The sequence below is a fragment of the Pituophis catenifer genome, unplaced genomic scaffold (assembly GCF_029215685.1).
Source record: "Pituophis catenifer annectens isolate HBS135680 unplaced genomic scaffold, rPitCat1.0.hap2 SCAF_1, whole genome shotgun sequence".
NCBI classification, from domain to species: domain Eukaryota; kingdom Metazoa; phylum Chordata; class Lepidosauria; order Squamata; family Colubridae; genus Pituophis; species Pituophis catenifer.
In genome coordinates this window covers 258,247,759-258,308,397 of record NW_027256881.1, presented here as the reverse complement: position 1 = coordinate 258,308,397, position 60,639 = coordinate 258,247,759, and the positions used below count along the sequence as shown (strand labels likewise).

Here is a 60,639-nt window from a genome sequence, read left to right as displayed (position 1 = left end):
TGTATTGTGCGCAATATAAATTGGTGCTATGTAGAAACCTAGCCATTTACCTTGCCTGAATCCACACAACATGCTAAATCCACCTGTAACTTAGTTTGGGAATTGTTTTGAACAGTGTAGGTTTGTTTTGGGGCAGTAAATTCAATTCCTGTGGTTTATAAACTCTGATATATGGTTCAGTTTAATGTGAATCCAATCATTCAACAGACCATAGTTTACTGTTGGCCCTCATAGTTTAGTGGTGATACCAGTCTTATCATTTTATTGTTGTTAAAAAGAGTTTTGTCCCATTTTACAACCTTTCTTGCCATAGTTGTTAACTGAATCAGTGCAGTTGTTAAATTAGTAACATGATTGTTAAGACGAATCTCGCTTCTCTATTGACATTGTTTGCCAGAAGGTCACAAAAGGTGATCACATTGCAAGTGTTTCATGCGGGGATCACATGACACGACATGGGATACTGCAACTGTCATAAATACATGGCAAGTGTCCAAATTTTGATCTGACGGATGCTGCAACAGTCTTAAGTGTGAAAAGCAGTTGTCGTTTTTTTCAGTGCTGTTGTAACTTTGAATAAACAAATGGTTGTAAATTGAGGACTACTTGTAACAAGGATGAACTATAGGGAGAAAATGAGTAGATAAAAATTGACAGAATTTTGGGAAGTTAGGGAGAATTGGAACTTTCAGCATATATATACCCAACCAAAAACAATGGTAATGAAAAAATATAAAGAAATGTGTTGTTAATTAGCGAGTATAGTATATAAGATCTTTACAGACTTCTGCAGTAGCTTTCAATATATAAAACAGATCTTAATTCCGGTTTATGGAATAGGATAAGATGAAAGATAGACAGCGGTGCTATATGAACTTTGCAAGTCAAAATTCCTAATGTCAAAAGAAAGATATGATTGGATTTGCTGGAATGTTGTGGTCTATGGCATAGTTCTTCCTAGTTTCTTACAGTTTTATAGTGTATAAGAGTTTATCAGGAACAGCATAAATAATAGCTCATCCTACTAAGCAAAACCTGACATTTGGCTAGCTAAAAAGCTACTTTGGATAACGCAGTAGCTTGATTCTGTGTTTTTTTAAAAGGATATTTTTCCTTTTAATTTGAACATTTTACCCAAGGTTATAATATAAAGTATATTTTGAACTCCCTGATTTCCCTCCCCCCCTTGCCCCCCAGAATTACTGTGTTTCATAAGAATTATTGATGAAGAAACTACTGTGGTTCTTACCCTGTATATATTTTCACCAATTAATTAATTGGTCCAATTAATAATTATGAAAAAAAGTTTTAAGGATAAATGTTATAATTATTGACATGTAATCCTATATATATTTCTTTGGAAATAATTCTGTTAAGTTGAAATCATAATGGCAAGGTTCTCACAGCAAAAGAAACCAAAATTAAATAAATTACATTTGGTTTAGTATTTTCCATTCCACAAAAAATATGCTTGGGTTGCTTCCTTAAATTCTCAGTACATAAAAAAAATGTTCATCCCTGTGATCCCTGATGAATTTAGAAAGTATTATTGCATGACTTAAACCGTGAGAGGATTTGGCTAACTTAGCAGTTCGTGTGGTTTATATAAATTAGTGTTTTTGACAAGAAACATTAAAGCTCTCTCTAGTTTGTTCATCCTGTGGGAAGACTGCTGGTGAAAAACAGTACAGTGAAAAACAGAGGACATCCCCAAGTTACAGATTAGATTAAAAAGTGGGTTTTGAGAGAGACGTGCATGAGCAGCATGGCATTCATACTGAATTTTATCTTGCTACAGATCCCTGTGGCTCAGTTAGTGGCATTCCAGACAGTCTCTTGATCGTAACAAATAGTTTGTAGAAAAATAGCAGTAATTTTTTTTTTATCATCAAGCATTGTTCAGATTCTTTTCTGGTTTCAACCCTCTTTATATTTTGCTTTGGGTTCTGTCAAAACTAAGAAATGAAACATTTGAAACATCGACGGTAACTCCGAATGAGACATTTCATGCTTTTTCTGAAATTTTACTTTACTAATTGCTTGATGTCTTAATGTTTTTCATTCTCGACACAAATTTTCTTGTTATAGCACTCTTCGTATTCAGTTTCTATTACATATTGTTTTCCTTTACTATTTTTTATCAGTCGTTGATAAATGTAGTGTCTTTGATAGGTTGAAACATCAGTGAGTATTGTTAAATTCTACATTCTTTGATTTTTAATTCACAGTGTTTTGGTTTATGTGTTATGGAGATTCAGATATATATTTTTTTAAGTTCCTTGAAATCTGCCCTATATCTTGCCTCAAAATAAGAATACCACCAGTACGTTAAAGCCATCAGCTTTCAGTAGTTCTAATTTACTAAGAAGATTAATACAGTCAGATGGTAATAGATATATTTTGTTCAGTTCTTTAAGCATTTAAATGTTTTGTTGTGAGAGAAGATATTAGATTGATATATTAGTTGTCCATCTTACTGTAAATTTTTTATTCATCATTTTTCCCAATTTATGTATTTCTAAAATAGTTATGATTTCTATATCACCTTGTGCTGGTAGAGGTACACAGAGTAACTAGATAAATTTATTGTGTGCATTTGAGCTGATGATTTGGTCCTTCAGGAATGTATTGCAAAAGTTAATAAAAATTAACTCATATTAAAAATTAACTGAAACACATAAATTTTTGTATGGTCAGTTCAGTCTTCAGATAGATGCCTCTAGAGGCTATTTTTCCCCTCTGGCTTCATTTCTGCAAAATAATAAATCACAATAGCCAGCAAATTACTGATTCAATTATGTAAACCTTTACTTAGAATACGTATGTCTGATGCTGATTTTTTCCTTTTGTTTTATTATTGATTGAAATGAAGATAGAAAGCATATGACTTAATTAAGAAAAATATGTTCCAAAATTATATTGATTTTATTTAGATGCAATTGGGGTTAACTTCTTTATTCTTTATTGTCCAGACTATTATTACGTAACTTTTGCCAAATACCCATCTCATTGCAGTATTAAAAGGACATACAAATTTTTATTTGGGGGGGGGGGCATTTTTCTAATCTATTTAGTCATTTAATTCATAGCAAAAGACATTGCTGGTGTTTTTTTTAGTATTAGAAATTCTCAACATACTTTTATAATTAATTGTCTCATTAATTTAATAGCTCAGAAAAAGAGTGGAAAAATATTAGTGTTCTGGAGAATTAAATTATTAAATTATTAAATTATATATATATATATATATATATATATATATATATATATATATATATAAATCCAGTTTAGTAGTTAAGGTACTGGGCTAGAAATCAGGAGATTATAAATTATAGTCCTGCTCTAGGCATGAAAGCCAACTAGGTAACTAGGCCAGTCATTCATTCTTTCCACACAACACACCTTACTGAGTTGTTGTGGGAAGAATAAGAGGAGGAAGGAGTATTAGATATGTTTTCCACCTTGAGATATTTATAAAAATAATAAAGGTGGGATAAAATATCTAATATAGTTGTATATGCCTATATATACATAAATACACACATAGATATTAGAGGTAATTCATAACAAGTCAAATATAAATAGATCAAGAATATGAACAGTGTGTTGATACACAGAACTTGTTCCCTGTTTAGCATATATAAAACAAACTACTATTCCAAGATCATAAGAAATACTCTCAAACTAGGTTGCCTCCATTCTGTTTATCTGATTTTAAATTTTGTTTTCTCATTGAAGAATGTTTCATTTGCCTCCATTTTGTTCTATAAATTTCAGTCCTTTAGTTCATTACAAACTATTGAATTCTGTTTTTGTCTTCTAGTTTATTAGCTGTTCTGCCTAGTTGTGTGTCATCTGATAAGCATGCATTAAAATATTAATAACAAAGTTGAAGAATAGTGACTGTTGTATCACCCGCAGTTGGTACCTTATTTGAGTTTGATCAGGAATGTTTGAGGAGTAGATTTTTAGTAGAGTCAACTGTTGGACTGCATATCATCCAATCAAAATTCAATGGTGATCAGAATATCATGGGATAATTGATCAACTGTTTGCTGAAATCAACATATTTCGTGATTATAACATTCCCACAAACTGCTAAGTAAATTGCTGTTTAAAATGTGTTAAAATGATCATAATCTGATAATACCTGTTCTTGAACAATTACGGCATTATTGTTAGTTGAATAATTTTTATATCTTTCACTATACCAGTGTCAGAGTAACAGGTTTGTACTTCCCTTGTTCCTCTTTTTTCCTTATTTGAAGATTGAGATATTTGCTCCCAGGGATTCTCAGAAATAAAATATAAACATTTGGTTACTTTTCACTTCTGGAATGCAGTTCATTTGACCCAGAAGTTCTAAATTCATTCAAAGTAAATAAACATTTCTATCAGTCTTGGACTTGTATCCTACTGCTTTATTCTGATTCCACAACTGAGAGGTGAAATATTTAGTCATCTTCTCAGAAAAATCTGACCTAAAATAAGGGTAATTCTAGGTTTTCTTACCCAACCAGTCAATATATTTATTTTTTCCTCTTCCTTTTATTTTGAGCATATCCAAAATCTTGTTCATTTTTCTTAGCATCCATTATCAAACGCAACTCATTCTAAGCATTAACCTTTCTGAGACCATATTTTAAACTACTGTGTCTCTGTGTGTGTGTGTGTGTGTGTGTGTATCTTTGTTGATTTAACCCGCTTTCCACCGCCTATATCTGTCCTCCTTTCCTTTTTACTTATTTACCTTTTTCTATTGAGTACAAAAAGCTGTGTGCTGAAATAATACAGGTGAAATTCGAAAAATTAGAATATTGTGCAAAAGTTCATTTATTTCAGTAATGCAACTTAAAAGGTGAAACTGATATATGAGATAGACTCATTACATGCAAAGCAAGATAGTTCAAGCCTTGATTTGTCATACTTTTGATGATTATGGCTTACAGCTCATGAAAACCTCAAATTCACAATCTCAGAAAATTAGAATATTGTGAAAAGGTTCCATATTCTAGGCTCAAAGTGTCCCACCCTAATCAGCTAATTAAGCCATAACACCTGCAAAGAGTTCCTGAGCCTTTAAATGGTCTTTAAATGGTAAGTGGTTCAGTAGGAATCACAATCATGGGAAAGACTGCTGACCTGACAGTTGTGCAGAAAACCATCATTGACACCCTCCATAAGGAGGGAAAGCCTCAAAAGGTAATTGCAAAAGAAGTTGGATGTTCCCAACGTGCTGTATCAAAGCACATTAATAGAAAGTTATGTGGAAGGGAAAAGTGTGGAATAAAAAGGTGCACAAGCAGCAGGGATGACCGCAGCCTGGAGAGGATTGTCAGGAAAAGGCCATTCAAAAGTGTTGGGGACTTTCACAAGGAGTGGAGTGAGGCTGGAGTCAGTGCATCAAGAGCCACCACACACAGACAGATCCTGGACATGGGCTTCAAATGTCGTATTCCTCTTGTCAAGCCGCTCCTGAACAACAAACAACGTCAGAAGCGTCTTACCTGGGCTAAAGAAAAAAAGAACTGGTCTGATGCTCAGTAGTCCAAAGTCCTATTTTCTGATGAGAGCAACTTTTGCATCTCATTTGGAAACCAAGGACCCAGAGTCTGGAGGAAGAATGGAGAGGCACACACTGCAAGATGCTTGAAGTCCAGTGTGAAGTTTCCACAGTCTGTGTTGATTTGGGGAGCCATGTCATCTGCTGGTGTTGGTCCACTGTGCTTCATGAAGTCCAGGGTCAACGCAGCCATCTACCAGGAGATTTTGGAGCACTTCATGCTTCCTTCCGCAGGCGAGCTTTATAGGGATGCTGACTTCATTTTCCAGCAGGCCTTGGCACCTGCCCACACTGCCAAAAGTACCAAAACCTGGTTCAATGACCATTGGATTACTGTGCTTGATTGGCCAGCAAACTCGCCTGACCTCAACCCCATAGAGAATCTATGGGGCATTGCCAAGAGAAAGATGAGAGACATGAGACTGAACAATGCAGAAGAGCTGAAGGCCGCTATTTTTTTTTTATTAAAGAGTTTTACAAAAAAGAGAAAAAAAAATATTTTTTTACAAGTATTCCCCATGCCCCCCTCCCTTCCTTACCCCCCCCAACCCGAACTTCCCAGAACAAAATACAGGGTATAACAATTAACAATCATATGCTAAACTAAGCTAATTAACTAAGGATTCCTATCCCCCCCCTTCACACTTTAACTCCCCTTTTACTTAACTAAATATAAACTTAATTTTTCTATTCATTCATAAGCTATTTGATACTTTTTAGTCCAGTATTTGTTTTGAATATAATCAGTCCATCTTCTCCATTCCGATATATATCTTTCTTGTGAGTGATCTTTCAAATATGCTGAAATCTTTGCCATTTCTGTCAGATTCGCTACTTTTAATGTCCATTCTTCAATAGTAGGCAAATCTTCCTTCTTCCAATATTGCGCCACCAAAAGTCTAGCTGCAGTTATTAAGTTTAAAATCAATTTAGTCTCTATAACCGTACAATCTGTAATTATACCCAGCAAAAACAATTGTGGAGTAAACTTTATCTTCTTTTTAAGAATATTTTGGATAATCCACCATATTTTAATCCAAAATGCTTTAACTTTTTTACAAGTCCACCATATATGATAGTAAGTGGCGTCATCACACCCTGTTGTTCCGCCAGGCCGGGCTATCAACTTAATAATTTTAAATTGGGGTATTTTAAATTTTTGGGGTTTTAAATCGGCCAAATCTATTTAATTATTTTAATTATAATTAATTTTTAATTATTGTTGTGTCTTGTGTTTTAAATTGGCTGTACACCGCCCTGAGTCCTTCGGGGGAAGGGCGGTATAGAAATAAAATTATTATTATTATTATTATTATTATTATTATTATTATTATTATCATCATCATCATCATCATCATCATCACAATCACATCTTCAACACTTAGATTGTAAATTCGGATACGTACAAGCCAACTTTTTAGGATCTAAATGCCATCTATAAAACATTTTATAAAAAATGACCCTGAAATGCCATTACTATATCTTCTCTTATTTCCTTATTCCGAATTTGTATGACTTCTTTAATTTCAGCCATCTTTTCAGACACTCCCTTAATTTTCTCCTCTAAAAAAGAAGTTTATTGCTTCAAAGCTTCCTGCAGAGATTCCTGTAGAACTTCCAAAGTCAATATTTGTGGGTTTGAAGTAGACAAAGATTGTAGTTTTGATGCTTGTGCTGGTGATCCTCCAGCACTTTTAAAGCCAGATTTTATTTGCTTAGAAGCCATTTTTAGCTTTCAATTTATACTTCCTACAGCAACCAAATCAATAAATCAAAATGTTTTTAAATCTTTTTTAAGTATTATAGTTTATTTAAAGTCCAAACTGTAGTCTTTCCACTTTAAATCTTTCTTTGTTGTAGAACCCAGTAATCTTAAACAGCCTTAGAAGCGCTAACGATGTTAACTATCACTTTCACTATAACTTTCACTTTCACGCCCTGTTACAGTTCAGGCGCCATTTTTGCTTTCGTTTTAAAAGTCTTAGAAGGAAGAAGTATAGACACAGAGTTAAAGTTCAGTACTTGCAGTTGCTAGGACTCCTGTTTTTGTTCTGCCTGCTTTAAGCTTATTTTGAATCTGAATGTTGATTGCAGGGGTGGTCGCGGCGTCTTGTTCTGCTTGAAGCAGAAAAGCCTCGGATTCAGAGCTCAGTCGAACTACCAGGGAGCTCTCACCCTCCAAGCCCCAGAATTGCTCCTAGGGCTTTTGGGGAGCTCTACCTTTGTCCTTCCTCTCTTCTCCCAAGGGGAAAGTTTCCAAGCCGCCAGACAGCTGATTTGCGCTGTCTTGGCGGTTTTAACGAAATTGTGGGGCTGATCAAAAGGAGCGTCTGTCAGTGCCTGCGGTGCCACCGGAAGTCCAATCGAGCTGAAGGCCGCTATTGAAGCATCCTGGTCTTCCATAACACCTCAGCAGTGCCACAGGCTGATAGCATCCATGCCACACCGCATTGAGGCAGTAATTGATGCAAAACGGGCCCAAACCAAGTACTGAGTACATATGCATGCTTATACTTTTCAGAGGTCCGATATTGTTCTATGTACAATCCTTGTTATATTGATTTCATGTAATATTCTAATTTTCTGAGATTGTGAATTTGGGGTTTTCATGAGCTGTAAGCCATAATCATCAAAATTATGACAAATCAAGGCTTGAACTATCTCGCTTTGCATGTAATGAGTCTATCTCATATATTAGTTTCACCTTTTAAGTTGCATTACTGAAATAAATGAACTTTTGCACGATATTCTAATTTTTCGAGTTTCACCTGTATATGTAAGCTAACATTAAATGAAAACGTAAATTATATGGACACACTGATCTGTAAATTTAGATTTCCATGCCTCAAGAAGTAACTTTTTGTTTAGTTTATATAGTTGCACAAACAAAATATGAAATAGGGAGTAATGATTGTGTGCCAGCTAATATAGCCTAACTTAAAATATAAATTCCTGGTTTAATCATATATCCTGTATATGCAAGACTATTGTCAGAGAAAATGTTGATCTAATATAATTTTGATTTAAAACAACTGCAGTAGAGATGCATGCTAGTATGTCAACTAATTGGCAGTATTTAACAAAATTTGGGGCATTAGTATTTTGCCATAATTGAAGAGAATACATCTGTGCCATGGGACTTAATTATATTGTCAAATGCAAAGGTTAATACCTATGTTATGACAGCCCATTTTCTTTCATATGACAATTATGCTTCTGGAGCATTAGTAGGCAAAAAAACATATTTAATATGGAAATTATAGTTATATAACAATGATGATTTAGATTTGAATGATATTTACTTTTAAGTTTTTCTTAATTAGGATTGTTCCTAAACAATACTGTGCGGAATATTGTTTTTTATATTTGCCATTAAATTTTACTTTTTTAATTGTTTGGAGAACTAAGGATCACTTTTGGGATTTGAAACAAGTGTTCTGTCTATTTGGGAAACCATACAGCCATCTAATGACTATGACTTTTGAAATAATTATTTCAAAACTATATACATGGTAAAATAAAAAAAGGGACCACCTTGCTGCAGCGTCATGTATATAAGCTTCTTAAGGGGAATTTCTTTTATATTCGTGAAGATATATCTCATTTTTGTGATTGATTTGTGATTGATAGAAGGTCATGTCCCTAAGAAGAGAAATTGCCTTCCTAATGTACACTGAAATAATTTACACACACACACACACACACAGAAAGAGAGAGAGACGCACATAGATAAATGGCTTATCATATGCAGAATTAACCGTTTTACTCCCTGTGATAAATGCTGCTTTATCCAGGTTTCCATCCAAAGTTTGATATATCTTGACAAACCTTGGAGAATATATGGAATACTTCACAGTTACATTGAACATTGGAGGTACTTGACATAGTCTTCTCCTTTAAACTCATGAAAGGGGTTTTTTGGTTTGAATCTGCTTCTGAGATTCTTGGAAAACCTACAAGGATCAAAAACATCTCCTTGTCTTTCTTCTGCTTAGAGATCTAAAGACTGGGGCTTGCTCTGTATTTTGCTTCTAGAATCTTGAGTGTCTTTCAAATTTGAAGTATTACCAAGAAATATCCTTCCTCTTGCTTGAAGGCCAACGGGTCCTTTTACTCAACATTTTTCAGACCTAGCAATGCTTTCTAAAGCTAACTTATCAGAAGTATATTTCTGGTTTCAAAAGGAAATTTCCTTATGAATGTCTTATAGAACCTGTATGCATAACGTTTTAGAAATTGAAGTTTGTTTTGTGTGTGTATGTGTAATACTATTAAAACTGGGATATTCATAAATTTAGCAATGCAGGGAGCAGAATAGTAAATAATATCTTACAAATTACTCTGAAATATAGAAAAGGCAGTCATTCTCTATTTTAAACATGTTAACTAAATTACATTACTTGTGTATTTGTGCAAACAAATCCTGAATTACAATACTCTTGAGGATCAGTCGCTGCTCAACCATTAAAGTCTAAACTTGTAATATTACTACTATCTCTTATTATGTTTTGGTTAATTGTCATATTTTCATCTACATGTGTGTTGTCTTCCTTTTTAATTGCCTTTTGAAGTTTAAACTATGGAGGAGGACATTCATCACACTCTGAAGCGGATCTTCTTAGACAAACATATACAGCTTCTCAGCAACTTCCTGTGTACACTACCACACCCCATCCTTCTGGTAATAATAATTTATGAAATAGATGCCTTTCTTTTAAAAGTTGAGCTGACAAATGATAGAATACAGTTCAGGAGAATTGTTGAGATATATGTTGATATACCTGTTATACCTGCTAAAAAGTTTGGGAGGGAGAAATTTCTCTGAGCACACTGTTTCCTGGAGCTCTAAGCATGGAGATTTACAGAAGAGTAGAATTGGTGAAAATTGCCCATTCCTTCCTTCCCTTCATCCTTCAGTTAATAGTATGTATAGCATAGTACAGCATAAATGAAGGTTTCTGCAGATACTTTGTAATATTATTGTATATTTCCTCTCTTTATTACTTTCAGCAACTTGTTAATTAAATAAACTGTCAGAACCTTGTAATAGAGCTTTTTGGCTATTACCAAAACTCAACTACAATGTTGTGATTGAATGTTTTCATTAGATATTTAAGTGCTGAAGTATATCTAGTATAAAGCTCATATCTGGTGTACTTTTTCTTATAGGTCTTCCTGGAATTTTTGATAATACTACGCACAGTAGCAATAGCAACACTAAAGAAACATCAGTTATGAATTTTCTCTCTGCAATCGAATCTCGCAATACTCAGACTGTTTCTTCGGGAACAACACTTTTACCACAATTTAGGGCGCCTACATGGCAACCAGGTGACATTTTCTTAATATTTTGTAATCATATCAATATATCTCTGTGTAAAAATTATATAACATTGGCTTAGATCTAGAGCCATTAGTCTCTGAATAGGAAGCTTCTATGCAGGGAAGACTTACTTCACTCGATTGAAGTTCATTGTTTATTTCTATCTGTAGCCTTATTATCTACATAGAAGTATGATCTATGTAGGCTTGGAGGATTATTCTAGACAGAAGACAGCTAAGAAAATTTGTGATTGTGATAGTGAAAAAGACGAAGAAATTGCAAAACTGTCAATTCATTCTTCGGGAATATATTTAGCATAATTCTACTTGTTGATGGCATAACAAAATGTGAAGCAAAAAAGATAATTTTCAATGGAAAGTTTCCTCATAAAATAACTTTTAATAACCGAACTGTCAAGATAGAAACCAGTGCAACTAAACTGGTGTGAATCATAATGTCAACAATGATCAGATGCCTTCCTAGCTCCAGGTTGGGAAAAGAATGATCAAGTCCATTGATCATGAGGGTGGGAAGAAAAGGCTTAAGTATTAAACATTGGGATAAACAAACATATAGGACTGGATTTCTGTGTTCTGTAGTAGGCAGTTTTTATTTATTATTTTTTTTATTTTATTTTTTAATTTTGATTTATATGCTGCCCTTCTCCGGAGACTCAGGGCGGCTTACAATGCGCTAAGCAATAGCCTTCATTCTTTTGTATATTTATACAAAGTCAGCTTATTGCCCCCACATCTGGGTCCTCAATTTACCTACCTTAGAAAGGATGGAAAGCTGAGTCAACCTTGAGCCTTGGCGAGATTCGAACCTGCAGTAATTGCAGGCATCTGGTCTTAATAACCAGCTTAATAACAGGGTGCCTTAGACCACTGTACTACCAAGGCTCTTTATTTATTTGTCAAGTTTATGTGGTCTTCTCTCACAAACTGATTCTGGGCAGTGTGTAATAAAACTAGCTAGGCATTCTATAAAACCAGTTAAAACAATGAACGTAAATAAAAGCGAAATCATAAGAAGGAAGCTATTATATATTATACAGACAATTCTCAGGCTTCCTATTACCAGGCGATACTGATAAAACCAAGTGTTAAGGGTTTTCCAGGAGGTCATGAGAGTTTGGGAGGGATGAGTTTGTTCCAGAGGGTAAGTGCCATGGCCGAAAAGGCTTGTCTCCTGGGATCCATCAGCTGGAACTTCCTCATAGATGGGGCCTGCAATATGCAACTTCTGCCGGATCTAATGGGACATGTAGATGTAATTGGGGAAAGGCAGTTCCTCAGGTAACCTGCCACTGTAGGACTTTAAAAGTCAAATCCAACACCTTGATGTTGACCTGGAAGCAGACTGGAAACCAGTGCAGCTCATGGAGCAGAGGTATAATGTGAGTCCTTTCAGGAGTACACACAATTGCCTGTGTCACATCATTTTGCTTCAACTCAGCTTCTGGATACTCTTCAAGGGCAGCCCCATATAGGGCAAGTTACAGTAATCAATTCGGGAGGTGACCGGGTCATGAGTATATATGATTTTCTTATGTTTGCAGTGAAGCAACTTACCTAACATTGCCAAGTTCCTGAAACTATTGTTGTTATCCTGTTTCTGAAGGTGGGATTAGGATTTTTGAAGTCAATTGAGTTTCTGGACTGTAGAAATTTTTAAACACGATTGGTCTAATACATCCCTCTGCATTCCTATGTTAAATATAAAAAGAGGACAAAATGCTTCATCCTCTCTCCACCAGTCTTCTTAGCATGAGATAAAGTAATTGAAAAGACTGTTTTGGTACTACTCAGGGGTGAAATCTAAAATTTGTTAGTACCGGTTCTGTGGGCGTCGCTTGGTGTGGGGGTAATGTGACTGGGTGGATATGGCCACCTTTTTTTTTTTTTTTACTTTTAAAAGCATTTTTTCTACAACCTTAAGAGGTTGCAGAAAAAAATGCTTTTAAAAGCCTCTGACGATCCCACCTGAGCCACGCGATCATCAGAGGCTTTTTTTTACTTTTAAAAGCATTTTTTCGTCGGAAGAGGTTGTAGAAAAAATGCTTTTAAAAGTAAAAAAAACAGCCTCTGATGATCTCGCAGCTCAGTTGGGCATGGGGGGGGGCATAGGGATTTTTGCTACCGGTTCTCCAAACCAACCGCCGCCATCACTACCGGATCAGGTGATCCGGTCCAAACCGGGAGCATTTCACTCCTGCTAAATGTCATGTAAGTTCAAAATCTAGAGAGAACTTAGCACCAAGTCTTTGAGTGCATTTCAAATACTGAGATGAAATATTTTTTTGTGATTAAATTCAAGACTAAATGAAATGATTAGTACAACTTCTATATTTCCTTTTTAATGACTGATTACATCTCATTTTGTGTGCTTTTTTTAAAGCAGGCATGCATTCATCATCTGAGCTTTTTGTTACTGGAACTCTGCCAACATCTGGAACCTTTCCATCAACCTCAGTTTATCAACATCCCAATGCTTTTAGCAGTAGAAACTTTGTTACTACTCCTTCTTTAACACTTCAGGATACAACTTTTAGTGCAACCTCAAATGGGCTTCTAACTGCTCATGACCCTTTATTGCAGATCAAGACACCCCAAGGCACAGTCCCCCCTGCACTGACTTTTGACCGACTGGGCAGTTATGTATTAAGTACCAGCATACCACCACAGTCTTCAACATACCGTTCTGCTCAAGAGTCTGCACCGCATCTCCTACAGCCACAGTTCAGTCTATTGCCTTCGTCACTTGGTGGAGGAGCTCAGCAAACTCCACAGGTGTATAACTCAACGCTGTTTACTGGTTCCACTGCCTCCATTGAAAGAGCACTGCAGCGTGAATGTAGTGTGATTAAACACCATCAGCGGCCTTCAAACACACAGTCTGTTCAGGCACAACTGACTGGTTCACAGCATTCCCTACAGAACTATTTACCAAGTACAAATGAATCTGATTTTCAGGATGCACCTCGCCAATCAACTTGTAGCCCAGCTGGCGATGCTACTCAGGTGAGCAGTAGTGGTCCACAGCAGAAAACCTCTCAGGTTTCAGTGGAACTTGCTCAGTCGTATGCATCAGCAGTTCCGTCACCAGGTTTCCCATCTGTTTCCACTACAAAGGCAAAACAGTGTTCTACAAAGCAACCAACAAGGTCAACAAAGACACCTAAACCACAAAGTGTAGCCCCTTCTGTACAGACACAAAGCTATTCCAAAATTGCACAGAACCAGAACACTGTAATAGCTGGTCAAGCACAAATCTATTCTACAGCACAGCTCCCAAGTCTCCTGTCAGTAAGTCAGTCGCAAAATTATATTTCAACACAGTCACAGAATGTGCCACCTGTTAGTCACGCACAAGTATTCTCAGCCATCAAGGTTGAGAAATTACCATCATTATACAAAACACTTTCTTTTGCTGGGCAATCAGAAGTTACTACGTCCGAAAGCCAGTCGCTACCATACACTTCTGATCAACAGGTATTAACCTCAGTTTCAAATACTTTCTCTGGGCAAACAAGGGATCTTTCTTCAAGCAGCCAGTCTGAAAATTATTCTTCTAGTCATTCTCAGGGTATATCAACAGTTAGCCAACCACAGATTAACTATTCATCTCAGTCACAGGTCTTGTCAGTTGTTGGTCCTTCAGAAACATTTTCTTCTCATATTCAAAACTTATCAACTACAAGTCCTCCCCAGAACTATATTTCATTGCATTCTCAGGTACAAGAGTCATCCTCTCCACAATCTCAAAAATTTTTGCCAGTTGTACAGTCAACTCCTTTTGAAGTAACAGCTAATTCACCAGCATTGCAGAACAACAGATCTTCCTCGGATACAAAGTCATACATTAAAAGGAAATCTGATCCTAATTTGTATCAAACATCTAAACAAGATGATCAGTTTCCAATGCATAATTTTCAGGCACTGCAACAGCAAGCATCTCTTGATTCCTCTCCTCAGAGACTTACTGATGGTGAGATTAATGCTCAGGATACAACTTACAAAGTTTCCAAAGCAGATAATCGCTACTCTCAAAGTGTAATCAGAAGTAACTCTCGTCTTGAAGATCAAATTGTTGGGCTTACTTTTCAAGGGTCAAAAAAAGAGGAAACCATGGTTAACTCTGTAACACAAATCAGCCATATTACCAATACAGCGAATCATGATATTAAAAAAGCAGGTAGTTTACTGTCAACAGCACAAGTAAATGCAGACAGTAAAGAACTTAGCCAGCAAGAGTCTCTTATGCACAAGGTACATGAAGTTAAAGTCTCAGAGCAACAGATTCATGCCGTTAGTTCACCATCTCAGCTTCATACTCAGCCCATACGACACGGCCATCAGCTATGCCTGCCTACTTCACAGGTACTTCTAGAATCCCCCTGTGATTTACAAATGCTTCAGCAGTCAATATTGCAATCTGGTTTAGGATACACAAAAAATGTTCCACAAGTGCAGCACATTATGAATTCTCAGCAGTATCTACAAGTGGATGGTCATATGATTCAAGGTAATGGAAGGCATTCTCAAGAGCAGCTTCATTCACAACATTCTGAAGTTTTGAAAGTTAACCTTTCTGAACCGTCAAAGCCATTACAACATCATTTGACACCCAAAGATCATTTTGGACAGCCAAATCATGAATCTAAGAATCAATTTGTTCCCCTTAGTTCTGTATGTTTTCCAGAATCTGTACTTCTCAATGATGAAAGGAATATATTGTCTAATGTAGATGATATCTTGGCAGCCACAGCTGCAGCTTGTGGTGTAACACCATCTGAATTTGCAAAATCAACAGCCAATGACGAAGAAATTCAGTCAGTTGAAAATGGAGATAGTCCTAAATCTCAGTTTCATACAATAGATGTCAGACACATGACTCCTAGCTTCAACTCATCCCCTGCACTTTCTGGAAAGCCACTTGGTGTGGATAATATTTCTTTAAATGGAGGTCACATTACCCTAAATTTAACAGCAGTATCTGCAGAACAGGCAAAAGATAGGAACCAACAACACATTGAAATTTCTGCCCAAGGTATTCCTACTAGAATTACAGCAGTTGAAATGGAAAGAAGGCAGGAACAGGTTTCTAGTCAAGTTAAACAACAGTCCAGCACTAGGAATGAATCTGAAACTAAAAACAATGTTCATATGGATGGAACATTAAACATTAAAGATATAGACCTAATTTCAAGTAGTAGGACTCTAAATGAAGAGATTGCAGTGTCTAAAACAGATTATAGCATGGCAAGTGAGAATGCTGAAGTTCCACTGCAACAAATATCTATGCAGCATCCAAGAAATGAAAATGGTAATAATACTGAAGACAAGAGTCAACTTTTATCGGAAGAGGACCCTCAAAAGCAAAAGGACAGAGGACAGAATCAAATTAAAAATGTCAATGAAGTTGATACAAATCAGAAGCAATTGAAACGAAGTGGGCAGTGCAAACGTCAGAATTCAAGAGGCATTGATGCCAACTCTCCTGTTCCTGAAAACTGTCACGAAACTTACCAACATCAAGAAAAAATGAGGCAAAAAATTAAAGAGGTGGAAGAAAAGCAGCCAGAAGTAAGAACAGGATTTATTGGTTCTTTTTTAGATTTCTTAAAATCTGGACCCAGACAGCAGTTTTCAGCACCTCCTATCCGTGTTCCTAATCGCGTAAGAAGACCTGTCACCCCACTTATTAGAACACCTTGTCAGTTGCCAATCTCAAAAGTGCATACGGCAACAGCTACTTCATCTTTTGATGGCTTTGTTGAAAATTCAGTTAAGAACAATTATGAAGATCCTAAGATAAAGCCAGAAGTCCTGCCTTTTTTTTCTTTTGATAAAGATAATGTGAGGAATAACAAAGATTACCAAAAGAGTATATATTCTCCATTATCATCATCTGATACAAAGACAAAGTCAGGTAAAGTTTACTATGCTTGTGATGAGATATATGATTTTAATATAAATGTAGCTTTAAATAAAAATATACTTAAACCAGTCCAATAATCAATAGATCTCTCTTTTTCTTTGAGTTACATACATGTTTTGAAAGTAATTTAGTTTTTAAGATTGTCAGGTGTGCTTTTAAATGTTGCTTAATGAAAATAGTTAAATAGTTATGTTGTTTGCATTTAAAAAAACGCTTTTATAAACTGCCAAAATTGTTTGTTTAAACTGAAATTTCAATAACTTAACCAAATGAGGATTTTTTTAAAAAAAAAAAAACACCTCTACAAATAATTTTAGATTTGCCTGTAACATATATATTATATGCTTTTAGAAATTTATATAGGGTTTGTTTGTTTTTTTCATTTAAATATCTTCAGATATGTAGATACATTGCTTTTATTTGAAAGGCGAGGTAAATTTTTTAAAAAATTTTTGTCCCCGCTACTGATTTTTTTTAACTGAAAGCGGATCTATGAAATATATAGAAGATTCTTAGAATCTGAGAAATATGCTGAATTTATTTATTAAATTTTTACGCCACCTATCTCCCCTACAAGGTGACTCTGAGGCCTAATGTTAATCAGAGCAGCTAATATTTTGCACTGTGTTATAAATATGAAAATGAATTCGAATTCTTGAAGTGCTTGTTTTGTGCTTTAGAAATTGACAAAACATATTCTCAAACCATCACTAATATTGTCGTAAAGAAGGAAGCTTCCCAAATGACTGTAACATTGGCAGATGCTCAGGTGAAAACCTGTGTAGCACAATTTGAAACGGAGAGTGTTCTTACAGAGCAGTTAGCAAAACCACAAGCATTGGTTGCAATAGAAGGATATACTGAAGATGACGATGGAGACAGTGACGGCGAAGGCATATACAGAGAGCGTGATGAATTTGTAGTGAAGATTGAAGACATAGAACCACTAAAGGTAAAATCCATCTATTTTAATCTGAATAATCTGTCTTTTTTAAAAAAATTTATTTATTGTTAAAGGACCATAAAAATTTTCCATCAGAATTTGAAAGAAATAAATGAAAGTTATGCTAATTATTTTCATGATTTGTGGAATAATGAACTGGGGTGTCCTGTTCTTGCAAATCAGTGGCAGATAGGTTTAAAATTAAAGTTTTTTTTTTTTTTTTTTTTTTTTGGCTCTTAAACAAAAATTAGAGCACTTCAAGGAATATTTAAATTTGGTTCCAGTTGTCTTACTATACAATTCAGGAGTTGGAACATTAAGTTAGATAGTTTGAGCTTGTGCTACAAAGATGAACTTAGTCTGAAATTGACAGAATTCTCGATTATAGTTTTAATATAGTTAAAGGTAAAGGTTCCTCTCGCATATATGTGCTAGTCATTCCCGACTCTAGGGGCGGTGCTCATCTCCATTTCAAAGCCGAAGAGCCCACACTATCTGAAGATGTCTCTGTGGTCATGTGGCCGGTATGACTAAACACCAGAGGCACACGGAACACTGTTACCTTCCCACCAAAGATGGTCCCTATTTTTCTACTTGCACTTTTACGTGCTTTTGAACTGCTAGGTTGGCAGAAGCTGGGACAAGTAACAGGAGCTCACCCCATTACGTGGCACTAGGGATTCGAACCGCTGAACTGCTGACCTTTTGATCGGCAAGCTCAGCATCTTAGCCACTCAGACACCACGTCCCACTTTTTTCTTTAGCTCTACATTTTTTCTACAGTGTAGTCAATATTATTATTGCACTTATTCTAATGCAATAATTCACACATCATGCTCAGCCATAGTTTCTTTAGTTATATACTGACTAAAGTATACCACGTCCCCTAATATAGCTACTGCTGGGCAAAGATATGTAATCTCTTTCTGGATATCCCAAATTCTTGAAATTGAGATGTCAACAGTCATGGTACTGCATTCATAGGATACCTAAAAGAATTGTTATGCATCAGAAAAATAAATCTACACCTCTATCTGTGGCAGTAGATTGTCAGTGTCTGTTTTTAGTCAGTATTTGACTTAGTTCATTGGGTTGAATTGCTTTGTATTGCTACTGCATTCCCAATACATAGAAAAAACCTTGGAAGGCCAAAAACAACTTCAGAATGCACAACAGTAGGTAGCAGAAAAATATAACTAAGTTTGTGTAGCAAAGGGAAAAAGAGAGTTAAATATAAATTAATATGCAAAGGAATAAGGAGGATTGGGCGTGTGTAGGTTTTGTTGAAAAATAAGAAAATTTTAGAATCAGAAGGGCACAATCAGAGGTTTGGATTGTATGTTTTTTTATGACATAATAAAGTTAAAGTTAATGTAGATTTTAAGAATTATTAATACCCTATTGAGAATATGGAACAAACATAAACCCAGACTGTCCCCGAAAATGCCTTTAAGACTCTCAGCAGAAGAACATTTTACAGGAAACAAACAGTAGGTAAAGAAAAATGTTGAACTTATTGAGAGTTGTTACAACAGCAACATGAAGGATATAGGATGAAATCAAAACAGCAATTAAGTGCAGAGGGATTTATTTTCAATAGTTTCCATATGCAAAATTAAGAGAAAGATTTAAGCAGTCAACAGAGCATTTGGAATTGAGCAGCAGAAGACAGAATTTCAAGTTGAACTGTGTATAAATAATGAACATGTAGCTAAAATGTATACACTTTTATTGAAATTTGAAATGGAAAAAGACTGATAAAATGCACGAAGAATTTTGGACATACTGTATTGATGGGTTAGTGGGTTACAAGGATTTTTTTTTTTTTTAATTTGATTTATATGCCGCCCTTCTCCGGAGACTCAGGGTGGCTTACAATGTGCTAAGCAATAGCCTTCATCCTTTTGTATATTTATACAAAGTCAGCTTATTGCCCCCACAAACTGGGTCCTCAATTTACCTACCTTAGAAAGGATGGAAGGCTGAGTCAACCTTGAGCCTGGCGAGATTCGAACCTGCAGTAATTGCAGGCAGCTGGTCTTAATAACAGGGTGCTTTAGACCACTGTACTAGCAAGGCTCCATTTGAAATGTATACTATGGATTGAAATGTATACTATGTTATAATTTAAAACAGATTTTTTAAATAAAATGATGAACCATTGATATATGCCTCCAGAAAAAAATATCTAGAACAGCGGTCATCAACCGGTGGTGCGTAGACCACTGATGGTCCGCAAGAAAATTTTGGTGGTCCGCAGAAAAATTATTTGCATTTTTAATATTGCACTAAATCGGGGGTCCTCAAACTACGGCCCCTGGGGCAGATATGTGCAATGAACGTTTGTGTTGCTGCAGAGAATCTCCCCTTTCAGGGTCTTTTTGTGCGGGGCAGAAGGGAGCAGAAATTCTGGCTTGGGGTCTGCTTCAGCCTCCTGGTGCGGGGCTTTAGGCAAAGGCTGGAGGGAATTGCCACTGGTGGCAAAGAGCCAGAGGACCTTGTTCCAGTGGGACTGCATCATTGCCTGGAACTGGCTGACCATCTCAGCCCACTGAGCCTCCAGGCGCCAGTACCTGGCCTTGCACTCCTGCAGGTCTTCCCTCTGCTTGGAAAGCCTATGCTCGTAGTCCTCAGTGAGGTTCTTCTCTTAGGCCTCCTCTTGGTCAGATCCAATTTGAACTGAGCTGTTTTGCCAACTTTCTTGTGGTAGCTGCTTAGCTCCAACAACTGCTTCCTGTTGGGGCCCTAAGGAGCCCAGGCGGGGAGGCGAGGAGTTGGCCCTACCCTCCCAATCACATGACCACCTAGCCATGCCCACCCAGCTGGCCATTAGGCAGATCATATTACTGGTCCACGGGATTTAAAATTATGAATTTAGTGGTCACTGAGGTCTGAAAGGTTGGTGACCCCTGGTCTAGAATGTGTACAAGTACTTCAAATACTAACGGAATTAAGTGCTTTTCATTTTGGTCCCTGTAGGCTACTTTAAAAAAAGGAGTGGAGCCTCCAGCCATCTGGAAAGTTCAAAAGGCTTTGCTGCAAAAATTTGTACCTGAAGTACGAGATGGACAAAGAGAATTTGCAGCTACTAATAGTGTAAGTATAATCATTCAGCTTTAACCATATTAACTGGTGAGATGTTTACACTGTATATGATACCAGTGTAGTGGTTAAAGTGTGGCCTGGAAACCAAGAGACAGTGAATTCTAATCCTGCTTTATTAGTAGGCTGGGCTACATTGGAGCAGTCTCTCTCTCTCTCTCCCTCTCTCCCTCTCCCTCTCTTCCCTCCCACCCCCAGCCCAACCCACTTCACAGGATTGTTCTTGTGCAGAAAATAGGAGGAGGAAGGTGTATTAGGTATGTGCACCACCTTAAATTACTTATAAAGTAATAAAGACAGGATTTTTAAAAAGAGTCAAATAAATAAATAAAAGATGGAACCATGAAACTATGACTTGTAGTCACGATTTAGGCATAAAGCCAGTTGAGTGACCTTTGGCCAGTCACTCTCTGTAAGTCCTAGGAAGGAACAATGGCAAACCACTTCTGGGGGAAGGGGGGGGGACCTTGCCAGGAAAACTGCAGGAACTTGTCCTATAGAGTCTGCAATCAGATATGATTGAACAGAAGAAAAAAAACCAGGTCTATTATGGTATAATTTTTAATACCGTTTTTTTATGGTCTGTCCAGATCTATATACTTGAGATGACTAGCTATATAAGTGGATTGAATTAATGAATTAAACTGTTTTCATTATAATTGGGTAGGATTTATTGAAAATAGAAACATTGTTTTGAAGTAACAACAAAACTCCTGCAGAAGTTAGCACTAAGAAGTACTTTTTAATATGATAAAAACAAGAACTCTTAACTACACTGGGCTATAATGATTGGGCTTGTGAAGAACTTCAGATGGTGTTTTATGCCATCTTTTATACCCCATACTTTAAAAATCAAATGACTAAATTGCTTCATTTTCCCTCCAGTTGTTTCATTAGCCAGAAGAGGCTTGTGTGCAGGAGTTACACAAGTGCAAAAGTCTTTTCTGGTGCTTCCAACAGAAGCATTTTCTGGCTAAAGAAACTCTCAGCAAAGTGTTTAAGAAGTCACAAAGTATCTCTTATAGACATTAGCTCACCAATAGCATGCAAGCTACTTGTAACAGAGCTAATCATTAATAAAATCTAAATTAATTTGGGGTTATATTCCAGATCCATCCACTTTTTGTGTTTTCTTAATTTCTTAACAAGGTTATAAACTACTTACAAGGCAAGCATAATACAAGTCTCTTTTTCCTTTTAGTATCTTGGATATTTTGGAGATGCAAAATTGAAGTATAAACGAGTATATGTAAAGTTCATAGAAAACGCAAACAAAAAAGAGTATGTCAGAGTATGTTCCAAGAAGCCAAAAAATTCACTTGTACAATCTGCAAGGTATTTTATTTTAATCCATTTTCTCAGATCCTTGATGTGTCTTTTAATTGTATTTAATGGGGTAGGGATTATTACTAGCTTTAAATTTGTTAAAGGCACATGTTCCATAGATATTTTGAAAATTTACTATCTGAAATAATTGTTGGGATTTTATGCTCTAGAATAATTTCAGAGAGAAACCTACCTTCATTTAGATTATGAAGAGCTGTTAAAAAGCTATAAACCTGAGAGCAGCTGGAAATTTTTGCTTCCAGTTTTCACTCAACCAGTTTTATACTGTATGTAATTTCAGGAATCAAAGTTTAATCAAATGCAAAAGTAAAAGTGTTTACTCAATTTGCTTGCAAAGGATAGAGAAACTAAACATAAACAATCCTCAAACTTAACTCATGGGTTAAACATTTTTTCTCAACCTGCTTCTCAAGAGATGTTGAAACTACATCCCCAGAAGCTATTGACTATACTTTTTAAAAATTTTCTGAGAGCTATAGTCCCAACATAGGTAAAAACAGCATCAGGTTTGGGAATGATACTTTTTAAGAGGATCGTCATTTTGATCAAATCAACTCTATTCTGTCCTTGAATCAATATCATTTTCAAGTATATATATTTTCTAGACAATAATCTACAGACCAATATTTTTAGGGATTTCTTTCTGTTCTCTTTTAAATAATTTTGTTTACTCTAAGCTAAAGACTTTCCTTGCTAAGAGTACATTTTAATCTATTTATGTTTAGAGATACTCTTTAGTTAATAATATAGGCATGAAGATTTTAAGGCTTGCTCCTAACATTGTCTAGATCCTCTAATTAGATGTTTAAACAATTATCTTAATGTACAAATAAATGAAGTGTGGAAATCTATAAGAAAACTAACTCAAGAAGAAAACTAATCAGCTAAGTTGATTCAATTTGACTTATAAACACTAAGTTTATAAAACAGTTTCTTTGAATTATTCCAATTTATAGAATTCCTCACTGTAAGCCAAGCATGAGCATCACTAAAGTTCCTGATCCCCCAGTGCCAAAAACAGTCACAACAAAAGTTACTTCAGTGAAACCCAAAGCAAAACAGCCAAAGACAAAGGCTGAACCACCACCAAAAAAACGCAAAACATGGAAAGAAGAATCGCCCTCTATTCCTCAGCCGCAGAGTGATGAGGAAGGTAAGTGTCCCTATAACAGAAGAAATTATGAAAATCTGGGATTTTGTATAATTTCCATTGTTGTATTGTCACATTTATTAGTCACATTGTATAAGGAGGCACATTTTTAATATTCTATTTGAATTGTACACATTAATCAATATAATAAGAACCCTAATTTATATATGGCATTTGTGCCTTTTTTCTACATATAGAAGAAGGGGGGCGGGGGGTTCCCTAGCATGTTCCAAGTGTCAGTAGCTCCAGTATCTCTAGTTATTTGTTTGTTGATCCCAGTGACTGCAAAAATATGGAGCTGCACACTCTCCAAACAGCCCAATAGCATAGAGCACCTATATGCTTGCTGCTGTAGATGTATCAGGAAGTGTCTTCTGATGTCATATTCAGTACAGAGTCTGAAGGCTATATTCATTGCAGGGCTGTGGGCATATTTTTGGTCCTTTTCAATATTTAGTAAATGTTCGCAGTAACATCTCTGCACAGGAAACCATTGAAAAAATCACACAAATTCCTAATTAAGACATTAAAATGTCTTCAATATAATCTAAAATATAATAAAATATGAGAGATAAAATAATTGGATTAATAAAATATATAACCAGTAGCCATGATGATATCCACATAAAGTCTAAAATATTGTTGTGAATATTAATGTCACAGCTCAGTCATAATTCGAGTAAGAATGAACTGCTCTAAGAGTCACTAAAGCAATAATGAAACCAATGAAAAAATTACAACACGATTGTACAATATATTTATATATTTGATATTCCAGACACTGAACCACCAGCACCTATTGTTGCCCGCTTTTTAAACACCAGAGCTATGAAGGAAACATTTAGGAATTATATGGAACTGCTTGTTAGCCTTGCCTTGGATCCAGATACTATGCAGGCATTGGAGAAGAGTAATGGTACAGTTTGTTAAATCTCTTGTTTGTTGGTTGGTTTGTTTTTGATTTGTTATCAAATGTTTATCAAATGTTCTCTTGTTTAGAAGCTACCTATTGGTCAGGATCTATATTATAGGTATAATGAATGGAATTTCTGAAGCTCCTTCTGAAGTGTTTTCTAATCTTGGCAGCATTGAGATTTATGATCCTATGGCTAAAGATTCTGGGTACTGAAGGCCACACACACAGATTAGGAAGTTGCCATAGTTGGAAAACACATCTCCCGATAATAGTGGCAGGAAGGCTAATAAGGTCCCCATTATTTGAGATGAGAGAAGGGCCACTACTTTCTGCTCCCCCTGCCATGGTTGGTCCCTTCTGGCATACTTTCTGAACAGATTGCTTCTCTGGTAACAATTTAACTCCTAGCCAAGAAACGGCAGTTGTTTGGAAATGGATTCACTCTGAATGCATCATGCTCAGAAGTCTAAGTCTGCTGATAAGAAAACAATGGTTGAAACATCACTTTGAAATACAAAACAGCAGAAAAAAGCAATAATTAAAATATTGAAAATCTCTTACGGTTGAGCAGCACTTTGAATCCAGAGTCACAACACCTCTTTAAAGAAGTTGCTTCTTTTCCTGGACTCGAGCAATAGCCAACAATCTCAGGAAAATATGTGTTTTGAGTTAAAGAGGTATGCCTGTGGCCATTCTGAAGGATCTTGTTGCAATCCTGTCAATCCCTTTTTAACTTAAAGGTGCATTTTACTCAGTTGATGCTGCTATTCTGCAGGTCTGATGGGGGGAACGCTTCTTTAAGAAGGAATCTGTGTTGATATTGAACTACCATTTCAGGTCTCAGTACAAAGCCCTGCATAACTCTAAAACTCTTAGTCAAGTTAATCCAAATCAATTCCTGTTACTCTTAACACAAGTTGCTGAGCACATTGTAAGCCACCCTGAGTCTCCGGAGAAGGGCGGCATATAAATCAAATTTAAAAAAAAAATAATAAAGTTACTTATGTATTTTCATTCAAAGTCATGAGCAGTACGCATGCATAAGTCAGGAAACTAGGGTTTTAATAGAACTATTCGGCAGGTGAGAATAGGAAAAATATATGTACTATATTAAAATTTCTTATAAGAATAGCTAAAAAAATGAAGTCATTAGAATGTCTTTGTTCTGTATCAAGATGTTTCCTGAAAATATTGTTGGGCAGTGGCATATTTGGCTTGTTAAGTACTTTAGATTTATTATGTTTTCATAGACAAATGGTTGCTGTTATTAAGATTTCCTTCACAGTACTTGTTTGGATACTTCTTTAAGGCGGAGGTGGTCAATTAATTTTCTTAAGGGGTCACATGAGAAATAGGGACTGGTGTGGAGGGCCAGAAGCACAGGCACTCACGCGCGTGCACACACATAAATTGGGAAAAAAATAGCAATCACCTTCAAAATAAAAGCAATGTGGTTGAATTGTGGGCACAGTGTACACTTATTTACATTTGATTTCTTATTTCTGATTGCCCTCATGTGGGTTGGGCAGGGACTGCCAAAGGCCCTGGGGGCTATAAAATACCCAGGTCTGTTTTAAAGTTTATGAAAGTTAATGTTAGGGATTTAGGACAGAGTTCATTATTCATAAAGTACCTAGAAAATAATCTATTAGGGAGGTTTTACTTTCATTTTGTGTGTTAATCATTTACATTTGAGGTTCCAGGAGAATTTTGGTCAAACTAGCTGGTAACTCAGCTATTTGACAATGAAGCTGCAGCAGTTTTCAGAACCTAGCCAATCTGAAAGTATCAGCCACTTTTCATATTGTTGCTAATAATATCTCTATATGGTCACCCAGGAATAGGTTCAACTTAAGGAAGGTGGCATGTTTTATTATATTTATAGTATTTCTGTACTAAATTGTTCCTTTTGGTTTGGTATTTTGGAAGTAGGTTGATTATAGATTAATAAAAATAAATCTCCAAGTTGAATTTATCTCTGGTGACTATATGAACATACCAGTGCAATTTTCCTGGCCATGATATGCAACTGCCTTACTGTCTTATAAGTATTTGTTGGAAATCTATTTGCTTGACCTCCGATCCAGACAGCATCACACACTGTGCCATTGATGAAACGTATCTTCACTGTTGCAGTAAAACCAATTTTGTAAAAAAATTATTCACACTGTATATTGAATTAAAATAACATAACATTTTAAGAATATTCTATGCTGAAACATGTATTTGGGGCATAACTACAATTGTTTTAATGATTGCTAACATATTGATTAAATAAACAAACATTTATTAATTATGTTAACTTATTTGAATAATCATAGAGCCATGAGACATAACACATTCAGTAAAAGGCATCTATTGCGTCTCCTTTTTTAGATGAGCTGCTTTTGCCTCATATGAGAAAAATTGATGGCATGCTGAATGACAATAGAAAAAGGCTGCTTTCCAAATTACATATAGAGCGACCATTCAAGGTACTGATAATTATACTTTCTTTATTCATAGTTTGCCACTCTTTTATTAATTCTTTTATAGAAATTGAAAATTAGTGGAGCAAAGCAAATAAGACTTTTTAAAAATTTAAGTTCTTTATTTTTTTTTTGTTCTTTTTCTTTTCTTTGTTCTATGTTTCTTTTTTGGGATTTCCAGCATTTTATTGGTTTATCAAAATATAAAATACAGAAGTACAAAGAAAATGAAATAGCAATTGCACTTAGACTTATATACCACTTCATAGTGATTTACAACCCTCTCTACGCAGTTTATTGGTTTATCAAAATATAAAATACAGAAGTACAAAGAAAATGAAATAGCAATTGCACTTAGACTTATATACCACTTCATAGTGATTTACAACCCTCTCTACACAGTTTACAGAGTCAGCATATTGCCCCCAACAATCTAGGTTCTCATTTTACTGATCTTGGAAGGATGGAAGGCAGAATCAACCTTGAGCCAGTCAGGATCGAACTGCTGGCAGTTGGCAGAGTTAGCCTGCTGCATTCTAACCACTGCACCACCATGGCTCTTAGTTATGGGGAAATAATGAAAAAAAAGGGGAAAAGAGAAAAGTGTAGGGCAGTGATGGCTAACCTTCTTGCCATCCCATGCCAAAAGTGGTGGGAGCATGGGGGGTCGCGATGCATGCCTACACTCATAATTCTATGCGTCCCATGCATGCGTGCGTGACCCCCACGCTTTTGGCACGTGATGGCACGGTGGCCCCGGTAGGCCCATTTTTCACCCTCCCAGGCTCCAGAGGCTTTCTTGGAGCCTGGGGAGGGCGAAAATGGCCTCTCCCCCCTCTTGGAGGCCCTCCGGAGGCCAGAAACAGCCCGTTTTCCGACTTCCTGTGGGACCAGAAGGCCCGTTTTGGCCCTCCCCAGGCTCCTAGAAAGGCTCTGGAGCCTGGGGAGAGCGAAAAATGGGCCTTCCCCACCTCAAGGCCCTTCGGAGGCCGGAAACAGCCTGTTTCCCTACTTCCAGTGGGCCCAGAAGGCCTGAAAACCAGCTGGCTGGCATGCGCAGTGGAGCTGAACTCGCATGCCCACTGATATGGTTCCATGTGCCACCTGTTCGCCATCACGGGTGTAGGGGAAAGGGCAAAAGAAAAAGATAGGCATTGAGTTCCGACTCCTTTTGGTGAAGTAGAATAAGGTAGTAACATAAAACTTCAACTTTTTACTTTTACATGATAATGTATAATAGGCATTTCTATAACAATAAACCTATCTAATTAGCAAAACCCAAAATCAAAGTTTTATTTATTCTATATTTCTAATTTGCTACTCCCTTTGAAAAAGTCTGTATTTTCAAATGAATGCAACATTTTAATAGGTCAGTAAGTAGGACAGAAATCTATAATTGCATTTCAAACACAGTTGCTTCCAGAAAATTTTCAGGAACTGGCTAACAGAATTTTTTTTGCGAAGATTAGTTTTTACTTTGCTTTTATACTATATTTATAATGGACAATTGAGTCCATAAGAGAGACTAACCTTCTCTTCCAGAAATCCTGGATCTTCACCTTTGGCCCTGCCTTTTGCTTTGGAGTATTGGTTTGAAAGTTACTGCTGCCACCTACTATTTTCCAAGTGGCATCTCATATAACAACCATCCCGTAATATGGGTGTGTTAGAGTTTTTATAACCAGTGCTTCCTTCATGACAATTAAAAATGCAAAAAAATGAAATAATTTAATTAGGGCACTCTCTTGGAAATGAAACATTGAAGTGTATAAGTAACTTATTCATTTCTACTTTCCTTTTGGGGAGATGTCAAGGGAAAAACAATATCAAACTTTACTTAAACATTTAGAAAGGAAAAATTCCAGAGCTGCCTGGATAATTACGAAACAGCTGTTTCAAAAAATAATTTCAAAAGAAAGTACAGACCACAAGATGGCACCGCTCTGTTTACAAATAGAGCAATTCAGCCAATACCTCAGAAGAGAAGTTAGCAAAAAATAAATAATAATCCAATTTATATTGTAAATTACAAGAACAGTAGGAAGACAGTACAGATACGACTTATAACCACAATTGAGCCCAAATATTCTTTTGCTAAGTGAGACAATTGTTAAGTAAATTTTGCCCCATTTTATGACCTTTCTTGCCACGGTTGTTAAGTGAACTACTGCAGTTGTTAAGCTAGTAACACAGTTGTTAAGTGAATCTGGCTTCCCCATTGACTTTGCTGTCAGAAGGTCACAAAAGGAGGATCACATGATCCTGGAACACTGCAATCATCATAAATACAAGTCAGTTGTCAAGTGTCTGAATTTTGATCATGTCACCATGGGGATTGGGGCGGGTTTCAAAATCCATCGCTACCAGTTCGCTCTTGGACGCTCGCGCATGCACGTGACGCTTCTGCACATGCACAGAACCATCCGGGCGGGTGGGTAGAGCCTCCCGCCACTGCCGCTACTGGTTTACCCGATCCAGGATGAACCAGTAGCAACCCACCATTGATGTGGATGCTGCAAAGGTCATAAGTGTGAACAGCAGTCATAACTCACTTTTTTCAGTGCTGTTGTAACTTTGAACAGTCACTAAATGAACTGTTGTAAGTTGAGGACTACCTGCATTTCTTCTTGTGTAGTCCGCAACATTAATATAATACCTGAGATTACACGCACTTCTGAACTAATCTGAGAAAATAAAAGAATAAGATTTGATTGAAAAGCACCACACAGAAAAAAGAAAGGGGAAAAAAACAGGTTCCTGGTTAGACTGGTATTTATAGGTAGTCCTTGATTTAGGACAGTTTGTTTAGTGACTGTTTGAAGTTACAACAGCACTAAAAAAATGACTTATGACCATTTTTCACATGACCATTGCAACATCCCCATGGTCATGTGATCAAAATTCAGGTGCTTGGCAACTGACTCATATTTATGATGGTTAGAGTGTCCCAGGGTCATAGGGTTGCAAAGCCTCAGAAGGACTTTGCAACCTTCTGACAAGCAAAGTCAATGGGTAAGCCAACTTCATCTAACAATTGTGGTACTAAATTAACAACTGTGCACTTAACAACTGTGGCAGGAAAGGTCGTAAAATGGAGCAAAATTCACTTAACAAATGTCTCACTTAGCCATAGAAATGTTGGGCTCAAGTGTGTTTGTAAGTCAAGAACTCCCTGTGATTCTACTGAAATAAATAGAAATAAGAAGTTTCAAAAGCATGTATTCTCTGCTTCATTTGCTTGGATTTCTTCTAGTCCCAATAGAGATACTGACTTATTGGTAAACCCCTGCTTTTCTTCAATCCCTCTGTGCCACATCTGCTGCAGATGTCTCCTTGAGTTCTGCTCATTGATTTTAAAATGGCTCCAAAATCTCTTCAGTAGGTGAAAAGATTGGCGTAATCTGACTATGACCAAAAGACGTGCTTCATTTGTGGGTGTGGATTTTGTCTAAGCCTGTCTGGCATGTAGACTGGCCAGTTGTGAAAATCATACTGTTTTCAGTCTGCATGTTTACAGCAGATTTTTTTTTAAAAAAAGGATCCGAGTTTAAATTCTTACCACATTAATAAGGCATACTTTATAATTCTGTTTAATCGCTAATCTGCTGCTTTTATAACTTTTTTTTAAGGCTGCTTTGGAATGTTTTCCTGAACTGACAGTAATAACTCGAGATTCTAAAGCAAAAATGGGGATGAATGCAGTTTCTAGAATCAAGATGAATGGGAAAGCTTATAATAAGAAAACACTGAAAATTTCCAAAGCAACCACAAAATTAGCACAGGTATGTTTGTATAGTATTTGTTTCTGCAGTATTTCTGATGGAATGTTGATCTCAAACTTTTCTTGATTATCTTGAGTGTATTTTAAATCAGTAAATTAGGAACTAATACCTTTTCCATTCTAAAATTTAAAAAAACTAAATTACCAGACAGCAAGTTTAAAAAACCTTGACTTTTCTTTGTTCTTTATTTTTTTAAAGCCAGAGAAAGATTTTTTTTTTTTTAAAGATAGCAGTTTCTTATGGTTGAAGATTCTTACCTGGGAAGAATATGTCGATGAAGATGCTTAATCATCCAAGTAGAATTGTCTGGAAGTTGACAATTCTAGACATGGGAACTGGACTTCTTGTTGGTTACAAACATTTCACTGCTTATCCAAGTAGCTTCTTCAATCTGAACAAATTTGTTAGGAGGATATATGTCCTCTAGGGTGGTATCATTTCACCTAATCCGAAAAGGCTCATTAGGTGAGTAGGCAGAGAGTCATTAGGAGACATGTTTCAACTCCTAAATACCCGAGTGAGTCCTTAAGTGTGGCCTCCCTGATGAACTTGTGAAGTGTCTTAATCTTCTTGAGGACTGATGAAAAAGCAGCATAAAAAATGGGGGACAGGTTGTGTCTGAAATCTCCACCTCTGTTGAGGGAAGGAGTTTCCAATTTGACATAAATGGATTCCTTCACTCCTCTCTCAAACCAGCTGGCGATAGAAGATTTACATCCCAACAACTCTTCTATTCACCTAACAATCTTATTCAGATTAGGTGAAAATAAAACCACCCTGGAGGATATATATATATATGGGGTCCCCCAACCAACTTGTTCAGACTGAAGCAGCTACTTGGATAAGCAGTGAAACATTTCAAACCAACAAGAAAAAGAAGTCCAGTTGCCATGACTCAACTTCCAGATACCCAGGAGGACGTGCCAGTATACCTAATGAGTAAACATGACTAGAATTCCTCTGTAAAGGTCCTTCCTCACATGTTATAAACACACCTTAGACTATAACATCTACATTTTCTTCCTATCTCCATGATTGCCCTTACCTGGACACTTTAAATCTATTTGTATTTACAACTGTAAAAACTCCTGCCACCATAATTTTCACTTCAAAATGGCAAATATGTCAGATTTTAGTTGATACGGTAAGCAACCATGCTACATTTTTTTAATCTCTTGTGTTAAATCCATAGTGGATACTGCACCAGGCTAGAAATCGGAAAACTATGAGTTCTAGTTTCACCTTAGCCATGAAAGCAGCTGGGTCACTTTGGGCCAGTTACTCTCTCTCTGTCCTAGGAAAGAGGCAATAGTAAACCATTTCTGAAATCTTGCTAAGAAAACTGTAGGGACCTGTTCAGGAGTCAACATCAACTCAAAGGACACCCACACACCCACACCCACACACCAAAATTGCTCTATAAATCTTAGGAGAACTTTATTTAACAGACACCTATTTGACAAGAAGGATCAATTCCATATTTGAAACTTCAAACTGATGTTGTTGAGTCGCTAAGTGTTATCCAACTCTTCACAATCTCATGGACCAATAGCATGCCAGGCCCTGCGTCTTCCACCCTCTGTTGGAGTTTGCCCAAATTCATCATATTCATTGCTTCAATGACATTATCTCACATTGATGAGTTCTGGTTTAACAGGAACACATAGCATCCTGTGCATAAAATTCCATAAAGTGCATAAAGACAACAACTCCAGTCATAGAAAAACAAAGCAAATAATTGCAAAAGGAACCAGATTTTCTATTATAGCATTAAATTACACCTGGTTATATCCTAAAAACTTTTCCTATAATTTGATAGAACTGTTATTTCTTCAAATGAAAAATAGACATGGAAATCAAGAACCATGTTTTTAATTTTGTTGTTATTAGATTTTTATTCCCACCTTTAAAAAATATTTGGTAAACTCAGTGCAAGTGCTTAATACTTCTTCCTCTTCCTATTTTTTCCCTTTCCCTGTGAGATGGTTTGAACTGAGAGAGAGTGCCTAGACCAAGGTCAGGCAGCTGCCTTTCATTGCTAAGGGAGACCTAGAACTCCTATTTCTACACTAGCAAGTCAACCATACACCAAAACAACCATTAAACTGGCTATTTTGTAATTATAGAATTAGAAAACAAAATTCTGGTTAATGGGGAGAAATGGTTTATTTACCCTTAAAAATAATATTCTGAAAATCAGAGAAAAAAATCAGGACTAAAAATTGCTAGTTACAAGTAGTAAAGTTAAGGGTTATTTCTCTTAGAATCCACGGCACTTGGGCAGATTGCTCTTTCTTTCATGTCATTAGAAGTGATAGTTCTCTGATTTCTTATCATATTCCTTCTTTCCTACAAGTAGAAACCTACTCCCAACTCAAATTTTCTTAATTATTCACAGCCTTAGATGAAATAATATTACATAAGAAATAAAACATATATGCATAAAATATACTTCATTCTATTTTTGTGTATGGTTTTATGTATAGCTATGAGTAAATTGTTATATTTTCAAATAATTATTAGTATCAAGAAACTTAACTGTATTTAGTTACTAGGGTGGTTAATAAATATTTGTTTCTGCAGGAATTTACTATAGATCCAGAAAAAATACCTTTGTGTTCTTTGTATCATTCACTCCACCATTACAAATACCACATGTTTCTCAGATGCAAAGTAGAGGTGAGTCTTTTTCTAGTTTATGTTATTATTCATTGTATTCATTAGTGCAGTAGAATTTAAACTCAATTAAAATCAGATGAAGATAAACTATTTTCAGAAGATACTGAGCAGTTTTGTATTTAATGAATCAAGTTTTACAGATTCCAAAAAGAGTGCTAGTTTGGTGTCATAGTTAAGAGATCAGGCTACAAATCATGAAACACTGAGTTCTAGTCCCACTTAGGTACAAAGGACTGGGTACCTTGGCTCAATCGTTATTTCTCAGCCCTAGAAAGGCGCCAATGTCAAACCATTTCTGACATTGCCCAAGAAAACTGCTAGGACAAGTCCAGATAGTTGCCAGGAATCAAATATTGATTCAAAGACACACACACACACACACACACACACACACACACACACACACACACACACTTGTAAAAATGTCTTATGTCATGGTAACACAAGATACATAATACTTATGAAACCTGAATGAATGTAGATCTCTGAGGCAAGGTGGATTAAGAGAACTGAAAAACATTACTTATGGTCTTATTGAGTCCTGTGTGTTCATTATCTTAAACAATTCTGGATAATGTGTAAACCTGAAGTGGAATATAAATTTTGCACAAACGAAAAAAGTTTGTTTTTTAATATCTGTTGATGCTTCAGGAGTTTACAGCTGGGGATAATGAGAGTTGTGATCTAACAAGATATATTAAAAATATTGGAGATTCTACTGTAGCAGGTATTCTAATAGCTCTTTAGAACATCAGGAAGCATACTTAGAAAATCATTGAATAACCCTGAACTTCATTTATACTAAGGTTACCTCTGTCACTATAGTAAGTGTAATATACTCTCACAGACCCTAGGACAGGAGTGTCAAACTGGCAGCCTGCATCATGTGCAGACCACACCCACTCCAGCTCCACAAATGGGAAAAAGTCACAAAATGTCACATGATGGCAATGTGACATGGCGAGTTTGACACCCGTGCCCTAGGAGAATGCATGCATACATACTCAGAGTACTAGGAGAAATAATAGAAAGCTAACTGTGTGACATTTAATTTGTTCTCTCAATAGATTTCTTCCGTTCAAAAAAAGAATGCAGATCTAGGTCAAGAAGAAATTGTACAGCAGTGCATGAAAAATATAAAATGGATAGAAGATCTCTTTGAGAAGTTTGGTGAACTTTTGAACCATGTTCAGCAGAAATGTTGCTAACAAATATTGATCCAAATGTGACTTTTTTGTTGTTGTTCTGTTCTATTCATCAAAATAAATGCAAAGGCTGATAGGCTGGACATGCCAAGCTCTATTCTAGGTCAAAAGAAATCATGGTATTCTGGGTTCCTTGGATTCTAATAAGAAAAAAAAATGCTGCCAAGCAAATGGAACTACAAACAAACCTGCATTTTTTACTTGGAGAATATTTTTTCCTATTTTGTAAACTTTTGTTTTGAAATAACTTAGGTTTATTTTTGACAAATGATCGAAGCATGTACTTAAATATATATATTTTGGCTATGATTGAAATAACTTTTTAAATATCATGCCATTTTTTTTTTACTCTGAACACTAGGAAGAGTCACAGTGATGGTAACTGTGACTGAGCTCAAGTAGAGTCTCGAACATTTTGCAGAGAAATCTTAATAGGACAAGAATTACTGTGTGAATAACCTCCATCTACATTCAAGAATACCATTCTCCTTTATGGACTCCAATTACTGATGTTATGTTCAGGAAACTCAATATGGATTTGGTGCAATCCTATGACTGCTATTTTGTGACAGATTATATTGTAATAAAAACAATTACCTTAATTATTTTCCCTAGGTCTTGAGGAAAGACATATTTTTTCTTTACATTTGTGTCCTTTATTTTTCCCTTTTGGAAAGAAATCACTTGTACATTTTATCCCACAAATAGTTGTATTTTTCAGAGGAAAAAGTATTGTGGCTTAAAATTGTTTCATATACCCTTGTAATACATTTCCAATTGTTTTCTTGTTCATTTTATATATTAATTTCATATTGTAAAGTATGTATCTTGAGATTATCTTTGTTTATACAGGTTTGCTTCAGTGTTAACCATGAATGAGACATATTAGACTTCATAAGTTTGCTTTATGTATGGTTATATTGACAGATTGCAACTTATTTTCTGATAAATGAAATGATTTTTGTCTTAAAACTGCTTGATTAATAGAACATTTCAATAAACAGCTACTACATTGGTCTTCAGTAAAGTGAGGATTAGCAATTGACCAGGCTATATGCAGTGTTGAAAACAATTAAGTTTTTTATTTTTGTTATTTAGAATTGGTAATGGCAGAACTGTTTGTTTCTTGGTGCCTTTTCAGAGTCTCAGGCATCTTTTGTAAATGACTTTCTCTGATTAATTATTTTTCAGTAGGAATCAGTAGTCCCACTTAAGTTACAAATGGGCTATACTTGCATCAATAGGAAGATTTTTTAAAAATTTGCTAACAGAATGCCTTACCTCAGCCATTGATTCAATATATGCAGGACTTGTTATTTAGATTTTGTGAAAGTGAAGATCCTGTACTTCCATCAAATAATATATAAAAACAATTCATTTCTCTTTTCACTGCCATTTAGTGCCTTAATTTCAGCCAAGAAAGCAGGTGTCCTCATTCACTAGCCAATCAGGATATTATTATATGTAGCATGATGTATTTTCTTTAGTTATACATGTGTTCATGCACCTTAGATATGTAAAATGCAATGAAGGGCTGTGTTCATGAGCAATTAAACTAGGATTTCAAAATATCAAAAGACAGCATTTTGTTATCTCGATGTGTATGTTACGTTGGACAACCTGTATATTTTCAAAATATGTTTTCATGTTATTGGAAGTAGTATTCATTTCATTCCTCTGATGGGTTCAGTCAAAATACTGATAGAAATTGCTAATTGGACTTAAAGATTCCATTACTGCACTTGCCTTAAAAAAAGGCAAGTTGTGGTACTATAGCTATGAAGCTAGAGTTAATGCCTTGTACTAAGATTAAGCTGAAACAAAGAAAACTACCGGTATATCATGGCCTAGCACAATATGTTAATTCAGTCCAAATATACTGCATTTCCACTGATCCTATGGAAAATTTAAAGATACATAATTATATATTATTAAGACTAAATTTTTGATTTCCTGCTTAAGAAAAATTTGTCAAATGCATTTGGTTACAAGCAATAAACCAGCACTGCTTGAAAGTGGGAACTTAGCATATGCATATTTACTGGAAATAGATATACTTCATTCTTACCTTATAATTGCAATTTTATATTCATCTGGATACAAATCCCATTTATTCATAGGAATTTTTCCCCCAGATCAGTAGGACAGTAGTACTGTTCTGTATTTTTTAAAAATAGAACTTTTTTTTCTGCTACAGATGCAATAGCCTACTTATTTGGGACGGGTATTTAAAGAAGACATAGCTTCCATATTAATTTCTAAAATACCAGAAAATATTTCAATTGAAGGTTTATAAATGTTATCCAAAATAGTTCTTATCCATCAATTTAAAACATATCTTGAAAAAGGCTTACAAATAGAAGTTGTAGGTGGACTATGACTGGTTCGTCAATTATAACATATACTAAACTAACAATTAAAATAACACAATGGACTTAGTTGATAAAACTTAAGAAATGTGATTTTTTAAAATATTTCACAGCCCTATCATTTCACTTCTCACCAATTCTTAAGCCATCTTTGAAATTTGTATTCATTCAATAAACTAAAGAGACTTTCAAGTTCTAATTTCAGACTGCAGTCTTATAACAGTCTCTTCCATTTTATTAAAACCAATAGAACTTACTTACTATTGGCTAATCTAGATGTAACTATACTGCTGTGTCAGATTTCTGTTTTAATTTTAAGTGGCAATTGTCAAAGGATGGGGAAGAGCTTCTCAGGATTATGGAAGTAAATATACAAATTTTTGTGTTTTAATAAATCAGATTTATTAAAAAGATTCCTCCAATTAAAATGACCTCAGTGTTTCACACAGAAACTTAGTACAATATTTGAGAAGATTGTTATAAATTAATTTATGCAAATTATTTATGAGGCCTGTTGAGTTTTGTCATAGAAAAGAAAATGCATTTTGAAAGACACCTATTGCCTTGGGTGGCGTCATATTTTGGGAATAAATTTGTGGTGAGAACCAAAAGTGTTTCTGGTACTATCGCTCAGTCATTGAACTTTTGTTTTTAAGTTAAGTTTAAATTTAACTTTATTGTCATTGTATGTATATACAAAGTATGCCCATGCAACGAAATTCACTTAACACCCAAAGACCAGGCCCAATGCACATAACAATCCCCAAACACACCCCTACCCACCTCAAATTCCCCGCCCCTGAACCACCCAAACATTCACACAACAGACGCAAGTAAACTCACTGATGATGGCCCTTTAATTCATTGTTGAGTGCAATTATCGCTCTGGGATAAAAACTATTCAGAAAATGTGTGATCCGAGTTTTAATTGTTAATCTTCTGCCAGAAGGCAACAGTTCAAAAAGATTGTAAGCAAGATGGGAAGAGTCTCTGAGAATGTTATGCAACTTTCTCAAACAGCGAGATGCGAAGATGTCATCCAGGGCTGGTAGCTGGAGCCCAATGATATTCTGGGCAGTTTTAATGATTCTCTGTAGAGCTTTTTTATCTGCTGCAGAACTGTTCCATGCCATGCAAGAATGCCGTATGTCAAGACACTCAATGGTGCTGCGATAGTAGGACAGAAAATCATAGTAAATTTAATCAGATCTCCAGTATTCACTGAAATATATAGAAACCTGTCATAGTAGATGCCACAGCGTTTATTTTCTAGTGGTATTCAAAAAGTGCAAACAATAGGATAACAGCAAATGAAAGAACAAATATGTAGCAACAATACATTTTATTTTCATTCATTTATTCAAATCTAATTTTTGCAATTTATTTTTATCCACATCTACATTTGAAGGATATTGCTTAGAGATTTAACACTTAAGTACAGTCTTTATTCTGAAAAAAAGTTCCTTCTTTAGAGAATTATTAGCAGAGTCACAAAAATAAAGTATCTAACAATGCCTCATCTAAACATTGAAATCACTGAGGTTTGGTTCCAAATTAATCTTTTTAAAGAGTTTTTCTGTTTAAACTGAAGAACTACCGGTAATAATTTTAGGTATTATACAAGATCAAAGTAGTTAATTTTCTCAAAGGAACATAATATTCTAATTTCACAGTTTGTTAAACTCTAACATTTGAATTTGCCCTCCAATATAATTTAGCATCTGGTTGCAATGAGAAAACATTAATTGATGTTCTGTATAAAAATGATTACATCGTTATTTTGGCATTTCATCAATCACTGTTTTATGTTCTGAATTCTAAAAATGTGAATTACCTGATGTTTTTTATTCCAGATATCACTTGTTTTAACAGAAAAACAAATGGGTTGTACAGCCTGCTCCACCAAAACACAGTATATTTTTCTTTTTCCTTTAATAATATATGGTTAAAAAGAAACTCAAACTGTCTTCCAATAAATGGTTGTCATAGAGAAAATATTTTTAAATATTTAAATTTGTACTACTATTTAAAGTAATTTAAAAAAATGAACAAGCCAAAACTGTTAGGAAACTGAAAATCAGTTTATAGTCATTTATGATTTTTTTGATGAGTGTTTCATGTCATATACTTACATACTTTTTGTGTATTATATAGTGCACATATTTCTTTATCTTTTCCTATTTAAGTTAATGCTCACAAATGCATGGTAATACCTATCCTCTATCTACTACAAACATGTAGGCTAGGATTAATAAAGGATATTTTCTAGCCAGTTTTCATATGGTCCACAATAATGTACAGACTTGTGACTTTTTCATAATTTTTGTATTTTTGATTTGATGTTACTAAATTCATTAAAGTATACAGTTTTTCAAAATACTGGGTACTGTTATTGGTTAATGTGGAATGATTGTAATGTCTGAGATAAATGTGCTGTATTCATTAGGGGGAAAAAAACCTTGCTGTATTTTGTTAATATGATGTTCCAGTTATTACCAGTAATTAATGTACAGGACTTGCATGGTCACCTATCTCATGCAGGGACACCTGAATAACCCATATTTAAAAACATACCCTTCCCTCCGGTGACAGAACCAAACAACCTCACAGCTAAGCTCCTTTCCTAGCCCAATGCTTGAGGGAAGAGCCAGGTATTCCCTACCTAAGGGTAGGGGGTCTCTCTGATCACCAGTGGGAGGCTACTTCAAACGACTGGAATGGCCACTGAAACGGCACATCTTAAAGGTCCTATTAGATGGCAATATTTAAGCAAGGGGAGTGCATACACCCTATCCTAGTAGGATTGGCAGATATCCTCAGGGAAAGATGCTCCCACAAGCCATGCCTGTGTCATGTAGCATCTTGAACACACCAACAGCAATGGTGCTGCTCAGATGAACCACAGGATACCCAACTTGCTACATTCTGTACCAATTGCAGCTTACAGGTGGTCTTCCAGGGCAGCCCTGTGTAGAGTACATTGCAGTAATCCAAGTGGAAGGTGACCGAAGCTCAGATGACCACGCAAGGCCTTCCAGTCCAGTAATGGGCAAAATTGGTGGATTTGTGCAAATACCTCCCTTAACCATGACTGCCACCACCTCTTCCAGCAGGACCACTGAGTCCAAGAGGACTCCCAAATTGTGCACCAGAGTTGTTCAGGGGAGCATTTCCCTGTCTATAGAGTCAGAGATGCCAATGTTCCTGACCCAGGGTGGCTTAAAAAAACAACCATTTCATTTGCTAGGGTTGAGTTTCTCCCTGTTCAGGCCCTTATAGCCTCCAGGCATTGAGCCAGCATCTGAATGGCACCACTTGCCTGGCGTGGAGTAGAGATGTATAATTGGGTATCATCAGCATACTGATGATACCGAACACTATGCTGGCGGATGACCTCTATCAAACGGCTATATATAGATGTTAAGTATGAGGAAAGGGAGCCTTGAGGCAACCCATATAATAGGGGCCTAGGGCTGGACTTCTTCTCCAGCACCAGCCCTGACTGATACTGACCCCAGAGAAAGAAGGGGAACCTTCAGGATGCTTTAATTTTGAGTGAAGCTGTTGTTCATATGATGAAATAAAAAGAAGACAAACCATTAAAACTCAGACCATTTATGCAATGTTTGCAATATAGTCAGTGTTATTTCAGCAAGGTTGAAGCAATAGGATCCAAACAGTAGTAGTATTTTTATATTGAAAAGTCTTCCTATTATTTTTGTATGCCTTTATTTCTGATTGTTAAACATAGACAGTTATGTACAATATCAAGGATGCATATCAAGTATTCAAATGTGTGACAAACTTGTTTGACCTTCGTTATGTGCCACCAAGTTGGTTCAACTCTTAGCGACCACATCGATTTCCTCCATTACAAACTCCAATCTGATCTTTCAGATCTCTGAATAGGGCATCCATGGCCACTGTAACTGAGTCCATCCACCTTACCATTGGTTGTCCTTCCATCTTTCCCAACATTAGTGCCTTCTTTGGAGAACTAGTTCTTCACATAGTATGTCTAAAGTAGGATAAATGGAGCCCAATCATTTGTGTCTGTGAGTTGAATTGTTTGATCTATTTGTTTTCTTATTTCCTGACCACAGAATTCCCAGGAGTTTTCTCCAACACCAAAATTCAAAATCCTCAATACACTTCTGCTCCTTCAATATCCAACTTTTGCTTCTATAGAATATCAAAGGGAATACTATAGCTTTCATTTTTTGATCTTTATAGGTATAGATACATTACAGTATCTGAATATGTTTTACAGGCCTTCATGAATGTTCTATGCTAGTCAAGTGCTAGCCCGCAGCATATTTCTTGATGTTTGATCCTTTGTGGTTGATGGTTGGTCATAAAAGACAGCAACCATATATCACTAGAATTATTCTATAGTTGGCTGCCCTCTTTGGCTTGGTCTTCTTTGTATTTAATTTTAGTCATTTTTTCACCATGCTCCTTGACTTTTCTTACTAGACTTTGCAATCTTTCACATTTTTTACTATTAGAGTAGTGTCATCAGGATAGTACAGGCTATTGATACCCCTTCCTCCAATTTTAAAACCGTACTCCTCTTCTTCCAATCCAGCTTCTCTTAATATATATTCAAATATGTACCTTGAATAAATAAGGCGAGAGTATACAGCCTTATCTTACTCCTTTGTCAAGCTGAAGCTGAAGTCTATTTCATCATGCTCAGTCCATAATGTGGTTTCTCATTAGGACAATGAGATGTTCTCAGATCACCATTTTTCCAAACACATTCCCCAACTTGACATGATCAACACAATCAAAAGTCTTTCAGTAGTCAATGAAGCACATACTGATTTCTTTTTAATATTATTTGGCTTTTTCAATTATCCATTATATATCAGTAGTAATCTCTAATGATCCTCAGCTTTTTCTAAAGTTAGTTTAAATATCTAACACCTCTTTTTCCATGTAGGGGTCTAATCTGTGTTGGATAATTTTAAGCATTAATTTGATAGCATGTGAAATTAAGGGTGTAGTGTGATAGCTTGTACATTCTGTTAAATCTCCGTTTTTGGGTGTTGGAATGTAGACTGATCTCTTCCAATTTATTAGCCATTGTGTCGTCCTGATTTACTGCCATAATTTAGTTAGAACCTTGACTGATTCTTTTTTTGTTTTTTACCATATGGGTATTCTACAATTTGGTAGTGATCTAACTTCATCTTCCAGTATTAGAGGTTCTTTTAAAAGGGAATATTTTCTAACGTATCTTGGATGTTAACATCTCTACTGTACAGTACTTTGATATACTCCTTCCATCTTTGATATCCTTGGAATCAATTACTATCTATTCATTGATATTCTTTATCATACCAATTTGTGGTTGGAACCTCCTCCTGAGTTCAGATATCCATTGAAAGACTTTACTTATGTGTTTCCATTTTCAATGTCTTTGCAGATGTTGTGCAATACTAGTTTTTGTCTTCTAATAGCTCTCTGAAACTCTTTGTTAAATTGTTTTCTGATGTTTCTATCTTTCTTGGCTTTGAATTCTCTTCTCAGCAATTTCCATGGTTAGTTCTAATGTCTACTTTATTTCTTCTCTTCCTTTATTTTGGGCAGCCTCTTTTCACATTCACCCTTAACTTCTTTGTTCATACCACAATTCCTTTGGTTTTTTTATCAAAGAAGTCCAGATTTTAGAGGGATTCCTGATGTACTCCTTGAAAATGGTGGATATATGCACAAGTTCATATAACAGAAACTGATTGGCTTTCTTCTTTATGTTAACTTGCAACTAGTACAAGAGCAGATTTGTTCCACTCTCAGCACCTAGCCATGTCTTTGATATTATAATTGTGCACCTCCTTTTAGCAATAATATAGTCAGTTTGATTTCTATACACTCCTTCTAGTGACATCCATGCACAGAGACATCAGTTTGGCTGCTGGAAGACAAGATGAGCTATGAAGAAATTAGTGAAGTGGCAGAAATTGGTAAGTCGATCTTCTGCTTCTTTTGATTTCTTAAACCACACAGTCCAATTATATTTTTTTCTTTCATGTTTCCAATGTTGACATTCCAATCTCCAATCACAAGCAGCACACCTTACTGGCATGTTCTGTCAATTATAAATTGGACTTGATCATAGAGTCACTTCTAGATGATGGGCAGCACACAGATTAATAAACTCATCAACCTGCTTCTGCATTAGCAGTTGGAGTTTAGTTGAATGATTATCATACTAGAGTGTTGTTATTTTGAAAAGATTTTTTTTTAATTTAAAAATTTTATAAGAAATACAATTTTCTCCCCCCCACCCTTTCCCCTTCCTGACATAATAGAAATTGTACATTTTCTTATACATAAGAAATCCTACATATACATGTTTCCCTTAAAGAAAGCATTAAAATAAGACATTTTAATTACATTCGGAGTTGCTCTTCTTCTCTTTCTTCCCTCATTCCACAACAAACCTTCTTCTTCTCCTCCTTTCTTTCCCTTCCCTCCCTCTTCTCTCCTACTTTCTCCTGCCTCCTCTCCCACCTCATCCTACTTCCTTTTCCTTTCCCCCACTTCTCTCTTCTTTTCCCCCTTCTCACCTTCACTCCTACTCCTGTCCCCTTCCCTTCCCTTCCTCCTCTCCTTTCTTCCATTCCTCACCATCCCTCTCCTCTTCCTACCCCCTCCTCCTCTCTCCTTTCTAACTTCTTTGCTGTGAAATATTTTCCTCCTTTAGTGTCTGAGCAACTCCTGTATTCTACTCGTAGATACTTTCTTCTGCTAAAACATTTCTCTATTCACCACTTTTTTCCCACCCCATCCCTTATCCCACCCTCCCCACCCCCACAACTTCCCAGAGCAAAAACAGGGTATAGCATCTAACAAACGTATGCTAAAATAAACTAACTAATTATAAAGTTCAAAACTCCCACATGTTCTTTAACTCCCCTTGCTCCAATTCATCAACCTCCCTTTTATAAATTCTCAAAACCAATTAAATTCATTCTTCCTACTTATAAAAAAACTTTTTCTTGATGTATAATCCAATACTTTAGCAGTCTTACAAACAGTAAAAATCATGAATAAATTCCATTTCTATACCCTCGAACATCATTCTTTTTGAACATTACTCCCTAGTGAAATTCTGAGTTTAATCCTCTTTCCTTCAAAGAAAAAAAAATTTTTTTTCATCTTAAAATCTTACACATTTTATCTCATATATCTTTTAAAATAATATAGTCTTATGTTAAACATTTTAAAAATCTCTTAATACCTTTAAAACACTTATTTACCAAATATAAATTTCAAAATCTACAGGAGGATGTAATAAACATTGTAGTTTTATATCTATATATATTTGAGCAGCATGGTGGCCTAGTGGTGAAGATGCTCACTTCCCACTCGGAAGAGTTCAATCCTAGATAGCAGTATATATTTCCCTCCTAGGGCACAAAGAAAAAAAATCTGCTGCGAACTCCACATGGTGTCAGGAAGGACATCCGGCCAATAAACGCTCAGCACCATCCAGTCGCCCTACCCCTAATTAAGGGATACAGAGTTGTAAAAAGTGAGTTTTACGCAGACCCTGCCATAGCATGGGAATAATGTTAGGAAGAATACATAAAACTACAGCAATGTTTAATACATTGTTGAAATGTATTTATTATATAAATGTATTACAATTTGAAATTGCACACAGATAATGAATTTGGATAGAATTTGACTTTAGCATTACATTTTACAGAGTGATACATAGATAAAAATTCTGTTATAAATTTGTACACATCCTGAGTATTTTTCAAATAGCCACACTGGTGCGTTAATTTGCTCCTATTTCTCATTCTTACTATTCCAAAAATCTGAGTATCCCAAACTGTTAACATAAAATCTAGTTTCTTCTAGTGTGGGTATCGCTGAATTTAATGAACTTTCCTCCCTAGAAGCCTGGTGAGGACTACAGCCTTAATATTTTCATATTTTGATACTCCTCCCTCCCAATTTCCTTGTTTTCTCTGCCTTAGGCTAACTTAATGCTACAAATTAAGTTAAGTTAGTTAAACCACTTCCAGGTTCAATCAGGTTTGTTTATTAAAAAGTTCCAAAATACAGGAAGCACTGTATCTGATTTTTAATAGAGAAAATATACCCACTGACTCATACAAATCAATGTTAATAAAAATGCAATAGGATAAAATTAATTCTATTTTGGCACCAACCCTTTATGCATTTACCTTAGAGTAATCCCCAATGAATTGGATCTAGATTCATTCATGCATAGAATAAAACCACTGGAATCAATAATCCTTATTGTCATGGGTAACACAAGTTCCATTAATGGGAGCTACTTCTGATAAATTATGCCAAGATTTGTGCATCTGTTTTGCATCTAATGAAATAAAACAAGGAGTGCAGTGTTTACACATATGCTGTTCTCTCTGTGATGACTTAGTTCTTCACATTCTGATACACTGAACAATTTTGTTGCTGGTTCATTTTGTAATTTGTTCCTCCATGAGCCAAGTACCATGTATGATAAATGCTGCTGCCATATACCAATAAATTTAATGTGAGAATCCCGAATGTCAGAATTGTATCTGTACTACATGACAGTGTGAACTTTTTTCAGCAGCTCCTGGAAAATAGTTACAGTTTTATTGATCTGAACTTTCTGCTGAATTCCAGTTCTCAACATTATTTACAGATAGGTGCAGCATTATCTCAATAGTTTGTCTCAAGCAGTAAATCTATAACCCCATATCCAGCAGCTACATCTAGTGAGGCCAATGGTGAGGGTCACTGGGTGTTGTATGTTGTACTTAATACAGCTTACTTCAGATATCTAATTATACATGTAAAAACGTTACATTTTTAGTCATCCTTATCTATGCTGGAACACAAGTGTAGGAAGTTAGCACCCACCCCTTTCCTAGAGGAATGAAATATTTTGGAAAATATTAAAAAGGCAGAATGTTTCCCTGGATGAGAAATGGAGAAGCATGCTTTAAAGACGAAGCAGCTCCCATCTTCCTGCCCCCACCCTTTGTCAATGGGCCAGAGGCAGAAACTCAATCTTTATCAACGGACCATCATCTACAACACAATAGGACCCATCTAGCAACAGAAACTCACCACATGGCACCTGGGAAGATTACATCAGCCAGCAAGGCTAGCTAAGACCCCCACCCCCTGGGAGTCTGACAACCAATCAGGATACTCTTTCGGGCCCCAGGAAGTTCAAAGCCAGAGAGGGCATAAAACCCTGGGTCTCATTGCTTCTCGTGCCCTTTCCTGTTCAGGAACTCAAACCATGTGATCCTGTCCACCATTAAACCATCTTTCCAAGCAGTCTCCGTGTTTCCAGTGTCTTTTTCCAGTGTCTTTTTCCCCACTTGGAGCTGAACCCAGAAGGATATTTCTTCCTACACAAGTAAACATGTATATGCATGCTGTTGGAAAGCCAGATCCTATCGCTACTTGTAGATTATTCTTACTCATAAAACCCGATCCCAATTCTTGTCTTTCTATCTAGGATTTTAGAAGACTGGTGGTACAGCGCAGGGTTATTTCTGCTGCACGGAAAGATCCCCTCAAACCACTTTGAGAAGAACTTACACACGTTGAGAAGAACTTTCCGAAGTTCTTTTTAAATAACTGGATACGAACAATAACAATCTTTTCCATCACATTCGATCGCTTTGGCGGAATAGCCAATGCCATTATTTTATTATAACAAAACAGTAAAAGAAAATTATCCGAGGTACCGGATTTTACAACAGGGAGTAAGAGCGACTCAGGAGGAGACATTCAACTCCTCTCCGGCGACCTCTATGAAGACTAGAAGCGTATCCCAAACACCGCCCCCAGAGAACCCATTTGGGCCAATAGCAACGTCCTGCGCACATTAGGGCCCCCGCCCACTTACCCCGGCGAAGAGACCACTAGGAGGCAGCGAAGCGTTTGTATCATTCGCGGAGCCGCGCTTGGCGAAAGGAGCTGCGCTGATGGCTACGGTGAAAGAGAAGGCGGCAGCTTTGAATCTCTGCGCGGTGTATAGCCCCGCCAATAGACCCCCAGGTAAGGCTGGATTCCCGGGGTATGTTCCAGAGGGCAGGCAGGGGAGCCAAGGATTCGGGGGGGAGGGGGGTTTGTTTTACAGAGAAGGGTAAAAAAAGCTGCTGGCCAGAGTGTGACGATGAGGCGAAAGGAAAAGAGTAAGGAAACTCGACCGGTCGGGACGGATTCTTTAAAGGTGGTGGTGCTGCAGGGAAGGTAGAATTCCCTTGTTTTGCTCCCGCGCTTGATGGTAAATAAGGACGGGAGAGAACTTCCCGTCGGATTTGGGCGTTAGGTAGTACGCTTCTCTGCCCTGTTGCTCTGAAGAGATGGCTCCCCCGGTCCCGGTGGTCTGGCTCCCTGCCCTCTACGCAACCCGAATTGGTGGTGGAGAAGGACCCCGCTGTTTGTTGCCCCGATGCTCTTCCTTGTGCGGTTTCTTCCCGTCTCTCTTGTCTGGTGGGGAGAAAGGGACTGACCGGTCCTCTTCTGTCTACTCCGGGTCACTTGGAGTTGTTGGATTGTGGGAGAAGGGCTCGCCACTTCTCCATCCCCTCCGCTGCTTTGGGAGAGGTGGTAGTACAACATGCAGCGCTTGTCCCGGCTGGGGAGGATGTGTGCTTAGGCGGACTCCCTCCAACCTACTTTCCCAGCCCTGCTATCTTTATTGCCTTGGTTTCGCGGTTCCTCTCCGCCGTATTTAATTCAAGGAGAAAAGGCCGTTTTGTAAGCAGAGATTATCTGGTACTTCCTGCCGACCTTCTGCCTTAAGAGAAGGGGCTCCGGGCTTGTCAGTTTCTCCCTTTCTCATAAACAGTTAAGAATGGTTGCCATTCTTACTCCCTCTTTAAAAAAAGGCATCAATAAATGATTGTTTATGTTAAGCTTGAAAAACTCTCTACCTTTGCCTCTACTCTTTGGGGAAGTATTAGGAAATGAGGTATTTTCTTCCCACTTTGGGGATAGCAAACTAGGAAACTCTCCTGACTGAAATGTTGCTAACCAACATAAGCACCTAGTTATATACCAAGAATAAATTTTGCAACAGTGCCTTATTTCTCCCGTATTCTTTCCAATTGCTCCAGGCCTTATTCACATTTGGCCCTCAGAATAGGTTTTGCAATCTGTCTTTGGAAGCTTATCTCTATCTACCCTGTTTTTGTGGCAGTCCAGGGTTAAATTTTGAACAATTGGCAAACCAAGACACATGCACACAAAAACTAGTTCCATTTGTTTAAGCAGGATGCCTCTAGGTATATTACTGTGATTGCCCTGATAAGAGTATATTTGAAAGGTGCTATTTAGAGGTTTCAAGGTGAGGTTTCCATCCTCCCCAGAGCTGACTCCAGCCACTTTGGCACCCTAGGGAAAGTCACATTCTGCTGCCCATTGTGGTTTTGCTCATCCTCTGATGATGTTAGGAATGGCAAAAATGCATTCTCTCTTGTGTTCCCCCCACTTCAATTTTTTAGCTTTATAGTCATGATTTTTATCTCTGGACAATTTTTTTTCTTGGACATTTTCGCCCATTTTCCATTATAATTTTAATTAAGTCAGCATCCATTGCTGTCATATGACTTTTACTTTTTTAATCGTGTTTTTTAGAAGTCTTTTCAATGTGGTACCCCTGGACCCGTGCCTGCTTGGCCTTAATCTAGAGCCAACCCTGCTCCTAATTGTTAATATGTCAAATGAATACAATATTTCTTAGAAACACTTACAGTAGTAGCCTACTCAAAATTATTACACACTGACAATTCCTATTAACAACTGAATAGATGTGCCCATGTTACACATGTCAGAGGAATTTGTTTTAATGTGGATTATAATTAAGTTACAAATAATAATTGCAATAAATGTTTTGGGGGGAAATATGTTACAACAATTTTAATTTTAAAAAGAACCTGTTGTGTTTTTTGTTGCCAAAGGTCTTAGATCAAAACAGCATCCCTATATGGCACTAAGTTATCTTATTATCTGTTATATCATTATGCATTGACTTTTATTCAATTTTCCCACAATACAAGTCTTTTTGCATGCTTAACAAAAGAAACGCCGATGACAATATATAGCTTGTTTTTCCTGAATCATCATAGTGGTTTCAACATCTGCAGCATGGTTTCTCCTAAATGGTTAGACATTGGTTCAATAACCCATATTGACTGGGAATTGTGAAAACTGGTATTAGCCTACTCCAAACAGGTGTCTGCATATTTTAAGTCTAGCAGAATTGAGGTAGCCATAGAATAATGGTCCCAGCCAACATGAGATGAATAAGTGACATGGGAAGCTGAAATGTAGCAACCTCTAAAGCAGGGGTATCAAACTCAAGGCCCGCAAGCCACACCTGGCCCACAGGGTGCTTAGAACTTGGCCCATGGGACTGATCTGGAAATAGAAAAGGACCAGCCTGAGGTGCCTCTGTCAGCAAAAATGGGGCACAGGGGGGGCCACGCATGGTTTTGGCTGGCAGAGGTTTGGCCGGCCGAGTGCTGCAGGAGGCGTCTGTCCCATCTGCCATCTGTCCCGTCTCCCCCCACCCCCCGGTTGGCCCGCAGAGGACAACTACAATGCTGACTGTAGAATGCTGCTTGAAGAAATCCAGTTTGACACCCCTGCTCTAGAAGGAGAGAAGAATATTACTAGAATTCAACGCTATCCAGTCAAATGATAGTGCAAAAAGTTTATCTGGCAGTTGCAAGCAAATCACCTGCATCTTTTTCTCTTTTCTCTCTTTTTTTTTCTCTCTTTCCTCTCCTCTCCCCTCTCTTTTCCAGTGGCCTGTAGTCTACATGTCATTGGAAGATTTGAGGAGCCAAATTTAGTTCATGATAAGTGCATCAGGTATTAATTTTATCTCTTAAAACACATAAACCACCTCCTCAGAATAATCCATAGCTCAGCCCATTTTTGGAGTATGGGCTTTAGTATGCCAAGCAAAATCACTTGTGCTCCAATGGCACTAAAGGAAGCTGATTTTAGGTAATGCCACCTCAAGTGAGAAAAAAAAGCTTCAGATGAATAATTTCTCTGGTAATGCCTGTTTGGGAAGGATTCTTTAAAATAAGGAGTACACGTAGTCCTCAATTTACAACACTTCATTTAGTGACTTTTTAAAGTTAAAACGGCACTGAAAATAGTGAATTAGGATCATTTTTCACACTTATGACCATTGCAGCATCCCAATGGTCATGTGCTTTACATTCAGACACTTGACAACTGACTCACATTTATGACGGTTGCAGCATCCCAGGGTCGTGTGATCCCCTTTTGCGACCTTCTGACAAGCAAAGTCAATGGAGAACCCAGATTCACTTCACAACCTGGTTACTAATTTAACAACTGCAATGATTCACTTAATAAAATGTGGCGAGAAAAGTCGTAAAATGGGACAAATTCACTTAACAAATTTTTCACTTAACATAAATTTTGGGCTTAATTATGGTAGTAAGTTGAGGACTACCTGTACATTAATTATACTTTTCAGAAAGGAAATGCATCTGCTAATTCATCTTCTGTATTGCTTTATAAGGCTTCAGCTTGGCACAGAGACCATTTGGAGCTACTTATGTTTGGAGCAGCATTATCCACGCACTTCAGACCCAAGTTGAAGTGAAAAAACGACGTCAGAATCTGAAAAGTTATAATGACTGTTTTATTGGCTCCGACGCAGTAGATGTTGTCTATGCCCATCTTCTCCAAAACAAATATTTTGGTGACACAGATATTAATCGGAGTAAAGTTGTACGAGTATGCCAGGCTTTGATGGACTACAAGGTGTTTGAGGCTATTTCCACCAAGGTCTTTGGAAAAGACAAACGATCTGTCTTTGAGGATAGCAGCTGCAGCCTTTACAGATTCTCAAATACAAGGAATCAAGCGGAGAGCCTCTGCGGAAGACAGCATGGCCATTTTATACAGCAAAGGTCTGTGTGAGAATGCTCAGGATGAAATATTGAAAAATTAGAGAGGAACTTACATTTTTTCCTGGTTGTCTGCATCTTCCTAACTTTTATGCCCTCCCAGTTGTATGGCAGTACAAATCTCAAAGCAAAGCATGCATGGATATGTTGGAATTAAAAGAGCTGTTTTGTAGAACACCTAGAACAGGGGTGGGCAACTATGGTTCCTTTACAACCTGTGGACTTCAACTCCCAGAATTCCTGGGCCAGCCACAGGTTGTAAAGGGGTCATAGTTGCCCACCCCTGATCTAGAGGAGGAAATGTATATTAAAGAATTGCATCTTGTTATGTGCCTAGAAGTAACAATGTAAGGACCATTGAAGTGTTTCTATGAAGTGTGTTTCATAGCTGGAGAGGCAGCCCAAAAAAGACCATCGCTTTGGTGCCACTAATCTAACTTCAGAAAGGAGAGACACCCATAAATGTGTTTCCAAGGAATCTCTTTGGCTGACTACAGTGGCATTAAACATTAATAACATATCCATAAAGCTACCTTACTTAGCAAACCTTAAACCAAGGTTGCAATTTGATATTAGCAAGCTAATTTATGAGTATTGGCAGGTGGTACTGGATTTGGATCTTGTATCATTAAACAAAATCCATCACAACCACTATCTTTAGTCAAACTGCTGTTTTAACTTCAGTTGTCTGAACTGAACCATCTATATATTGAAAATAACTAACTAAAGTGAGAGACATGATGCTTAAAAGTGAGGAAGCTTGCAAACTCTTTTCCATAATATAAATCTTGGCAATAATTATAGACTCTGTTAACAGTTTATTCTTGGAAAATGAATTTGTTAGTGATCAGAATGACCACTATGGATAATGAAACATAAGAGAGCCAGTTTGGTCTAGTGGTTAAAACACCAGGTTTGAAATATTTGTAAAAAAAAAAAAGGTAGGATACGAATAAATAAATGCACATATGTAGAATTATTTTTTTAATATAAGTATCCATGTGATAATTAAGGTAAGGTGGATTAATTATAAAGAGCCAGTTTGGTGGTGTAGTTAAGGCAACAGGTTAGAAACTGGGAGACCAAGAGTTCTAGTACCACCTTAGGCATGAATTAAGCTGCACAACTTCAGGCTAGTCATTTTCTGTCAACCTTAGAAAAGAGGCAATGGCAAATCACTTCTGAAAAGCCTTGCCAAGAATACTGCAGGGACATATCTAGACATCTCCAAGAATTGGACATGATTGAATGGAATTTAAAAAATGCAACTATGACCAAAATATTTTTTAAGGGAAATGTTTATGTATGTATCCATTGGAGTTATAGTACAGAGGTTTGGCTTTTGTGTATAGAAACAAGATCTAAATATTACTATTAGTACTGATACTTGGATCTTCCATTCCTATTTTTTTTTTTAAATTACAGACAGGAAAAAAGATTATTATTTGGTACATCATCCATGAGATCAGAAAGTTTGGAGGATCTCTTAGAAAACCTGAGTCTAAAACCTGTTAATTCTCCTCAAGTAAATCCATCCTCACATTTGTCTCGTCAAGGTAAGGGGGAAAGACATCAAACTATCTCCAGCAAAGCTTTTCCATTTCTTAAATTGGAGACAAATAGAAAATTAACCTCTCTTCCATCATGTCCACTATAAAATGAAGAGCTCCAAGCAAAAGAACACATTGTGTGGGGTATTTGCTCAAATTCTTCACAGCTGCTAATTTTCTCATAAGCCTGACAACTCAGGTATCTCTCCTGTGGTATGGTCTCACATCATGGTTATCTTAGACAGTATGAATCTATAATACATTAGAAAAAAAACAGGCAGTACCTGAGAATAATGACAGCCTAGATCAGTGATGGCTACCTTTTCCGGACTGAATGCCCAAAGTGCGTGTGCCCACGTGAATGCGAGTGCGCCAGCCTGAACCTCCAAAATGCAATGCGCCCGCAGCCACTGCACGTGCCCCGCCCCATGCATGTGCACGTGGTCCCCCCGCACACCCCACCCCTGTGCATGTGCACACCCCCCAGCATGTGCCCCACCCCGTGCATGTGTGCATGACCCCCCCACATGCACCCTGCCTCCCGCGCATGGGTGGCAGAGACCCAAAGATCAGCTGGCCAGTGGGAGCCGCGCACACATGCATGGCAGAGCTGAACTTGGCTGATGGCTCGCATGCCCACAGAGAGGGCACTGCGTGCCACCTCTGGCATGTGTGCCATAGGTTCGCCATCACGGGCCTAGATCATTAGTGAACAACCTGCAGCTCTTGATGTAATCTGGAAACAATTCGGTATGTTCATGCTAGAGATGGGAAAGAGAGAGTTGTAGTTGTAGTCTCAGCTCAACAAAACCAAAGATTTCCATTCATGGTAAAGGCACTCATGTCTCCTTCTCCAGCACTTGTTGCTGCTTTCCCTTTTTCAGTTTTTTTTTAAAACTAGAGACATAAGTTTTTGAAGGAATATGGAATTTACTACTGTGGCCTTGTCTCCTGCTTTGTGCCTAATTTGTGGCTCCAGCAGTACAAATAGTCCATTCTTCTCAAGCCATAGCTGGCTTAAACAAGATGATTGTAACACGTGGCTGCCATGTTCTTTCAATCTGCTTCTTGAACAAGAACAAAATCTGATACTAACTTAGTAGCTAGTTCTATCATTTTTTTTGTGTGTCTGGCTTTGCAGATTGCTCCAAAAAAATGTAGAAAACCCCAAACAAGTTCTTTGTTTAGTACTTCAAGTTAAGGGTGTCATTGTTCTAGCTGGAAAAATGTTAACAAGGGTTTCTTTCTTTTATGCATCCTTATTAACATGATTTACGTGATTAGTTTTCCCATCTAGTAAAGATCTCTGGCAATTCAAACAGGAAAGAATGTAAAGCATTTTGGATACATTGAAGTCTTTACTGTTTGCCGCATAAATCTCTATTGGTTATCTTCTTTTTTTATTCTGAAGTAGTCTTGTGGCTGATAGTAAAGCAGGAGGAATAAATTATTTTAATATTCTCTGCAGAAGAAAAGTCAGTCACCACGAGCAAATTCTGCAACGTTGGATTACATTTCTTGATCATTATATGTTTGTTAATAATTTCATTATTTCGTTTGTGCCCTTCATTTTCCCTAGTCATTAATGAAGTCTGGGGAGAGCAAACTATTGCCCGTCTCCTGCAGCTAATAGATCTTCCATTGCTTGATTCTTTACTTAAACACCACAAGATTGGATCCCAATTTCCACAAACAAAGCAGGAACCTGAACGTAGCATCACAAACAACTATCTTGACCGAGAAATTCTAAAAGCCTTTGGTGATGCTCAGTAAGTATTTATGTATATATCTGTATGAATAGGAAGGCAAAAAACTGATTTATCAGTTATTTAGGAAGGCATTTTATTTGCCTTCCTAAATAAGCAATATTTTTTTTCAAGCAGCGAAGGACGAGATTCAAGTATAGAGTAGACATGGGCAAACCTTTTGTGATTTGAGGCAAGGTTTGCCCATGTTTACTCTATACTTGAATCTCATCCTTTGCTGCTTGAACAAAAATATTGTTTATTTAGGAAGGCAAATAAAATGCCTTCTTAAATAACTGATTTTTAATTTTGGAGAGTTTTAAAGGAACATACGAGACATCCCTGTCCTTTTATGGCCTCCGAGGGAAATGGGACTGAATGAGGGCCTTAAGAGAATTACAATCCCCCATTTTAGAAAATCCACCAATAGGAAAAAACTGCTGTACTGATTGGGAGATGTGTATATGAGTGATGAAAACATTAGGATCCAGGCACCCATTTTGTCCTTTAAGTCCTCCTGCAAGTTCAGAAAACTGAACATATTGGCCTCTCTGTCCTGCCTCCACATATTGCAGAGGTCTTGTGGGCCATATGTGGGGTACAAGGTGCTCACTCCTGAGTTTTGGGATGGGTTCTCCTCCTTCTGTGTCATAATCTCTGCCCAAATGTGCCATCCTCAGTGGCTGCTTTATCTTCTTTAAGCAGAGATCCTTTCATTATTGTTCCTTTGGCCCTAGCATGTTTGCTTGACTTCCAGTGGGACTTATTCACAACAAAATGTTATCTGCAGTAGAGCCAATACTATAGTCAATAGAACATTGTAGGCATTATCTTTTTCTAGGGCAGATGAATGGCTTTCAGCAGCAATTGACTGTTTGGAGTATCTCCCAGATGCGATGGTGGTTGAAGTAAGCCGCAGTTTACCTGATCGGTCTGACAAAGTGCATGTGGGGAAACTGTTGTTGTTTGATACTATTGGGAGGTATTACAGCCAAAAAAAGGAACCATTGCTAAACCATGTGCCTGAAATCCACCTGGGAATTGCTGAGTTGCTAGGTAAGTGAATGGATTTAACACACATTGTAAAAAGCAAAGTGTTTTGTCATACAAATTTGTCATGTATTCCCCCTCCTCCCTGTGTTGCCCTGTCAAACAGGCCATCCAGAGAAAAGCAAGTATCCACGGGATCTCCATCATGCTGCTTAGATTTCGAAAAGCAGGGTAATGCACAAAGGTTTACTTATAAAGGCAATGGGAGAATCCTAAATGCAGGCTGTTCCTTTTTTTAAATAGCCTACGATGTGATGGAAATAAAGATGACAGCCAATTTGGTCTATTGGGCAAGGCAACCACCCAGGAGGTTGTGAATTCTATTCCCACTTTAGGCATAAGAACTGGCTGGACAATCTTAGGCCAGTCATTCCCTCTCAGCCCAACTCACCACACTGGTTGTTGTTGCAGGGAAAATAGGGGCAGGACCAAGTATTAAATATGCTCGCCACTTTAAATTACAAATAATAATAATAAAAGATGGGATAAAAGATCAGATGTGCATTTAAAATATATCTATTCAGTTTCAACAAATCAATTCTATCTTGCTTCATATTCACATATTGCACTAAACCATGCTTTTACTGTAGTTTTTAAAGTAAACTACGGTGGCCATATTACATAACATGCTAAATTCTAATCTATGATTTAGAAACCCCAGTGCCAGACTTTACAGCTAAGCCAAAATCAAGCAACAATGATCCAATTATCACAGTGTGAAATCCACTCTATGTGAGGGCCAGTGATAAGTAGTGAATATCTGCCAGTTTTCCAATGTGTAGCATAGCAGGATACATTCTCCTACCAATGCAGTGATGTTATTCATATGTCTATGGACATTCTCAGTCATCCAGATCATGGTTGACCCAAAGTTGCTTTTCAAAAGGCAACTGGACTTTGAAGACATTTTGCTTCTCATCCAAGAACCTTCTTTAGTTAACAGTGAAACACACCTTTGGGATATAAACTTTAGCTTTACCTATATCACTGTAGAGTCCTCTGTAACAAGCAGAAGATCAGTGACATTTGTATATACACAGGTAGTTCCCAACATACAGTTATTCATTTAGCAATTGTTTGAAGTTAAAAGGAACTGAAAAAAGTGACTTACAATGGATGCTCATACTTACAACTGTCTCGGCATTCCCCTCAGTTACGTGATCAAAATTTGAGCTCTTGGCAACTGTGTATGTATTTACAATGGCTGCAGAGTCCTGGGGTCACATGATCTTCAATTGTGACCTTCACAACTGGCTTTCAACAAGGAAAGTCAATGGGGAAAGAAGGATTTGCTGAACGATCACCGTAACACTTCTTCACTTTACAACTGCAGTAAAACCCTATAAAAGCAACCATCTCCAAGTCAGAATGCCATTGAATGCCATGATCCTAACTAAAGCTATCTTTATGCCTGCAGGTCATGTGTTTGCATGTAATACTTAATCAGGATTTTTATGTATGTATTAATACAATTAATTTCTAAGTGAAGCAGACAATAGTCAATATGTCATGTACTCCTTATAAGGGGAAACTTCCATAATGAACATTGGAAATCTATAACAATGTGATAGGGATTTGCCAGCAGATTCATTCTGCCAGTGTGTCATATTGGCAGTGGTAGTGGTGTTATTATTTATAGCTAAAAAATAACTAGGATTCTAATTAAATCAAGAAGCTGTGAGGTTTGATAAAGGGACCATTTTCTGAAATATGATTTTATTAAGCATATTATTTTAGTAAAAAAATTGAAGTAAGTTCTGGTGCAGATCATGAAAAAAAAAGAATGTTGATTTAATCAATCTGATCTAAATTTATATTTCACATTCTTATATAGTTTATTATAAGACAAAAATGGCAAACCATGCATATGTTTGTCAATCGGTATTTAAATAAAAATGCATTGTAACAATTTGGTTTGGTTTTCCCTCCAGTTAATGGAAAAACTGATCAGGCTTTGGAAGCCATTCAGCTGTATTTAAAATTATTGGATAGCCCTGCAAGAGAGGAATTCAGGAAACTGCTTTATTTCATGGCCGTGATAGCTCAGAATTCTGAACTTAAGCTACAAAGTGAGGCAAGTACTTCAAGTGTGAAACCTCTTTATGCTCTTTGGTGACATGGGGATGTGGATAGAGAACTTGTGGACCTTCAGTTCAGTGGTGGGTTTCAAAATTTTTTACTACCGGTTCTGTGGGTCTGGCTTGGTGGGCATGGCAGGGGAAGGATACTATAAAATCTCCATTCCCACCCCACTCCAGGGGAAGGTTACTGCAAAATCCCCATTTCCTCCCAATCAGCTGGGACTCGGGAGGCAGAGAATAGAAGGAGGCGGGGCCAGTCAGCATTTTTATTACCGGTTCTCTGAACTACTCAAAATTTCCACTACTGTTTCTCCAGAACTGGTCAGAACCTGCTAAAACCCACCTCTGCTTCAGATGTGCTAAACTACAACTCCCAACAACCTAATCTACAGCAATCAATATGGTAATTCAGGAACATCAGGAAGGCTTCAAGTTCCTGAATGCTGTTAGATAGTGGATCATTCCATGTCAATGATTAATAGCTGAAATCAAAGACTACAGTGGTACCTCAGTACAGGTTGTTAATTGATTCCGGGAGGTGCAAGGAGTACTAAAAAAGACAAATCCCAAACAAATCATGTGACCCTTTGTTTCGGCCAGGAATAATTTCGTCTGTCCCTTTTCCTATGTCAGCAACATCCTTTTGCAGCGACCTTCTCAGCATGGCTGTCTTCCTGTTTGTTCTCTTCTGCCGTCCCCTTCTTCCTATCACAATATGTCAAGTACTAAACAAACGCCGAGTACTGGAATGACATTTTCACATCAAAATGCGTCGAGTACCAAATTTGACGGGTTTTGAAGCAATCAACTACCAAGGTACCACTGTATATAGGAAAAGACCACAATTATACATGGCAACATCATTCCTCCTGAGAAGAGGAACAGTGAAGTGAGAAGGTGACCTCAGCATGGATTTCTACACCATGATTATGAACTTCTAATATTGCCCCAGGAAAGCATCACAATAAGCTGGCTGACGTAGTTTAGTGCTGGAAGGGAGACCATGGGAAGAATGCTCCCATGGGTTGCCCTGAAATAAATCAACCTCATTTGCATAATGTTTAAAATTGCTTGCACTTCTATAACTATGGTTGGCTGCCCTTTTACAAAATGGTCAATTTACTAAGACTAAAAGGCATGCATTTGAAAACTGTGAATATATACTATAATTATAGCTATAGGAAATAAGGTGGATCTATCAGTACAAACTTTTAATCCTTCTGCTTCTCCCCACCCACCCGGTTTACAGAGTGAAAATAGGATGGTTGTGAAAAGAATGTTCTCCAAAGCCATAATCAACAATAAAACATTATCTAAAGGAAAAACAGATCTTTTGATTTTATTTCTAGTGGACTATCAGAAAGATGTTTTAAAGGTAAGTATCCACAAGTCATTTTCTCCACACTATTATGAGTAATCTATTCCATTCTTAATAACTAATGTTATTTTATTTTGTTCAAGATTTCAGGGACGCTACATAAAATGGTCAGCGATAAGCTTCTGGCTATACAGAGAGGCACAGATTCCAGTCTGAATATTGGTAAACTTTATTTTCATAAGCTTTAGTCATGTTAATAATAAACTTTAGTTTGAGTTGCTCTGGGCATAGTCCACTATGAAAATGAAGCTGCTAAACAGTCTAGAAAAATCTGCTCTTTCGCAGAAAGAGTGACATTAAAAGTAAATAAATTTATCAATATGGGCTATACAAAACTTTACATGGTATTTTCAACCTATTCAGAAGAAGTACTGAATATCTCAGTGCTTACCATTTTCTAACACTAAACATCCTAAACTTCATGGAAAGAGAATTGGGATTAGTCGGGCAACTTTAAGCAAGACAGATATTCTACCTTTATCCAAAAAAATTGAAATCTCCAGAATCACTCTATGAATTGTAAATAGGGGAATATTATGAAAACATTTAAGAAAACCATTATAAATACCTCAAATGTCTATGTTATTTTTAATAATGAATTTTATTCTGATTCCAGGATATACTTTTTGCCAGAGGCTTGATGAATGTGAGTATCATTTCAGTGCCAAAAAAACTACAAAAGAGGAACTGGTGTCTTTACTAAAAACTATTGATGAAGACTCCAGTCTCTCCGCCAAGGAACGCAAGAAGTTGCTAGATCAATTCTATACTAGTAATCCAACTATCTTTTTGCAGTATTTTGGTGAGAGAGATGTTCCTGTGTGTAATGGTAGGCTTGACTTCTAAAAATCTGTACTGTGTATCTTTATAAAATTGTTTTATATTGTACTTAAAGGTGTTATGTAAATAAGGGTGGAATCCACCTGTAAAACTGCTATTTAAAAACAATAAAACCTATTGATTCATATTCTAAATAGTGAAAAGATAGTATTTCTCCTAAATGCGTAGGAAATACATCATCAAAAGCTGAAAGCAAATATCTTTTGACCTCCTTTGTGAATACAAGCCCTTTGAGCAGAATGCAGTTCAGAGAAAAGAAATATAATTGAATTGCTGATGGTTTTAGTTGTAGTGTATGTTCTTGTTACAGTCACATGACACCTGGCCATGTATTTTGCTTCTGGCAAGTGTATCCAAGTTATTGTCATTTGATATATTCCAGTAGCATGCTGAAGTACAATTGGCGCCCATGGCAGAAATGGTCAGGTGAGTGGTTGACCAGTACCACAACATACCAGCTCAAAATAAGCAGTCATTCCTTGTATTTGAAAGCCAAATGACTGAAAGAAAAGCCATTTATAACACATTAAAACAACTGCTGAACCTTTGTAACTTTCTTTGTTTACAACCCTGAAACTGCAGATGAAAGTCTGGAATTAACACCATAAACACTTTTTAAACATGATTGTAATCTATGCAATACTTAGACAAATCTATACGGATTAGTGCCGCCACATGTTTATTGGACCCGTGTCCCTCCTGGTTGGTACTGGCCTCCCGGGAGGTTACACGAGGCTGGCTCCAGGGGATTATAACTGCTTCTCTGAGTGAGGGTGCCTTTCCCGCCGCCTTGAAAGAGGCGGTGGTGAGGCCCCTCCTCAAGAAGCCTTCCCTGGACCCGGCTGAATTAGCCAACTACCGTCCGGTCTCCAACCTTCGTTTTGTGGCGAAGGTTGTTGAGAGTGTGGTGGCACGACAGCTGCCCAGGCACCTGGATGAAGCTATCTATCTAGACCCGTACCAGTCGGGCTTCAGGCAGGGGCACAGCACAGAAACGGCATTGGTCGCGTTGGTGGATGATCTCTGGAGGGCTCGGGACAGGGGTTGCTCCTCTGTCCTAGTCCTATTAGATCTCTCAGCGGCTTTTGATACCATCGACCATGGTATCATGCTGCAGCGGTTGAGAGGGTTAGGAGTAGGGGGCACCGTTTTGCGGTGGTTCTCTTCCTTCCTCTCCGGCCGCTCGCAGTTTGTGTTGGCAGGGGGGCAGAGGTCGACCTCGAGGCATCTCGCATGGGGAGTGCCACAAGGGT

At 37.0% G+C, this 60,639-nt stretch overlaps 2 protein-coding genes across 2 annotated transcripts; both read left to right on the top strand.

Moving 5' to 3' along the window:
* The first annotated feature begins 10,732 nt into the window (after window positions 1–10,732).
* QSER1 (glutamine and serine rich 1) lies at window positions 10,733–35,112 on the top strand. Its single transcript, XM_070957502.1, has 11 exons — window positions 10,733–10,894; window positions 13,290–16,820; window positions 17,510–17,781; window positions 20,752–20,868; window positions 22,076–22,209; window positions 23,178–23,374; window positions 24,150–24,287; window positions 26,664–26,761; window positions 30,385–30,537; window positions 33,121–33,216; window positions 34,284–35,112. Exons 1-11 carry the CDS (start codon window positions 10,798–10,800, stop codon window positions 34,422–34,424), a joined length of 4,974 nt encoding a protein of 1,657 aa, XP_070813603.1. The 5' UTR covers window positions 10,733–10,797; the 3' UTR covers window positions 34,425–35,112.
* Window positions 35,113–46,757: 11,645 nt separating this feature from the next.
* Window positions 46,758–59,438, top strand: DEPDC7 (DEP domain containing 7). Its single transcript, XM_070957500.1, has 9 exons — window positions 46,758–46,840; window positions 50,352–50,745; window positions 52,168–52,298; window positions 53,872–54,061; window positions 54,879–55,093; window positions 57,019–57,161; window positions 58,418–58,543; window positions 58,630–58,708; window positions 59,163–59,438. The coding sequence occupies exons 1-9, from the start codon at window positions 46,768–46,770 to the stop codon at window positions 59,390–59,392; spliced, it is 1,581 nt and encodes a 526-aa protein (XP_070813601.1). The 5' UTR covers window positions 46,758–46,767; the 3' UTR covers window positions 59,393–59,438.
* Window positions 59,439–60,639: the final 1,201 nt, after the last annotated feature.

Coding starts and splice junctions, on each gene's coding strand:
- QSER1 (XM_070957502.1), top strand. CDS start 10,798: ATGAATTTTCTCTCTGCAATCGAATCTCGCAATACTCAGACTGTTTCT. Junction 22,210..23,177: donor TCACTTGTACAATCTGCAAG/GTATTTTATTTT, acceptor TCCAATTTATAG/AATTCCTCACTGTAAGCCAA. Junction 26,762..30,384: donor ATATAGAGCGACCATTCAAG/GTACTGATAATT, acceptor CTTTTTTTTAAG/GCTGCTTTGGAATGTTTTCC.
- DEPDC7 (XM_070957500.1), top strand. CDS start 46,768: ATGGCTACGGTGAAAGAGAAGGCGGCAGCTTTGAATCTCTGCGCGGTG. Junction 54,062..54,878: donor AAAGCCTTTGGTGATGCTCA/GTAAGTATTTAT, acceptor ATCTTTTTCTAG/GGCAGATGAATGGCTTTCAG. Junction 55,094..57,018: donor GGGAATTGCTGAGTTGCTAG/GTAAGTGAATGG, acceptor TTTTCCCTCCAG/TTAATGGAAAAACTGATCAG.